This window comes from Amblyomma mixtum, chromosome 3 (assembly GCF_055824585.1).
Source record: "Amblyomma mixtum isolate Tamu chromosome 3, ASM5582458v1, whole genome shotgun sequence".
Lineage (NCBI taxonomy): Eukaryota > Metazoa > Arthropoda > Arachnida > Ixodida > Ixodidae > Amblyomma > Amblyomma mixtum.
Window position 1 is genome coordinate 217382750 of NC_143014.1, and position 72089 is coordinate 217454838.

The 72089-nt window shown below is 45.0% G+C and overlaps 1 protein-coding gene, 2 long non-coding RNA genes and 1 pseudogene across 4 annotated transcripts; 3 read left to right on the top strand and 1 right to left on the bottom strand.

Moving 5' to 3' along the window:
- The first annotated feature begins 2963 nt into the window (after positions 1-2963).
- On the top strand, positions 2964-53690 carry LOC149353687 (uncharacterized). Of its 2 annotated transcripts, none has more exons than XM_089582729.1 (6): positions 2964-3026; positions 34575-34776; positions 36136-36220; positions 50742-50831; positions 51597-51680; positions 53293-53690. In XM_089582729.1, exons 2-6 carry the CDS (start codon positions 34589-34591, stop codon positions 53344-53346), a joined length of 501 nt encoding a protein of 166 aa, XP_089438855.1. In that variant the 5' UTR covers positions 2964-3026; positions 34575-34588; the 3' UTR covers positions 53347-53690. The 2 variants fall into 2 exon arrangements, with proteins under 2 accessions (XP_089438855.1, XP_089438856.1); XM_089582730.1 differs by having other exon boundaries at positions 2971-3021.
- LOC149353688 (uncharacterized) lies at positions 10518-19951 on the top strand. The gene is made up of 2 exons (XR_016291027.1): positions 10518-11258; positions 13902-19951. It is a non-coding gene; the product is annotated as an uncharacterized LOC149353688 (long non-coding RNA).
- LOC149353689 (uncharacterized) lies at positions 13736-16534 on the bottom strand (annotated as a pseudogene).
- Positions 21532-23378, top strand: LOC149353690 (uncharacterized). Its single transcript, XR_016291028.1, has 2 exons — positions 21532-21917; positions 22058-23378. It is a non-coding gene; the product is annotated as an uncharacterized LOC149353690 (long non-coding RNA).
- Positions 53691-72089: the final 18399 nt, after the last annotated feature.

The following is a 72089-nucleotide window of genomic DNA, read 5'->3' on the forward strand; positions in this document are numbered from 1 at the left end:
CTGTGCATCCAAACCGGTTTCACAGGGGCCCCTTGAAACGGCGGCCGTTCACGACACTAGGAAAACCTTCTAGCCTCTGTAGCCGGACCCCTCGCTTTGGACTGAATTCTCGTTGTTGCTGCCTTTTTCAGAGCGTTCACTGGCCGTAAATGGAGCACCGGTATTTTGCTTCGTCTCACCTTGCCTATAAGAAAACGTATAAGTGATAAATTTGGTTTATTTTTTTTATTTAGAGTGACAGTTCTCCCTCTTCTAGGAGGAGAGTCGGTTTGTTTACAGTAATGGTTCCTGTCCTGAGAACCAGATCGCGCCACTATAGGCTGAGTTTATTTTTGCGTCTCTGCTAGCATACGCTGAACTATAAGTGGGAATGCGCCTCCGTTTAGCGTACGTAAGCATGCATATACGCTTATGGTACGTAGACAGAGTAAATTTATGTTCTTTTCTCACTGTATCTGTGTACGCCGCAAGCGGCGACGTGATGTAGAAAAGCGAGAAACAGCAGCGGCGTGGCGGTTCCGTCTCGCCCGCGCGTCGACAGATGAGAACAGGTACGGAGGGTAAAACGCTTGTCTAGAACGACCGAATTGTATGCTCCGCAGCTCCCAAAGCCGCCGCGACCAGGAAGGAACAAAATGATGGTGAAATCGTATGAGTTTAAATGCACATGCTTACATCAAAACAACTTTTAACCAAATACTATCGCTAGATATCGGGCGTTGAGCCCGAAACACGCCCATAACGTGTTCTAGACAAGCGTTTTGCCCTCTGTACTAGTTTTTGCGGTGAGCGGATCCACTTCAGATTTTTGAACAAGTGTGAGCGCCTACTCTAGCCTACGGTCTGATAAATGAAGACAAAATTGATAAAATTGAGACAAATATAAATAATAATTTGTTTCCCTTGCCGCCCTCTAATAAACAATGGCTTTATAGTGCGCTTAAAAATCGTTTTTTGTTGCAGTTTACTAAGATTAAGGCCATCCCGTGGTCAGCAACACTGAAATCGAGACGGCTGCGGTCTGGCGGCGGTCGCCTGTTTTTCGCCGTATGTGGTGCAGCACGGCGACAGCGCGTCGGCGTTCCGCCGCGCCGCATGAAATTCGCAGCGTCTGTTTAGGTCTGTTCAAGCACTGGCCGCCACCATGGCTAAGGCTAGCCATAATAGCGGTTAAGGGAGTTCGGCCGGGAGACGGCGCCACGAGAGTGCCCAGGAATGTGGCAATATGAAAATAAAAATAAACAATAAAAATAAGAAAAGGAGCAAAACATAAAAAAATATGAAAAATAAAAAAGTAAATAAAAACAAACAGTGCGCCAGGAAACGCTTTCGCCTTGCAGCACTTTAAAGAGCCAAAGTGCCCCCTGAATTTTTTTTTTAATCTGTGGACGAAAGTGTTGTGTAACTTGAACAATTCGAAGGATGTGGCAAGCGCCTGAAGCTCTCCTCGAATGCTGGAATATCGTACTACGCCGACTTCGGATGAAAGAAGGCTTAGTGTGATTGCCTACGGAGGTAAGTACAGTGCACTGCTTGGGAATTACTTTTATGACAATGGAGCAGGACCTATAACATTCTTTTGCGGGAGAGTTGGAGTTATGACTATACTGTGGTGTGGGCTACAGGTGGGTTGAGACATGTGCTACGTCTCTTGCCTCTTTGTGCTGTTGTGGTCTTCATTAACATGAATAGCATTGACAAAGTTGCCGAGCATTCGTGAAGTTATCATGGTCTGTTGCAGTTTGGCACAGGCATAATCTTTTTGTCAGCAGTCCTGACACTTGTTTTTGCTTGAGTCAAGGGAAATGAGGGCAGAACTTCTCTGAAATTAGAGACTGCATGCAACAGGTGGGTTGTAGGGCGGGTACCATCATGAGAAATGCTCAATTTCCTAGCTCTTGGCCTCCTGTAAGCATAGAATACCTTCTGGTGTGAAGGATGATGACTATGGCGGTGCTTCTCTCACCTCTGTGTTATTTTGGACTTCATTAATGTGAACAAAGTTGCCAAGCATTTTTGAATTTATCATGGTCTACTGAGATTTGGCATAGGCTTGAGGACTAACCTTTTTCTTTTTTTGCAGAAAGCTGTTCGCTTCCGCTTCATCATGGAAGTAGGAAGATGGGTGTGCGCTCGAAGTTTTACGTCTGAATAAGGAGTTACACACTTCACAGTAACTCAGTCCTGTGCTGATGTACAACCGCAATAAAATATTCTCGCTGTACTTTAAGTTGCTTTTTCCTTTCATTGCCTCGCCGACACGAAAAAAGCATGCATGTGCCATATATGCAAACATTCGAGAAAGGTCCGGGAACGGACATCCGAAATAGATGTCCGTTGGCCAGACAAACATGTCCCTTTGGGTGCCTATAGGACAACCGACGGACGTCCACAGGCTGTTCGCGGACGTCCGTCGGCCATCCGGAACATCCGAAACGGACGGCCAACGGCCGGCCGATGGATATTGGTGGTTGCTTGGGGTGTTTACTTGTGTGGTCAAGCAGTGCCAATGACTTTTCGTCTCCCGAAAGGATTTTTCACATACGCGTGTATCACTTCGCTGTTGCATATATCCATAACTGTACCAACTGCACAAATGCGACTTCGGCAACACAAACTATAACAGCACGCGACAGTACGTCCGGTTTTCACATCTACAACGAACCTAAACAGGCTGAAGACTGTAACAAAGGAGAGTAATACGATAGTCCAAACGAACGTCAATCGGCTAAAGGAAAGAAGAAACAAAACCAACTCACGTTTCTTGCCTTTTCCCACCGGCTCCTAGCTAGCGTTGACTGCAGCTACACATCCGAAATCTGCACAAAAAAGGAAGGCCCAGATGTGCGCGAGAAGACTGTGCTAAAGAATAAACTAATCGGTCTTACCGTTTTCATAAACTCCGTATTCTTCCCGCCACTGCTTCCCGCCGCGCGAAAGAGCGACGCCAGCGACGTGCGCGCCGCCACTGGACCGGCGTTGGCAGTGGCTATTGCTGTGGTTGCTGTTTGCAGCGGAAAAGTAATGTGAGTTTTGAATTATTTGAATGTGTAGAAACTGTATGGTGGCAGAGGTTTATATCTGGCGCATGCGACTGTTCGTCTGACAACGAAAACTCGTACATATATGCACTTGAAAAATGTCAGAGGTACAGAAATGGTTGGTTGATTGGTTAATTGGGTTTAACTTCCCAAAGCAACTCAGGCTATGAGAGGCGCCGTAGTGAAGGGCTCCGGAAATTTCGACCACCTGGGGTTCTTTAACGTTCACTGACATCGCACAGTACACGGGCCTCTAGAATTTCGCCTTCATAGAAATTCAACCGCCGCGGCCGGGATGCGTATTGCCAAAACATATCCTGTACACGCATTCGAGCAGACGACGCCCCGGAGTGCTATCACGTGACCTCACGCAACTTCCGCCGTCATAAAAAAATGGCGCCCTGCGTATGCGTGCGGGTTGCAGTTTCACGCGAGCGGTTTTACACAAGTTTTATGCAAGCCGCCTCGTTGGATCGTGGATACTTGGCTCCGAAAGCCTAATGTGCGTAGATTCCAAGGAGCTATGCAAGCCGCGCCGTGCCGCTGTTCTACGCTGGAAAACGCATCGTCGGTCTCGCAGCCTGCCCATCGGGCCCTTGCAGCCTGCCCCTCTGCCCGTGTGTAATTTTCTATCGATGCTCGCCGTTCGTGACAGCGTTGGTTCGCGATATATAGCTCTTGCGGAAGCTGGCCTTAACGCAGAAGTGGTTTCGCCAGTCGGTTGTGTGAAGTCGCGTCTGCAGAAGTTTTGCTCACTAAACTAACTCACTTTTCACCAGCGCACTTGCGCTCGCGGTGCTCTTTCGAGCAACAACGGTGTGCGCGTTTTGTCCCCAAGGCTAGACTTCTCAGAACTTGCGTCAAACTTGTTTTGACGAGTGTGGCCCAATGAAAGTGCACTTACTGTAGCCGTTTTTCCGGACTGGTGGTAACGGTGTTCTTGGTGCGATAACATAAATTTGGATTGCCAAACCGCTATTTCTCAAAGTGAGGGGTAATAGGAACACTGTGCCGAGTGGGCAGTCGGGGATGCCGGCCCGACGCTAGGCACAACCTTTAAGCAGAGAAGATGCTAGTTTATCTTTTATTTCGTAAATCCATAGGCATGTGATCGGTGTGCTGGTCAGGCGCCATGATAAATTATCCATGCTTTCAGAAAGGCAGTTTTTCATGTATGCTTTCAGTTGTTCTAATGATTGCCTGCATATCCATCACAGACTATTGTAGTTCACTTCTCATCTAACAGGTAGACCTTCATTAGTGCCAAATCATTATGGTGTACAGCCTGCCTCACCCTTGTGTAGAGCGCTCAGCCGGCACACTTCTCTGCAAATAAAAAGTGACACCTCGTCGTACCTGCTAGATTATAGAGGAAATGATTCCATGTCAGTAGAGCCTCGCAGACCCACAAGCAATGTGGGCACTACAGCTTTGGCCAGGTATCATGGGTTGCTGTCTAGTATGAATTTTTATTGCCTGCTGGCCACTGGTTTAGTGCTCGACATGAGGGTGATGCAGACTGTACATTACTTACTTTACGAGTTATCTCTGTTGACATGAGAGGAAAATTTAGCACGTTTCAGAGTAAGTCATATTTAAAAAGTTACTATTTTTTTAAAGCTGATGACGTGCTAATGACAGTTACTATTTTTTTAAAGCTGATGACGTGCTAATGACAGTAACCTGGGATGCGTAATATTTGAAAATACCAAAATAAATTTTTTCCCATCAAAAACATTTTTCCTTCAAGTGTGGTATCATACCTTAAGAAGGAACAAAGATGCATACTTTATTGTGCAGGCATATATTTTTAGTATGTTTACATGGGATGGTGCATTTCAGATTAAGCAAAAAATGTGGTGGCTTCCAACAATGAGGTGCTTTCATAATAAGCTGATAACTTCTTTACTTGTGCTTCTTTGAATGGCCATGGCCAAACTCAGGTCCAAACTATTTTGCAGCAGTTTCAAAAGATCGTTTCTTCGTTGGTTCCTTAAATTTCACTATGTGTGGAATAAATGCTCAGTTGTTGAAGTCTTGTGTTCCTTGTATCACCTCTCTTGTGTCAAGCTTCTAAGCGCAAGTGAAAAGGAGATGTCCATCCGTTCTCTGCACCGCCCCAAGCCCCTCCTTCCTGCTGGTCGGCATGGCTGGCCTTGGCGGCCAAGTTGCCCAGTTGGCTCTTAGAGCACGTATAAGGCCTTGATTTAACCTGTTTAAGTATTTCTCTCTCTCTCTTATCTCCTGCACACAATACAGCATTGGTGTAGGAGAGGCCACCTTTTTGTACTTGATCTCAGTCTACCCATTCTTGCTTTAGAAAACTAAAATACTAATCACGCAGGGAGACACGTACCTCTTAAATCTTAATCACTGCAGCATTTCAGTACGTGTTAAGAGCAATACAATGAAAAGAATGAGGTACGCAAATCTGTGGGGTACTGAGTGTTAATGTAATGTTCGAACTTCTGCTTTCTTCTCCCCTGGTGTTAGTTTCATTATTTGTGTGCTCATAACCTTGCCAGTTGTTAGTGTAATTAACTGATTTTGTTTATGTTATCAGCTTTTGAAAGCCTATATGCAATAATATATGATAAAAAGATGTCTGTAGCACAGCTCTTCACATCAAAACGTGCATTTTCTTCCATTAGCTCAGTTGTACATTGTCAGCAACAGCCCTTTCTTTTAGAGACACAGTTTAGATTTACAGCATCACGCTAGAGCACCAGATTAATTGCACCTTTTTCAATCTTCTATCCATTTGCTGCACTGAGTCCGTTGAATATGGCCAGAACCGTAAATATTTCTGAATTTTCATTGCAGTTACAGCACTATGTCTTCACAAATTGCTTTCTTTGAAGTACACAGCTGAAGTACACAGCCATTCATTCATGTCCGACATCACTTTTAATGCCTCCGGTATAGCCAAAATAATTGAATCACTAAAGCTAACATCCTCATCCGGAATTGATGGTATCAACACTAAAGTACTAAAGAGCACAAAAACTGTTGTGTGATCCTATGCAATATTTTTCAGCAGTCATTGTCATCAGGAGTGGTGCCAGAAGACTGGAAAGTGGGCAAAATAGTTCCAGTCCCGAAAAAAGGTCCTTCACATTTATGTTCCAGTTATCGTCCCATTTCACTAACAAGTGTTTGTTCCAAGGTAATGGAACACGTCCTCTACTCTCACATAGTAAAATTTTTAATATCTGTTAATTTTTTCAATCCTAGACAACATGGCTTTCGCAAGGGCCTCTCATGTGATACACAATTAGCTTCATTCATAAATGACATAAGCTCTAACCTAGACCTGAACATACCTGTAGACGCGCTGTTCTTAGATTTCGAAAAGGCCTTCGATAAAGTTCCCCATCAGAGACTACTACTTAAACTCTCAAGATTGTGCATTAACCCCCTTGTATTAGATTGGATTTCTAATTTCCTTACGAACCGAAAGCAATTTGTGTACGCTAACAACTGCTCCTCGTCTTTTTCTCCAGTCCTCTCCGGAGTCCCCCAAGGTACAGTACTCGGACCATTGCTGTTTCTAATTTATATTAATGACCTGCCTAGTAACATATCCTCTAACATCCGCCTTTTCGCAGACGACTGCGTACTTTACCGCCCCATCCACACCACCTCTGACTCTAGAATTTTACAGGATGACCTTAAACGAATTGAAACTTGGTGCGACAAATGGTTAATGTGCCTAAACACTAACAAAACGTCTTTGCTTTCCTTTCACCGTCGGAAAAACTATCAGGCATCAAGTTACACCATTTGTGGCTCGGTAATCTTATCTGTCCACTCTTACAAATACCTTGGCGTCACCCTTTCAGATACACTAACCTGGTCAGAGCATATAATGAAAGTTACTAACGAAGCCAATCGCACTCTTGGTTGCCTCTGTCGAAACTTGCGCCTAGCCTCTGCATCCGTGAAAACACTTACTTATCTTACATTTATCAGACCTAAAATAGAATACGCATGCTCAGTCTGGGATCCCCATCAAGCTAATCTTTCTAACACCCTCGAAGCTCTACAAAATCGCGCTGCCAGGTTTATTTTCTCAGACTACTCCTATCATTCCAGTGTCACTGCACTCAAATCACGGGCTAATCTTACTAATCTTGAAAAGCGACGCTGCATCTTCAGGCTGTGCCTTTTTCACAAATTCTACCATACGCCACTTAATGTTTCAGCAATCTTACCACTTCATCGACAGTCAAGCCGCACCAGCCATCCTAAAGCCGTCTATCCGCCCCCAGCACAGACCACAGCACATCTTCGTTCGTTTTTTGTTCAGACCGCTCGGGACTGGAACAAACTGCCTGTCGACGCTGTGCGCCACTCCGACCCACATTCCTTCAAGACTGCCATCGAACCACTCTTCACTTGAACATTATGCCCATCCCTCATGTAATACCCCACACCAAGGGGCATTTGAGGTACTAATAATAAAAAAATAAATAAATAAATAAAGTCTCAAAGGAGCATTGCGTACTACCTTGGCCTTCCTATCCATAAAATTGATGCATGCGAGAAAATGTCCTTAGTGTATAAGCAAGCCACAGGTCAGTGCTGTTGACATCAACCGCAAAACCTCGTTGATACGTTCATGGTTTATACAGTTTCCGGGTTCGTACACAGGTTACCTGTGTATGTTATGTTTTGCGTGTTGTGCTTCTCTGCGCTGCCACGTGTAAAGGGGGTCGAGGGCCTCTCAAGCTGCACTGTCGCAGCTTTTACCTTGGCCTCCTCCATTTTGTAAAAATGGACACTATTTTTCTTAAACACATTATTATTATTATTTACAAATGTATACATTCCAGGAAAACTCGATTTCCTGGCTACTACATTTAGAATTTCGACAATTTGTGGTCGTATAATTCGTATATTGACCAACCGCACATGTGCAAACATTTTTTTTTGCGGAGTGGTGACGTCTTTGCAGTGCCTACTTGCCATGAGGCGAAGCACCACCATCAAAAACAAAAAAAAAATAAAAACGATGCATTAGCATTCGCGATGGCCTTTCCTGCGAGTACGTGATGTGAAGAGCAGAAACGCTGAAGTTTCATCGCGGTGCATAAGGGCAAGGAGAAGTTTTTTCCGGGTCTGGGAAACGCAGCTTAAAAAGCAAAAACACTTCGACAATCACCCGCCGCGGTGGCTTCCCCACGGTACTTAGGTGCAAACGGGAGAAGCATCCAACAATGACACGGAACAGATTTTGGTTACTTTCGTCATTGCCGACGACGGAGCTGATGTGTTGAGAATTTCCTTCTGTGTTAAAGACAGCACGAACGCGGGCTGAACTCAGCGAGCACTGGAATAGGGTCTGTTCAGCTCTTGTGCCAAGAAATGGCAATCGACATTTTTATAAAGTGAAATTGTCAGTACATGTTTTTTACCTTATTCAACAGGTATATATCTCAGAATTAGGCGGTTTGGATCATGTGTTTTCCCGGATAATAGAGTTTTCCCCGTAATTAGAAAATAAAAACGCATCAACGAAGTTTTACTACATTGCTCTTAGGTTATCTGAAATGATAAGGGGCACTGGGCTGCTCATGACTGTGCTTGGCCTGTAATGGATGTGTGATCATCTCCAGCTGGATTAAACCCACTCTCCCAGTGTTCTCCAGTTACCCCTGTCTTGTGTGAATTTCCTTATATCATGGCTGTAGCTAACCTCTGCTGGCTGTTACTATATTCGCCCTTTCTTGATATATATTCTGTGGCTCAAACTGGAAGCTGGTTATCTGTAGTACACATTGCATGATGTGCCCTACTCCACTTCTTTTCCTTAAGTTTAATATATGACCACTGATCTAGGTTTCTCTTTCCCTACCTGTTAAAATTACATTTATTGATCTTTTTTCCACCACTTGTTCCAGTATTCACAGTTTCAATTCCAGATACTTTGTTTATTTTAAAGTCTGCACTTCTTAAGTGAGCTCTGACAGAATGGTATTTTCTGATATTAACAAGCTACTGTTCATCATGTCGGAATATCTACCAGATATGCTTTAGCTTATTCTTATTTATTATCTAATCCTTCATTATTCGTGTCCCCAATGAATACTTGACACAAGGGCTGCTTCGAGTGTTTTCCCACTTTTGAGGAAATTATTTACCAGCCACTACCTTAACTTTAGTACAGTTACTTTATACATGTTGTAATTTTCAAACCTATCTGTCTGCAGTGCCTCATGAGCTCCTGAAATATTTGCCGCAAGTCTCCAAAGTTACTCAACAAGGTAATGTCGTTAGCAAACTAGAGGTTGCCGAGGTACTCCCCACTAATTTGTATACCTCATTCTTTTCAGTTTATTGCCCTGAGCACATATTGGAATTCGGGAGTGAATAAGGTTTGGGAAGTGCACCTCCATGCGTGATACGTATCAATTTTCTGAAGAATTGTGGCAGTGTGGTTATGCGTGCATATGATTGCAAGCATTTTCAATCAGCCAAGAGCTCTTTTATAACTTATGAAGTTCATATACAAGGGTTATACTAGTGCAACATTTCTTCTATCCCTGAATGTCGTGAACATGATGTATGGGTGACACTAATACGCAAAGATACATGCTGCACTCCGCAACCTCAAGAGGAACTCAAGCAGGTTAACAAATTTGTTCAAGAAAAGTCCATGCACAGCTATACTTAATATGTCAAAACCAGTAAATAAGATGGCAGCTAGTGCATTAATTTACTGATTCTTGGTAACGTTTCCTGGTTATAATGTGAAATAGTCATCGTCTTGTCTATCCAGCGTGCCCATTTTCCTCACGACACTGCTATCATGTGGTAAATCACCCTAAAAGAGGAAGGAAGGAGTAAACTTTATCCATAAAAAGGAATAACAATAAAATATTTCTTGCACCCTAGGAGGGCCCCTGAAAGTTGAGGAGCCCTTTGGAAGAGCGAGATGGGTTCAGGAAGGGCCCAAATGACCATCCTGACATTGCTGTTATGTGGTGATGTCCATTTGGCAGGCGTGTATACATAGTCGCAAATTTTCCTGCAGAAGGCTGTGCAAGACTGCAAAATGTTCCACTACCTACATGGTTATGCTGGCGACATATCATTTGAGCGACATATGCACACTGAACGAAATTTAATGCTCTCATTATCTGCTATTCGTGTGCTCAGTCATTTCGTTTCTCATGCCTGACAGGCTTCCTGGTCTTTGAATATGGATGGGTCCTGTGCAGCTTGCTTTCTCAACTCTTACTTTCCACACTCAACATATACTAATCATAAGTACAGAGTTACACGTTCTTTTCCAGTGCATGAAAGCACCACAGAGTTCAGGCAAAGCAGTAGCAGTACGTGCTGCACAACGGGCGCGAGAAGCGAACATTTCAGCTGTGTGATGCCTAGAAAAAGAAAGTAATTTAAAATACGTTGTACAGTGTTTCAAATCATCAGAGAGAGTTGACAACATCACTTCATTAACTATCTTCACCGACCTCATTCCCCATGGAAAGCCCTGGAAAACACATCTAAGTACGACATATGTTATTGCAGGCAGGTCTGCACAGCACAGGCACCCGCAGGTGTAGTTTCCCTTGATTTTGAGCTCGCTCAAAACAGCGCGTCGTTGTCCACATCGGATTTATATTGTTGCTTATGCGACCAGCAAGAGGTGGAAATTTTGGTATCTTTCCACCGCCGGAGCTCGTGCTGCCAAGACATGCACTTTGCCGATGAGGTAGCTAACAATGCGCAGAGCTGCTTGAGAAAAAAAAAAGTTGAACGTCGACAATCGACACAGAGGTTGTAAAAGAAAGCTGCGACTTGTCTTCGTCCTTCGTTTTATCACGTGATCACGCACGCACGCGCACACACACACACACACACACGACCAGACACGACATACCTCCTAGTCCCGCGCGAAGCGAAACCAAAACTTCCACGACAGTTCACGAACGCTAGGCAGCGCTACAGTCGCCGGAAGTGACGTCACTATGTTTATTTGTTTGCAAAGATGGCGTTTTTTGAGCTCGGTGGTGAAAAGTGGACCAGAGTTTTTTCTGCGCTGCGAGCGTATGTCCTCCTTACCTTATTCGGTCCTCGTTGTTTTGCACAGTTTAAAAATGAACAAAGTGCACCAGCCAGCCTGCCAGAAGACATTGGTTTGCAAACAAATGCCGTTCTAAATATGTGATGCCAAGGATCTATGCAAGCAGTGCCGTTGGATGCTGGGTACGCCTTTTCTTGCAGTTTGTCAATTAGCTAGTAGTGTGTAATATTGGAACATTTGCTCGGTTGCTTGCCGTTCGAGGTGATACTAGGGTTGCAAGTATTTTTAGGGACCACAGTGGCACTGTTGCGAAAGCCGGGGCGTAATGTTGGCTGAGTTACAGCAAGCAGTTATGTGAAGTCACGGCTGCGAAAGTTTACTGCATAAACATTTCACAGAGCACTTGCGATCGCGAAACACCCTCCAGCCTTGGGGACTAGCGTTGTCAAATGGTGTACATGGAACTTGTTTACAAACTTGTTTTGTGAAGGCTGGCCAAGTGGAAGCGCATTTATTACATGCAGTTTAACGAAGTAGCTGTAACGGACCTTATAGTGTGAAAACATGCTTTCGTTTTGCGACCGCACCCTTTATTGTGACGCGCTGTTCATAACAGCAACCGCTCTGAACTATCGGTTTGTGTGTTCACTAAGCGAGAGGCTCGGGATTGTGAAACTTGATTCCGAGATCAGTGGGCTGTTTTGTGCAATCTGTAACAAGTAGCCACGCCGGCCGTTTGAGAGCACTGTGGTGAATTTGCGGTCGTCATGTCGGCCCTACGTTAGGCACTCCTTTTAAGCGGAGGCGGTGTCACGTTTTTTTTTTTGTATTTGATGATTTCATAGGTATGTGATTCATGTGTTGCGCAGGTGTCATCATAAGATGAGACGAGAGTGTTTAAATTAAGTCCGGGACACTTTTTAATATGCTCACATAGAATGGTGGAATTGAAGACAACAGTGAACAAAATAAATAAGTGCTGGCTTCCCACAGTGAGATGCTTTCATGATAACTTTTTATGTTTCTCGGAATGACCTTGACTAACTCCGATCACAAATTATTTCACAGCTACTTCAAAAGCATCTGAATTAGGTGAAACATTGTAGAACGCCCAGAAATTCGCCAGAACGCCCAGAACGCATTGTAGAAATTCCAGAATAGTCCGGACAGATAGTGATCGAACATTTCAAAACAGCTTTTTAAAGTCATCAGCAAATGCCACACACAGTTGACTAACATCATTGCTCATAAGATACAAAACTACTCTGAGTGAGACCCCTCGATGAAACCATATGGAGGAATTAGCAGTTTTGGAGAGTTGTTTATGCACACTGCTCCTACACTTAGTGAGGCAGCACCTCTGCCATTTAGCAAGTGCACAAGAAACACCAAGTAAACATTTTACGCAAAAGCAATCTTAGTTACACAGCCAAATCCTCTCAACCTGTCAACAACAGGAAAATGTAACAGTGGCTTCGATTGTACATATGATATAGGGCAGCTGTGCAGCTGTCATAGATCCCACTTGAAGGGCAAATAGCCGTGTTTGTGTTTCCGAGCAGGCTTAAAGCTGAGGCAATGCACAAAATGTAGAAGAAAGCCTCAAAGCAAAGTTCACCTTACAGTGTTCAACAAAACTTGGCCATGCGATGGGCAGTAAAACTTTACAGTATGAAGGAGGGGAAAGGTGAAAAGTTTAGACTGGCAGCTGCAAGGTTGCAAGTTAACCAGTGCAACTTCAGCACTGTAACGGAAGACCTGCTGCTTCATTGTGTCATGGCCAGCGGGGAAGTGGTTAAATCAGAGAGGTGGTCGCTGAAGGCTCTCTTAAGGATCTTGAAAACACCGTGTGTCTTTAAAAAGGAACTGGCAAAGCAGTGCAAAAAACCAAAGATATGTTGCAGTGTACAAAAGCCTGTGGTGCATTGGAGTGCACCATAGAGTCAGGAAAAATGTCAAGGAAAGACAAACATGCACAAGAACACCCAGCAGAATAGCAGACTCAGAGCTGTGGTCACCTTTGGAGTGTTAGAGAGCTATGCTACTCTTTTCAAGCAGAAAAGAGCATAGCTATGACCAAACAGTGCAGTTTGCAGCAGTCTGCCGGACTGTTAAAAGACGATAAAAAAATCAAGGCCCCACCGCGGTGGCTCAGTGGTTATGGTGCTCGGTTGCTGACCCAAAAGACGCGGGTGTGATCCCGGCCGCGGTGGCCGAATTTTGGATGGAGATAAAATTCTACAGGCCCGAGATGCGATGTCAGTGCACGTTAAAGAACCCCCAGGTGGTCGGAATTTCACTACGCCGTCCCTCATAGCCTGAGTCGCTTTGGGACTTTAAACCCTAATAAACCATACCAAACCAAAAAATCAAGAATTATGAGAACAGCACACATGAGAACTCACATCAGATTTTGGAAAAGGAAGACTTCAGGATAAGGCCACTGTCAGGGGCACTATGCACCATACTTTTACTGAATTATTCATGAGTATCAATCGTGTGGTGCAAAATTCCTTCTTAAAATGCATGCGTTTCCAGCTCGCAGCACAAACCTGACATCACAAGCAAGTGCACAGTGTTACGTGCGGTACATGACACACCCCTCAAAATCAAGTGTGTTATCACGAATAGACATGTTGCATTTGATCTTCTCGAGAAATGTCCTCAGTGCAATTTTGCACTTCGGACATTTTCTAGCACATTACTCCGAAGGGAGTGGGGCCTTTTTTTTGGCCTCTTGGAACAGGGTTGACCTGGTGGGCGTCCAGCTGGCACCCCTTTGGAGCCCCTTGTCAACCCCGGCCGGCGTCTCGCAATACTTGTAGGCTGCACCCGGATTTGACGTCCCCGGTGCCTCCGTGCTGCTGCAGTTGCCTTGAAGGCAAGCATAAGCCCAGCTGCGTCATTTCCATTGGGCATGCGGTCCAGCTCATGCCCAAGACACCGCAGGATTTCTAGATATGCAGGGTTGTGCTCATTCACGGCATGTAGGCGGCGCAGCTGGGACTCCAAGCTCTGGTACACATCTTCTCTTTCCTGCATGAAAGGTTGTGGAACTGAATGACTAGATTCTGTCCACTTTGAGCGTTTCGAATGTCCAAAGCTCTGTAGCTATCATCTACTCTGTGATAGAAGTTCTAGTTGCAGGCTGGGCTACAGCAGCTGAGGATTGCCATGTTGGTTTTCTTTCTTTTTATATATTAGCATTCTCATTATTTGCATGCACACTTCTTTGAAATTAGCCGCCGCGGTGGCTCAATGGTTATGGTGTTTGGCTGCTGACCCGAAAGACGTTGGTTCAATTCCAGCTGCGGCAGTCAAATTTCGATGGAGGCGAAATTCTAAGAAGCCCGTGTGCTGTGCGATGTCAGTGCACATTAAAGAACCCCAGGTGGTGGAAATTTCCGGAGCCCTTCACTACGGCGTCCCTCATAGCCTGAGTTGATTCGGGACATTAAATCCTCATAAACTAAACTAAACTTGTCTGAAATTGTTACAAGTAGCCAATTATGACCATGGCACCCTATTGCTATGTTTGCAGTAAGCTCTGAGCTGAATCAGAATATTCATTTGCTGGACATGAAACTTCACTGTAGCAAGGCATACCTCTTCATGCATATGCGGTATAGACCTGGTCAGTGGAACAATCTGAGTTTAGCATTCTTGATATATAGGTCCGTTGCAAATGTTCCCAACATTTACAGACAAAACTGTGGCTCATTTATTCATTCTTGCCTGGTATAGCCTTTCATCTGAATGGAAAGCTGCAGACTTGAATGTGCAACTAACATCGGCAAGGTAATATGTATCGCATAGAATTCTAGAATTTGTATTTCTACACTAGTGTTACTTTCAGCATGAACTCTAAAAAGTGTCTTTTCTACAAGTTTGCAAAGATCAACCAGAAAAAATGTTCGTTGTCTTTACCTGCACTGGCATTGCTGAGGAAAGAAGGATTTAGGATGCGAAGGAAATTTACAGGGAATATGCACCTGGGCAAGCTGGGGTTGATCACAGTCTTGCGCAGTAGGTGACAGCTGTCTTGATGTGGAGGGCTGGCAGTCGTCTTGCATGTGGCTTGCTTCACAAGCCTGTGGGTTTTCGTAACTGCAGCTTGCCTGGTCGGGCTCTTCTTGAGGCTGCTCTCCTCCCAGGAAGGGCATAAAGAAATCCGAGGGGGGCACTTGTTGCCTAAGGCCAGCTTGCCCAATTGATGCCTGTCTCCTGTGTTCAGGGGCGGAGCAGTGGGAAACAATCCCCCAAAAGTTTCATGGACAAGCGCCTGGTGCTTGCAAAAAGCACCTTGTTTCCCTGCTGCGCAGCTGCACATTCCAAAATCTGCTGACACTTCATATATTGTGTCTTGGCGTGTGGCACTGGGCACTGCATAGAGGTTGTGGCCTGTTAGTCGTATGGTGTCAGCAGCTCCTGATGGCATCCGGGAAAGGAGCCGTTTGTAAGCCAGGTGATGACTGGCAACACGGCTGTTAGCATGGCGGAGGATGCGGCTCTCGAAGTATCTCTCCCACACCACGGCCACTGCATCCACTAGTGCAACGGCGTTGAAGGCCTCTGCTCTGCTGAGCACGATGTCTTTGAGGATACGGATGGTGGCCTCAGAGAAATTGTTTGTGTTGTGCCCCCGTGTGGTGATGTTTGCACGAAAAAGGAGCACCCACTCCTCTTCCCTTTTGAGGAATGCCTTCACCCGTTCTACGTAGCCCTGGTGGGATTCAGACCCAAGCCTGGCTTTCGCAGCTTCCAGCTTCTCTTCTGTGTCATCATACATGACCTGTAGTTGGAGTTTGGAATCCTTTAGTGAGAAATGTGCCAGTGCCTTTCACATACACATATGCACATTTACGCTGTGCCTGTAATTTCGCACAGTCCCCCTCTTTAAAAAAGAACTACATTTGGACAAAACTTGCTCCTGGAATGTTGACATTAGTTGCCGTCTCTGGTCCTTGCCAACATGGTTGTGGGCAGCTGTCAGCCAGCGCCACTCTGCCTGGGCCACATGAAAATGGCACAGAAGCTGCCTGGCTGTAGGCCATGTTTCCTGCAGTGCAGCCTTCTCTGCACTGGAGTTGTCTGTCATAAATACGTGTGGTGCCTGCAGCGAGAACAATAGCCGATTTCAGCACGCCTATCAAGCCAAGAACAATTGATAGCTTTTAGTGTTTGTTCTTCACGTGACCTGCAAGGATTCATCCTTGGATCTTTGTTTTTTGATTAACAATATTGTGGCTAGCTTTCTTCTAGAAATCTGACTTTACATCATCTGTTGCCAAACATTTGCACATAGTGTGAATCCTGGCGGATATCCGCTGCTTTCAGAGGACTTGTAATGAGGATCACAGACAAGAAAATTCTGCCGTAGTTTAAAGCATTTCAAATAATATCACTATGCAGAAGTGACAGCGTATGCATACTCTGGACCCTGGCTTACTAGTAGGGGTTGGACTTGAAACCGGTTGAAACCAAAAAAAAAATAAAGAAAAAGGTCAGTATCCATGGCATGGATGCCATGGCTAGCTTGCTGTTAAGTAGAAATAACCCAATCTGCTTGTCGATGGAACTGCATAACCAGGCCTGGGGTTAGGTCCGATATCGGTGACCAGAACCGACAGTGCACTTCCTCACCAGAGCAGGATTTGGCCGCCCTGGTGTAGTACTTGGTCAAAACCTCCTGTATTAATACACTAGTTAACCCTGTCTCCAGCGGCAGCTCAGCAACTGACCAAGGCAGCGGCCAGGCCTGTGACACAACAGAGGGTGCCAAGAATCTCTTGCTCTGGACAGACCGCCGCTGGAAACTGAACCTGGTGACTGTTAACTCTAGCCTTATCCAGTGAGGCTAGTCTTGCAAAGCTTTTTGAGGAACTAGCAGGCATTAAATGAGATGTCGTGGGGCATAGCGAGGTTAGGACAGATAAGGCATATACAGTCCTAAAAGAGGGCACATACTATGCTATCGTGGATTAGTGGAGATAGCAGAACTAGGTGTGGAGTTCCTTATCAGTCAGAATATAGCTGGCAACATAGGGGAATTTATATTATTAACAAGAGGGTGGCAGCTATCGTAAATAACCTGAAGTGCTAACTGAAGGTGGTACAAACGTATGCACCCGCATTTAGCCATGATGACCAGATCGCTGAAAGCTGCTATGAAGACGAGGAATCTGCAGAGAACAAAATAAAAACACACTGCAGTGTACTGATAGCTGACTTCAATGCCAAGGTAGGAAAGGAGACCAGGCAGTAGGCGACTATGGTATAGGCTCTAGGAACAGCAGGGGGGGAGTTATGAGTAGAGTTTGCAGAGAGGAATAATTTATGGATCATATTCCTTCTGAAATGAAATAGACTTCATACTGTGCGCTCATCCTGGTATCGTGCAGGATGTGGAAGTTCTCAGAAAGGTGCGTTGTAGCGGCCACAGGATGGTAAGGTCTCGATTTAGCCTATGCTTGAAGGGATGGGAAAAAACAGTGAGACGGAAGCCCATTAACGCGTTAGCGGTAAGAGGGAAAGTAAAGGTCTCACTGCAGAACAGATATTCGGCTGTAACCAAGGGCGACGACCTTAATGTTCAGGCATTGGACGATAGTCTCACATCTATCATTACGTAGTGTTCAGTAGAAGTAGAAGGTAGGATGGTAGACTGCTTACTGCCAAGCTCTCTGAGGAGACGGAATATTTGATTCAGAAACGCTGAAGCATGAAAGCCTCTAACCACAGGTACGGAATAGCTAATCAATAAGTGCAAGGTAACCGTCATAAGGAATTTTAATATGGAGAGAATTGAGTGTGCTCTGAAGAACGCAAGTAGCCAGTAATGTGAACATTTCAGCATTTTCGCTTTTATACTGTAGGCCCAAAAAGTTACGTATGCTTTCTTTCTAGTCTGTACAACAATTTTTTTACCTTTAGAGAAATGGCTGTTCGCATGTTTGTATGACCATTGCAATTTTACAGGAACTGATATCATTCCCTTTCGTGCCGCAGACATGTTAGTAAACTGCAACATTCTGTTCCCCTCTATTCTTCACTCAAACTTGAGCCGTAACTGCAGCCTCACTGAGTGCATATGGCGAAGTTATGGGTTTTGTCTAGCACAGTGTTGAAATATCGCTCTTACATTTTTCATTATGGGGTGCTTTCGTGAACAATATGGCAGCCTAGAATTGCATCTCTAACACTGACCTACAACCTCTTGCAATGCTTGGCAGACAACCACATTTTATGGTGATGAAGTAATGGGGAAGGAAACATGAAGGCATATTTTCTTGAAGTTAGCTTCTGCAATGCACAAATTAAAAGCAGTGTTATTGTTTTTCCTACTTACGGCCTGACCTCCGAAGCAGAAAGGATGAGTGTCTTTTAGAAGTTGAAATGCAGCCATGTAGCCTTCTGTGCTCTGCTCATTGTGAAGTAGCACCGCTATTGGCACAGCACCAGCCATTGTTGCCACCAGCACCACCGTGGTTACTTTTGACAAAGACTGTACCTAGAAAACGGCCACGAAAGTACAGTGCGCGGGTGGAGGGCAGTGCGAAATGCGTAGGAGGAGGAGGTAGAAGAGGAAAGGCAGGGAGGTTAACCAGAGGATAGTCGGTTTGCTACCCTACACGGGGGGAAGGGGGTGAGGGAATAAAAAGAAAGAGAAAGGAGGGTAACAGAAAATTGAAGTCACAGGGAAAGTCAGCGTTTGTTGAAGTCACAGCCTGTCATGCAGGCCAGAAGTTCGCAAGAAGCCGAGCAGTGCCCCTTCCCCCTTTTGTCGGGGCAATCATGAAATAAGATACCACGTAGTACACTGATTTGCTTAACATTTCCTGGTGATAAAATGAGTCATGGTCTTGTCATTCTGACGTGCCCACTTTCCTCACGACACTGCTGCCATGCGGTGAATCTACCCTACAAGGGTGCATGCATTATGTGGTGAAGTCCACCTGGTAGGCGTGTAGTTGCGAATTTCTCTGGAAAACAGTGCGCAAGACTGCAGAACATTCTACTGCTTGCATAATCCTACTGGCGACATATCATTTGATCGACATATGCGTACTAAACTTAACGCTTTCCAGTTTTCAGCTCATTCGTGCGTTCAGTCGTTTCTTTTCGCACTGCATGTCAGGCATTCTTCGAAAATGAAGTCTTGTGCAGCTAGCTTCTCAACTATTATTACCTTAGTGATACTTGTTGGGTATGTTAAGATCGGCGAACACAGGCCTGGGAGGAATTCCAGTAAGACGTGAGTCATGCAACAAAGGTGCGGCGGGGAACAGCGGCGACGGCGGCGGCGTCAGGTGGCCAAGTCTGCCCACGGGTCGCCGGACGGAGTGACGCCGTGAAAGGTCACGCTGTTGATTTTACTTGAAAGGCGACTGCTACATTGACTGAGGTCCTGCGTTTCGGACATCAGGCGGGGGCGTACAAGGCCCCTCATTCACCTGCTGGGAAACGCAGCGCACTTACTTTCCCAGGGGGCACCGATCTCAACACAGTGCTGAATCGACACGACAGCCTTCGATGACGTGTCTTTCCCCCTGTCCACCGGCTGGGAAACGGCGTGGCCTTCCTTTCCCACGGAGGGGCTGCACCTGCCAATTCGACACGACAGTGTTCGAGGTCTGCTGGCTTTCCCCTTTCCCATCGACCGAGCTGCGGGAGAGTTCAGCACCGCCCCTTGACGTGGGTGGTACCGCCAGCGCCCACAACTGTCCACCTGACTGGAGAACGTTTTCCGAACTTTATTCCCTAGTCAGAGATCTCGGGAATACGAAGGGCATTTAATGGGGTGTTGTTTTGTAACCACCACACTCCCATCTCGTCTGTAAATATGTAAAATAAACCTTATGTACAGTTTCCTCCATATCGGAGTTCGACATCGTTCTTCGGAGCTGGGACCTGCGGGGCTGAACGAGTCAGTCAACTCCAGGACCCCTCCGTCTCCAACAGGTGGCTAGTTGGTGCATGTTTCCAGAAAAAGGGTTCAACATGTGCATGTTATAAAAACAGGGTTACACGTTCATTTTCATTGTGCTAAAGCACTACAGAGTTCAGGCGCTGACTGAAGGCAGCAAAAAACTAAATAGTAGCACATGCTGCACAACGGGCGCTATAGGAGCAAATATCCGACGCGTGATGCCCGGAAAAAACAAGCTAACTACTTTAACAGCGTTTATATTCATCAAAGAGAGTTGACAACATCTCGCTTGACTATCGGCGCCGACCTCATGCCCCCTAGAAAGCCTGCGGAAAAGAAAAGGTATGTACAGTCGCCGTTAAAAGTAAATGGAAGGCGACTTTGTCAAAAAAATTAATTTCTTTAAATCTAAAGCATAATGGTCCATGTTTGTTGGTGGACAGTGCAATTCGCGCAACCACAATTAGTCTGCACATATGTATTCAAGGATGCATGAATTAAGGGGGGGGGGGGGGGCGCGTAATTATTAAATTTTTCGTTAACATTGCCTTCCATTTACTTTTGACGGCACCTGTACGTATCACTGCATCCACTGGTATACGTTGCACGGACACCAGCGGATGTGGTTTTCCTCTGTGCTGAGCCTGAGCTCGCTCGAGCTGCACGCAAAAAGAGAAAAAAGCTGTGCAATGACGTCGCGCCCACGCCTGCGTAAAGAGAACAACAAAAAAAAACGCGACGAGAACCCAGGCAGTGCGTTTGAATCGAGTACAAAGCGCCGCGTTGCACGCAAAGAGGAAAAAAAAAAGCTGGGCGCACCCTCGCGCAACGACAAAAACAAAAAATGCGACGAGGGCCGAGGCAGTGCGCGTGAATCGAGTCCCTGCATGAAACCAAAACCGAAACTTCTCTAGAGTCGCTTTGCAAACGCTAGGCGCCGCCAGCGCTGCTTCAGCCGACGGAAGTGGCGTGATGTCACGTGATCGCACTCCTGGGCGTCGTCTGCTCGAGTGCGTCTACGGGATATGGTTTGGCAATACGCGGCCGGGATTGAACCCGCGTCTTTCGGGTCAGCAGCCGCGCGCCATAACCACTGAGCCACAGCGGCGGCACGAAAAAAGCCGTCGGCATCATAGTTGAAGTTGTCGAGTAATACTTGTTGGGGGGCTCAGACAACACCAAACGTCCTGAGGACGTCCTCACGCTTTCTTACTGTCTTTAGGACGTCCTGAGGACGCTGCCTAGTCGAGGGTCCTAGAAATGTCATCTCGAGGACCTGACGAGGACCCAGTTACAAACAGACCCTTTTTGTTGATTGCGGTTGTTCCTACTGCTGTACGTAATTATTGCGGTAATTGAAGCGCGGTAATTAGTGGGCTAACTAAAGCGCACAATTTTGTGCTTGCTTGCTTATATCTACCGCGCGGCTAAACCTCCCGTTTTTCCTTTTTATGAGAAAGAGCGCAACGGCTCGAGTTGGGCTGCGCTGTGCGCTACAGCGAAAATTTACCGCCCGCGCCGCGACGCGTGAACATACACGCCGCAGCCCACGTTCAGCAGGCGCAAGCAGCCGAGCGCGTTGCTTTCCGTTCCTCCATGCTTTCCGCACGCCAACTCGCGAGCAGCGGAAGCGTGCATTGAGGTTCCGGAAACGACATGATTTCCTTTCAGTTTTTGTTTTGCAGTAATCGAGAGTTGGTCGCGCTGTTTGTTTGTATTATCCGTAAGTTAGAAAACTGTTATACTTTCGAATCTCTTCGGATCTGTCGTTTACATCGGCATCTTTGGGGTAGCCACGAGTGGACGCCACCTTTCAATCGGTCAAGTCCAGTCGCTTCAAGCCAAGCCAAGCCATCTTATACTTAGGCAGCGAAGTCGCAGGAAAGCATAGATGGAGGCGACGCCGACAAAGGTGAGGTGCTTGACGTTCTGCCTTAAATTTGTTTTGAAAGGAAAACTTGCGAACTTCGCACTCACTACGATAGGCAAAACTGCTTGTCGCTTGCTCTTGTTTCTATGGCACTCGCGGTTTTCTTTTTGTTTTTGTTACAGATGACACCACGTTCGCGCCATTTTTGAGTCACACCGCCAGACAAGCTGGACAAAGCTCTGATCGGCGGTTCCGCCGGGAGAGGAAACTGCGTGTTGACTCCTGTTTTCGGCTGCTGAACTTGGAGCGAAATGAACTGCTAGCAAGGCCGTCCACTTCGCGTCAACTGGAGCACCCTGCAACGTGCGTTGTGTGTAGAACCCCTACATCGCGCGAGCCTGGTGCGAAGAACAGGCGCTTGTCAAGCGAACTTGGGACAGGCAGTGTAGAAGTGGCTTCTGGTGTGTCATCGGACAGTTACAAGCACTGTGGTGTCGAGGCAGCCTGCTCGTCATGCTCCGTCGGTGATGATGGGTCGGCGTGGGCCTGGGAAGCTGCGGAAGGTATTCCCGGCGTGGACGGTGTTGAAAGAGACATGCTTCCTGCACCCAACTGCAATGACAGCAGGCTTCTGAACTGTATGCACGGCACTTCCACGGAGGGCGGCGTAGGTGGTGCTGATGACATCAGAGAATTCAGGCCGAAGCTACAGATTTGGACAGTGAAATCGCAGTCATCTCACGCCGCGGTGACATCGCTATTGAAAGTCATGCTGCAGAGAGGCTGCGCAAACTGCATTCGAAGGAAGTCCGTGTTCACAGCAATAGTAAGTTGTACTGTAACTGCTGTTGGAGCAGAAGCAATAGCATGTTATTGCTGTATGCCGCAAGTATCGAGGAAATATCTTGGAAAGCATTGTTAACTGTATCGTAGCCTTTTGAGATGCACTGGTTGGCCTAGCAAGAGATGTCTGCCGCTTTTCACCAATACTGCTGTCCCTGCCACTTTATATATCCTCCCTCTAAAATGTTAATACAAAATGAAATGCTGTTAAGAACAGGTATCTCATCTACTAAGACTGTAAATGAAAAGTTGTGTTTATTCTGTGGCCAGATTATTTGATTTAACAAATTGCATGAAAGGGGAGGGGTATTTTTTCAGGTGAAATTGCTTCTTTAACTTGTTTGTGCTTACTGTAGGAACTGAAATAATATGTGCATGTATCCTACATGAAAAAAATTCTGGCTTTACTAAACAAGAATTCAGGATGCTATTAAAGGCATTATATATTTTTAATTGTGGAAACGCTTTGCACATATGCAGTAAACTACAAAAAGCAGAAGCTGCTAGCTACTGTTGGCCTCGAGGTATATTGCTTTTACCAAGATTGACTCTTTGAGGTCAAGACACCGAGATTCACCAAGCTGAAGAATCGGAATTTTCTCTGAAGCACAAAATGAGCATTGTAGTCAAGTGTAAACATGAATAAATATTTATGCAGTATTATTTTTGTGTTGTTCCTGCTAGTGTTGCTATACTGGTTGAACTGATGCATTACGTGCATTCTACTGAGGTTGCTGAATCTTCCATCATGATCCTCTTCTTCTCTTCGCCTTCCCCAGTGCAGAGTAGCAGGCCAGATATTCAACTTTCCGGCTGGCCTCTCTGCCTTTCCAAGCAGGAAACTCATCTGTCATCAGATTCATCTGTCCGAAACTCATCTGAGCCAGTTTATTGAGGACAGCACTAAGACCTGATCTTTTCTGGCACTGGGTATGCTAGAACTTGCTGCCAGTTTCCTGCGTTGCACACTTCATATGCATGTGGAAATTTATAGCTTGGCTATAGCTTCCTAGTTTTGCACTATATTAGCTGTCTACAGTGGCAGCTGTTATTGTTCTTGTTCTAGTGGCAGTTAGGTGTAGCTGTACATGTAATGGAGCTTAAATATGAGGAACAGTTCATAATGCCGAGTGAACTGCAGCGAGGCCTTCAATGTAGTGTCCTCAGTATGTACTAAATTAGTCCTTTGTTGCCCTTTTTAGGACATCCTGAGCATGTCCTAAATTCAGACAAATGTCCTGAAAATGCACTACAAAAGGCCTAGGGTGCCCTTTTGAGGATGTTCTCAAAACGTACTGGGGCCGGACAAAATGACTTGTTGAGACCCATTTGAGGATCATTGAAGGACGTCCTGAGGACAACAAAACATCCCAGTGGAGGCATCCTGAGGACATTTTCAGGATGCCTCAGTGTTGTCTGGCCAGAAAATGGTTGTAGCGCCGAAACAGACAACACACAACATTGCGCCTGTCCCGTCTAGCTGTTTCGGCGCTACAACCATTTTCTGGAAAGATTGAAGTTGTCGACACCGCGTGTCGGAAAAAATCGTATCATCCCAAGCGTTCGCCGCAAAATGTTCCGGATGGTGTCATACGATTTAGCGTTTCGTGCACCATAAACTTACTAGTTAAGTAAGAGCCTAGCTTGCGACAGGGATTTGAATCGCGGCGTACAATTGAGGCTGCTGTGGTCCCACAGCTAGTCGTTCTGCCGTTATTGTCCAGTGAAATCCCACACTTTTCTGACGGCCACAGCCCGTCGTCGTCCCGTGAAATCCCGCACATTGCAAACAACCGCACCATGACATCGTGTGGAACAAATGAAAATTTTGCCTCGCTGCAGTTACACACCTGCATCATATCCGTCCCAAACCGCCGAATTTGTGTCTTAGTACGCAGTTCGTTTCTTCAGTGCAAAGAATGGCAGCCGTCATGAATGTAAGCGTCAACGAGCTACATACATGCTTGTTCACACCCACACCCGGAGCACTAATATTAATGACGATGGAACATGATAGTAAAAACTGGTAAAACACGACCAGCAGTCAACTCAGATGCGTCAGAGCCAAAGAGAAATCATGCTCGAGTGCCGTCGGCTCTTCCATCAGCTTCAGAAACTCCCCGGAAGTGCTGCAGTTTTGATTGGCGGCGCCGGCGCGATTGGAACAGTGGTCCTTCCATTCTACTCTCGACAGTCCCATGAGCGCCCAGTGTGCAGTTTAAAGTAAAAAAAAAAGTAAAATTTTTCTGAACAAGCCTGCAGAATAGCTGAATACTCTTGGGTAGAGCCGTGGAGCAAGCATAAAATTGCAAGCAACCATGATGTAGCATCCCTGATATCTCGTTTGTCTTACCTTTACTGATGGCGCCATGCTTTGGTTTCCAGTGTAAGTCGGCTCTACAACTTCGAATTTTCAAATTAAAAAAAAAAATAGTTCGACTGACAATTGTGGAAGTATGGTATTCATTATAAAAAAAAGTAGAAGCCTGTGGTTTACGCATTGTGAAGATTGTCGGAGACAACTGCTAAATAAAGGTATATTCCATGGAGACTCTTGACATTGGCATTTTGACATATAAAATTGAACATCTATGTCACCCTGGAACGCCTCTGTTCCCGAGTTTCAACCCTTGCCACATGCTCAAAAATTTGGCTTCGAGTTCTTGGTGCATGACAGTGGACCAAGAACAAATCCTATCAAGTTATTTCAAAGATCCGTATGAATTACAAAAAATCTTGACAGCGAAACTGGTATGCTATTTGAGTCGAAAGTGTGTGTACCCGAACAAGAGTGGACTAATGAATGTGGCAAGAGCCATTCAATACTATCTCCAGCTTTAACGCCTGGCTTGCAACACCTGAAAGAACAAGCTATAGTCACACCTGCAGTACATCTTTTGCAACGGCAGGCTTAATCACCATATTTACGAAGAATCTTTATCACTGGTTTGTCTTCATTACAAGCAACACAACACAGTACCTATGCCAAAAAATTCCCAGAAGCTCGGTATTATCATGATGACTGGCTAGATGGCTTGAAGTTAGATTGCCAATGCATTTGGAGGACATAAAGAAGAGGTGTGCACACCTGCGTGAATAATAATGAATGAGGCCTATGAGGCGTTATTGATCTGCACATACTACAGTGTGACCTATGCGAGATATCTTTTGAGAGTTCAGAACTTCTCATTCATGCTTTCTCGCTAGTTAAACAGTGAGCTACTAGAATGACTGTTCAAGACGCTGTGTATGTCATTGGGATTCAGCAACACATTGGATGTTTGTGCTGCCCTCTTGGGACTTGGGTACTGAAGACGGGAATAGATACCTCCAGCATGTCGTCAGACGTTATCCACACTGAATAAGCAATACAGTAAAAAGTCATTAGTTGGGACTTCAGCAACCAGGAAAAATGTCCAAATGATTCAAAGGCCCAAATTAATTAATAACAATCGTCCCAAACTTGCCAGAAACCGTTTGTGGCAGCAAATTTTTCTGGCGAAAGACGGGGCAGCAGTTGTCTGCTTTTGAGATGAAAACTGCATGGCAACAATGGGTTTTCTGAATTATGTCGCATGCATTACTCCGTGCACTTTCTCGGTATTGTTAATGCAGAACTGTTCCAGACTGGTAAAGGCTGCTACAGCCTGCTTCGCAATGGGACGTGGTAGCATTGCAGACTCCTCACAAGCGGTGTGATTGCATGTGAGGAAATGCTAGCACACAAACTGCGAGCAGTGCATGACGAGCACGCAGTTTCACCCCAGTGAAAGAACAGAAGAAGCACATAAGTGTAAAACTCATTCTGGTGAGAAACTTAAATGACTAGGGCTACAACAATCATCGGCTGAAACTGTGCAGAACTGTACTCGCCCAGCTAGTCGAGCTGCACTCAGAAAAGAGAAACTGAAACTGTGTGGATGCACAATTTTTCACCGTTGAGGCCCTCCAAATGTCATCGTGCCTGCCATTGCCTGACGTAAGAGATGTGTGGGTAACTGTCTGACGTGATATTTCACATAATGCTGGTATTAGCACCATCGCTTGCTATGTCACTCAAACAGAGATGCCGCCTGTGGTTGGGAGCGTGTCCAAATTAACAAGTGTTCAACGCCATAGACTTACATAGGCGTTGACTGGGACCACTTCTGCAGTCCAAGTTATCGAATTATCGGAACCCCTCCTTAAACTTAATTGCAGCTTCTCTCCTTTCACACTTCCTTTCCTGACAGCTCATGGTACAAGTACTATTAGTGAACAGGCAGACAAGCTAGGAGAACACTTCTCCACAGTTTCTAGTTCCTCACACTACACACAATCATTTTTAAAGTACAAGAACACCAGTGAAAAATAACGACTGCCGACAAGTGGCAGTACAAATGAACATTACAATAATTTGGTTACACTACATGAAATCCGTAGAATATTGTTAGCCAGCAAATACACAGCACTGGGCCATGATCAGGTACATTATGAAATGCTTGCCCACCTCTCCGAAGATGCTGTAGAAGCTCTTCTGAAATTCAACTAAATACGGCATCTGAAAAAAAAATTCACAGGGGTACATTGTTGACTTAAAGTGCGGTGTTGCTGCTTGTGTCACTGATGTGTGGTTAAGATGTTAAGCTTCGCCTCTAAGAGTGGAACCATATGTATCAGCAGCGCAAACACAACACAGGAAGAAGAAGAAGGTAAAGAGCGCTCTTTACCTTCTTCTTCTTCTTCCTGTGTTGTGTTCGCGCTGCTGATACATATGCATCGCAACCAACTAGCCCGACAGATGGTGTTATTTAAGAGTGGAACGCGACAGTGTCTTGCAACGATGCCAGGGAGGCCACAGAACGCCATTGCCCGTTCGGCTCTATGCCTTGCTCGTCGAAAAATTGTTTTTTGAGGAAAGGTAATGTGTCTGTCTCGCATATCTCAGAGGACACCTGAACCTCGCCGCAACGGGAAGGGAGGAAGATGGGAGTGAACAAAGACACCGTATTCACTAGACACGCATTCTGTTCATTCCAAACCATCGAGCTGGCATGGCGGAATGGTTAGCGTGCTCGACTTGCACTCCGGAGACCCTGGTTCGATTTCTCAACTCGACCAATTTCCAACTCGGTTTTATTTATTTACCTGGTCTGACTAGAAAGGATAATTAGGCTAATTGGTTAATAAACTAATTAACTAAACTCAGTCCCACTTACTTTGAGCATCACTATACCATCCCTTTAATTGGTTGCATGGTTACTAGCCAAAGTACAATTGGCCCCATTTAAAATTCGCGTACTCTGACGTCATGACCATTTCAATCAATTGAAAAGCGTGACATTTCTGTCAACAACTCCTGCTTACAACGATGAGGCATTAAAGGCTTTCGCGTTAAGAATGCCAGAGGTATGGAAAAAGGCCATGATTGTGCCATGCCTGAAATCTGAAAAACTGCCAACCTCAGCTGGTAGTTACGGGCCAATAGCTCTTACGACTTGTCTTTGCCAAAAATTTTGAAAGGGCCGCCGCGGTGGCTCAGTGGTTATGGTGCTCGGCTGCTGATCCGAAAGACGCGGGTTCGATCCCGGCCGCGGCGGTTGAATTTCTTTGGAGGAGAAATTCTAGTGGCCCGTGTACTGTGCGATGTCAGTGCACATTAAAAAACCCCAGGTGGTCCAAATTTTCGAAGCCCTCCACTACAGCGTCTCTCATAGCCTTAGTCGCTTTGGGACGTTAAACCCCATAAACCAAAACAAACCAAAAAATTTGATAGTTTGCTAAATATAAGGTTAATGTTTATTCTGAAATCACCTGAACTTGTTGATGTCCACCAATCTGGATTTAAAAAAGCATGTTGTACAAATGACCATCTCATCTTTCTGAAAAACACAGTCCGTGGAGTGTTGATACACAAACAGCACCCACTGTCTGGCAGTATTTTTTGACTTGGAAAAGACCTATGATAAAACCTGGAGGCTTGTGATTCTTCATGACCTAGTGGATCTAGATTTTCATGGCAGAATGCTTAACTGTTTGAAAGACTTTCTTTCTGACCATTCATTTCATGTATGCCTAGGTTCCACACTTCCGGAAAAATCATCCAGGAAAATGGGGTACCACAGCGGTGCATTCTAAATACCATGCTCTTTAATGTAAAAATGAGTTCCATATCAAAAATAATTCCAAAGTCCATCATGTATTCCGTTTATGTTGATGACCTTCAAATTGCATGCACATCTTCCAGCATAGCAACATGCGAGGGACAGGTACAGCTCACACTCAATAAACTAGCGATTTGGGCAGACCAAAATGAATTTATGTTCCCGTCACAAAAAACACTTGCTGTTCTTTTTTCACTCAAAAGAGGCTTGCAGATTGATCCGACCCTGCACTTAAATGAAATTGTACTGCAAGTAAAACAAGAACACAAATTTCTACACATAACTTAGGGCAGAAAGCTCATATTCTTGCCTCACATAAACACCCTCAAAAAGAAACCTTCCGATCCCTAAATACACTGAGAGTACCCTCGTGAAAGCACTGGGGGTCCTATAGGTTATGCCTTTTACAGATCTTCCGTTCTGTAGTACGGTCTACTTTAGAGTATGGATACTTTGAGTATGGGTCTGCAAGACTATCATACTTCAAAAAACTGGATCCTGTGCAAAATCTGGGTCTGCGTCTGTCAACTGGTGCATACAGAATATCCCCCATAAACAGCCTGTATGTAGAACAAATGAACCATTCATTGCAAACTGAAAAGCAATGCTTACCTATGCATACTGTCACATAGTGGTGATTGCAGTCTGGAGAGCAGGAAGAGAGTGAAAATAGCTTCCAAACAAAACTCTTTATTTCGGCTGACTTGCGCCCACAATGGACTACATCACTCGGCCGCTGCGTAGCAACAAGTGTGCTCGGTGGTCGTTGAACAGAATGCCTGCCAGTCTTGGTCGCCCTCAGTTTAAAGCTGATAGTGAGCTTTCTAGATTCAGCATGCAAAGTTGCTACCACATTCTGGAACAGCCTAGAATCGGCACCTCCTGGATGCGATCAATCAAGATAAATATGGTGGTGTCTTGCATCACAGACAAAGCAATAAAGCCATTTGTTGGCAGGTTTGAACAATGAAGAAACAAACAGTCCAGATATTCGTGGCAATACGTACTGAAAATAAGATCTTTACCAAAACACCTTTTTTACCTTATAGTTATGAAATGCACATCAAAAACACAGTTCAGTTATAAACCACAACCAGTCAGACCTTTGTTATTACCCTTTGAAGATGCGTGTCATGAACTAGGAATACCAGATGTCCTACCTGACATCTTCCGAGGCACGATCCATTTGCCGCTGTGATACTGCCATCCCACTACTTGTGACTTCATGCTAACACAGTTTCGTAAAAAACAAACACCACATGAACAATTACTACACGAATACAAGAATACCTGGCTTTGAAAGCGAAATACACAAGCTACATGGAATTTCACACAGATGGCTCGAAAACTACAAAGCACGTTAGAAGTGCAGTAGTGCTGGGGATGTGGGAAAAAATGGTAAGATAGCCATGTTATGTATCAATCTTTACTGCTGAATGTTATGCAGTGTATATGGCTCTGGACAAAATAGTACATGAGAACATCGAAAACAGTCTAATCTGCACCAATTCCCTAAGCCTTCTCACAGCACTACACTCAAGAAACACCATGCAAGCCTTTGTAGGCAGCGTCATTCACAACATCGGAAAGTCACAACACAAGGACTAATGATAAGGTCTTGCTGGGTCCCGAGCCAAGTCGTAAGAAAGGAAAGGAGTAGCGAAAGAGGCGACTCAGCTGCGGTACGAGCTTGGAGTGGTGAAGTAAAAAATGTGGGCATACCTTATAAAAACTGCATGAAGCTGATGCATAATAAATTGAAGAACAAATGGCAGGAAGAGTGGGATTTTTATGTAGTGTAGCAAACTACACTACATAAAGCCCACCTTGGAAGAATGGAAGTCATGCAGACACCAGGAACGTTTCTTTGAAGTAATGTTATGTCACCCTTGCATAGGACACACACACTTGACACATAACGACTTATTGACGAATCAAGACAAACCTGTTTGGGAAAGATGTGGAGACGAGCTCACACTAAACCATATTTTATTTGCATTCTCAAAACTTGAAAAAAACGAAGAAGTATTTTTTTCACCCCGCACTATTCGTAAGTGATAATGTAATTGATGACATGCCTTGTGCTTGTAGCTTTTTAATAGAAGCCTGTTTTTTTTTCAAAACTTGTGTATTCTTACCCAGTGCCTTGCTTGATTTTACAACACAGTTCGGCCACTTTCTCACTCCTGAGAAGAAAGCTGATGTCTTTATTTGATTGGATGGGAGCCTTAAGATCCTTGCCCAGCCAAGGATGGCCATTGATGTTACCTGACCCTGTTTAAAGGGACCCTGAAATGATTTCAATGGGCATATTCTAGTGCAACAGAGCTGAAGAGGTGGTGTTTGTGGGTTAGTCAAATTTTGGGTTTTTGGGTTAATCAAATTTGAAAGCCCTATGTGCAACCCATAATTTAGCAACAATAGTTCAAAATTGCTGCTTGCAGTAGTTCGCAGCCAATTAGGGTGACACACCTCACCGCGTGTCCCCTTCCCCGGTGACGTCAGTGGGCAGACGGGGCGTGCTTGAAAGTTGGTGCTTATGCCCACTGACCTCATCGAGGTAGGGGACATGTGGTGAGATGTGCCACCCTAATTGGTTGTGAGCTACTACGAGGAGCAATTTTTAACAATTAATTCTGAATTAAAGGGTGCACGCAGAGCTTTCAAATTTCACTCCAATACCCTCAACGACTACCTCTGCAGATCTGTTGCACTAGATTATGCCCATCGAAATCATTTCAGAGTCTCTTTAAAGCTTTTATTAGTCGCCATTTCTAAAAATCTCTTTCCTTTGACCTCACTGTGTATTACCAATGTTTTACGCCCCCTACACAACTGACGATTTTTCATATTTCTACAAAACTGCAGAAAAATTCCCTATATCATGAGCTTGGCACATGATGGACTTAGTTGCCAACCACCAGCTAGCCCAACTTTCTTGATTAATAGTTGCCTATGTGCCTTAATGCCCAACACAACGCACTTTTTCGAGGTTGGCTCGGGCCAATTTTTGGAAATGTCACAGGCCAAATTTTGAGGCCGCCATTGTGTTGGGCACGCTCGAATATGGTTGGACTTCAATTGCATGTCGAGCGATGCACAAGCAAGATACACGCTGTAGCTATACCTAGGCTTAACGTTGGTGTCATTGTTGCTATCGCAACGAGCGATGCACAAGCAAGGTCTTTGCTCAACATTGGCTTGACAGTGGGAGCGATGCACAAGCAAGGTCTTTGCTCAACATTGACTTGACAGTGGGAGTGATGCACAAGCAAGATGCACAAGGAAGATATTTGCTCAGCTCTGATGATCGTACAAGTGCTTTCGCACTAAAAACAACCAAATGCTGCCAGTGGGGTCCAAACCCACGACCTCCTAATGTTGCACGCAGTGCTCTACCAACTTAATTACTGTGGCGGCTGTCCAGTCTTCTGGTTTCTTAGGTATTTATGCTGCTTTTAACTCAACCTTGAGAGGGTTCATCAGGACCACCCTTGTCCATGACAGTGGATGTAGTATGCCCTGTAGGACTGCAACTGTTACGTGGAACGGGATTGAATGGTGAGGGTGGAAGATGTGTGAGAACCCTCTTGTGTCACCTGTGGCCTCAAGGCTGCCAGAATGAAGGCCATTGTTAAGGTATTGAGCAGACAAGGGTACGCAAATGAGGAGCTTGTTAAATTCGAAGGTTGCAGTTTCGGATCCCACTGCTGGCATGTGGTTGTTTTTTCGTTCTGTTTATAATTAGTTACCTTCCAGTCATGAAATATTTAGACTATTAATTTTTCATTGAGTAACAACACGTCTATAAAAAAAAGATAGAAACATCTCCTATGCTTTGTTTGGTTTTGGTGCTGTCGGCTTTCTTCATGTCTACGTCATAACGAAGGGCCTTGGTTCAGGCAGCCTTGATGCCGCAGGTAGCAAAGAGGGTTGTCGTATAGCTTCTGTCCTCACCATTCAGTCATGTTCCTCATGACGCTCATGGTAACACAGGACATGCTACTAAATACTCCAGAAAACAGAAGATTAGACAGCTGCCGCCATAGCTCTGTTGGTAGGTTTTTTGATTTATGGTTTATGGGGTTTAACATCCCAAAGTTACTCAGGCTATGAGGGACGCCGTAGTGGAGGGCTCTGGATGTTTTCGACTTCCTGGTGTTCTTTAACATGCCCCGACATCGCACAGTGCATAGACCTCTAGCATATCACCTCAACTGAAATGCCACTGCCATGGCCGGGATCAAGCCTGGGTTTTTCGGGTCAGCAGTCAAGCACTGTAACCCGTAACCACCGCGCCAACACGATGGCCCCACTCAATTGGTGGTAGAGCACTGTACTAAAATTCAGGAATTGTAAGTTCGGACCCCAGTGCCGGCATCTGATTGTTTTTTCTTGTAGTTTCTAATCAGTTATCCTCCAGCGATAAAATTTTTATGCTATTAATTTCAAAATGAGTGACACCACATGTAAAAAACAAAAATATGGAGACATCCCTATGCTTTCATTGGTTCTTGGAGCTGTCTACTTTCCTCATATGTATCTCATAGCCAGGGCCTTAGTTCTGACAGCCGAGATGCTATAGGCAGCATAAGATGGTTCTTGCTTAGCTTCCGCCCTCACCGTTCAGTCATGTTCCATGTTACGCTCGTGGTACTATAGGACGAACTACGTCCGCCGCCATAGACGATTGTGGCACTCGTGAATACTCTCAGGATTAGATTACAGGCAACATAGATGCTCCTGAAAATAGAAGATTGGACAGCTGCCGCCGCTACCATAGGTCAGTTGGTAGAGCATTGTACCCGAAATATGGAGGCTGTAAGTTGCATGTGGCAGCATGTGGTTTATTTTTTTTTTTCTGCTTTCTAATCAGTTATATCTTGCAGCCATAAAATAAACTTAATTTCAAATTTAGGAAGTCCTCATATTAAAAAAGAGAGCTAGAAGTATCTATCATGCTTTTCTTGATTTTGGTGCTGTCGGCTTCATTAAGTCCATAAAGTAGTGTCATGTTTAATTTCTTATTTAAGGTTTATTAAGTAGAATCTCAATCATACGAGTCTCATGGGGCCATAAAAATATATCCAAAAGAAACAAAATTATATGCAGAAATTTTGCAGATCTGTTTACGGCTGACAGCTTTATGTAGGGTCACATGCAGCCACCAATTCGAGACACTGGCTGTGCGCGACCAGCACAGAGCAACATTGGATATTGCGGCACCGGCGATCACTACTCACGATGCACGCTGCAGGGCTGGTGATACCAGCGTCGGCGATCTACCAGAAGCAAATACATGGTGCTCGAGGGTGCGGTCACACGCCTGCGTGTTCGTATCATCTGCACTGGGGTGGAGGTCATTCGTAACATTCAAATTTCTGCCCATTACACACAGTGCACTCTGCCAGGGCACTTTATAAATTCGTGTCATAGAGATTCTACTGTAGTGGGTTGTGTTGAGAGCTTGAAAACTATAAACACTGGAATAATAAAGCTCTGCCTGCTTTTGGAGGTTTGCCCATTTGAGAACGAAAAATAGAGTCCAAAATGTAGCTTGTGATATATTGGCGAACACATGATACTGCGTGTTAACTTTGCCTTTCAATTCTTGTTGTGCTCTTAAGCTTTTAAGTCTTCAAAGCGTGAGAGAACACTTGCTCCAGCTCTTCACAGAGAAGAGAAAATAACGAAACATTTGCTTTGCTTTCAGAGCTTGTGTCAAAAATGACCTCTCTCCCTGCTTCGTCTCACGACGAAGCCACATGGAGTCGATTGTGCAGGCTTCGGCCAAAGGAGAGAGTAAATTTCAAACCGATGCTCGCTCGTAGAGGTGAAAAAAGAAAGAATCGCCGCAAAAGGGATGCATCTCGCCAAGAAGTGAGCATCTCGTCTGCTCAGGCTTCCAGTATCAGGTATGCAGGTTGTTATAGGTGCTTTTTAGTCTGTGAGCATTTCCAGCACAAGTTCTGTCTTGTTCCATAAACAGAATTTGGGGAACAGTACTTCACTAGCTGCCAAATGGAAGCTTTTGTGTTCTAAGACACTGATTGCTGGCAGTGTGTGCCAATTGGAACAAGTCTGCACTAGTGACAGGTAGCAGTCTACCTTTCAAAGGAAAAGAGAATATATTTGCGAAAGCAGACATAAATATCAGCCTGCGCCATGATCCTCAAGCCTACCGCTCTGTTGTGTGGAAAGAGGGAGAGAAGGGCAGAGAAGTAACATATGTAAACTACATTGACTAGTGGGCCCGACCACATGTGTGTGGGGAGATCTGTACTATGCGAGAATACCAGCAAAGGCAGAACAGCCAGCAAAGCATTGCCATTGTCTGGCCAGGCTTAGTTTGAGGCCTTCTGGTTGCACTAGATGAGAGACAGAATATTAAATGCCATATTAAGAAGGTAGCTGTCATCCTTCCGGAGAGAGTGCTGAAAAACTGTGGCAGCATAATGGAAAGGCCTTTTGCCGTAGAGCAAGGTCATGTGAAACGGGAGACTCCACATGGGGCAAGCATGCGCAGGAGACTGCATAAATCTCTTATGAAGAAAAATAAGCCTCTGATGTGGGGCACATCATGTGGTGTCATTAGGACAACGCACACACGCACACGTGCACGCACGTACGCACGCGCGTGCGCTTTGCTTTTTTTTTGCTTTTGAAAGCCTTATATTTCGCTAGTGCACGACAAGTTCCAAGCCACTGAAGGCAGTTTTGTATGCTGTTCTAAAGAGAAGTTCTTCCTCCCCCATATATATCTGCTTAACCTTGGGATGCACTGGGGCTATGTGCTATAGCATTTCACATTCTTATGTGGTGTGTAAGCAGCAAATGTGGATAAGCTGTGCAAAAACTACCCACCACAGTGGTCACCAGCTTGTAATATATAGTGTACCTTTTTGCCACAGTAGGCATCACTGTACCAGTTACTTTATTCTTCAGTGAATCCAAGCTTACCATTCCCACCTTCGCATTTAATTGCCCCTCTTACAACTGTCCTTGCCTTGCAACTAATTATTTGTCCTGGGTTCTAAAAGAACTGAGACAGTTTGACGTTCACATTTTTTGAAATTGTTTCCAAGGGCTCATGGGAGTAGTACTAGCATTTGTAAAGGATGTACTGTTTTTTTTTTCTGCTTGGCTGTGCTTGATGCAAATTCTTTTTTACAGGGTTCAAAAAGGCACTCAATTCTTTCTCTTTCCTTCCTGATTTTGAGCTCAATATGCTGATAAATCTCACTTTTACTATTTTTTCCTTCTTCATTCAACAGCAGTGGGGAGGGCACAGAAGATAACCATATTCGCTTCATGTTGGACAATATCTTGTATGTACTGGATCAAATCAACGCAGGACAGGTAATTTCGCAAACCTTTTGGTGGTCATGTCTCAGGAATTTTCTGTTCTTGTGCTGCTTTTGGGATTGTACTGTGAACTACTGCCTACGGACTTAACGTGAACGCTTGAGTACATGCCTTGGACTCACATGAGCGCCACTGAGTGCTAGTCAGTGTTTCCTAGACCATTCTGCGCGGTGTGTTTTTGGCAGTTGACGACAGCCACCCAAGATGGTCTCGGAGCAACTGGTCGGTGACAAGTAGGGATAATGTCAGTCCAAGCCACACGCTGTAGTGTTAGTGTGGAGTCTCCAGCCGCCCACAAGCTTAACACGAATGCTTGAATGCATGGCTTTGATTGGCATTGGCATCGCTGAGCGTTGGTTGCTGGGTCTGCGACCATGCTAGGGTGGCTGGGGACACCTGCTGTCACCAGCCGCCCCAAACACACCATGCAGCATGGTCTCGGACCCAGCAGCCACTGCTTAGTATAACTGTCAGGCCAAGAAGGTGCACACTTCAGTCTAAGTTTGCGGGAGGCTGTACTACCGCACTCAATATGAGCTGCAGTGCACAGGGTTTGTTAGGAGCTCAGTTCTCAAAGCATTGCGAGTGCAGTGGCACTGGAAATGTGTGCCGAAACCAAGGAAAAGATAGGGAATGTTTTAGCTTCTTTTTAACATGTTGCGTTACTAAATGGGAAATAAAGTCTAATTTTTTATGGCTGGATGATAATTATTTAGAAACTGAAAGAAAAAACTAGCCAGGGTTTAACTCCACTTAAACCGAGAAGTGACATGCGAAAGCACACTGACGTAAATGTTGACGCCACAGTCGACACCATAGCAACAAGATGGCGCAAACCTCAGAGCTGTGAACAACTTTTTCGGGTCCCTCCTTCCCCAGAGAGGCATCTGCAATGTGCATATTTTGGTGTGTTGTAACACCACGGGCTCCTGAGGATCTGCAGGGACATTCCCGCAGGGGTATGATGGTGAGCAGTGCGTCACCATGGACCCGAGCACTCGCGCTTAGCTGTGTCTGGTCTAGGTCTGTCCAGGGACAGGGCACACCACACCGGTCTACAGCACCTGCCTAGCTCACACACAGTGAGGCTGAGGCAGGGCCCTATGTGCCTCTGGCACACGCAGGGGGAGCTGTTATGTTGGAGCTGTTTTGCCTCCGGTTCCGGCCCTTTCTCGCCAAGGAGCAGCTTTCGTGGGTGCAGCCCTTGTGCACAGTCGTCATCGGTTCATCTTGTGCTTGCAGGAGTGGTAGTAGAACGGTGGGCAGGGAAGCAAGAAAGGGGAGCGCGTGATGTGTTGTCCCTGAACCGGATAGACTTTGTCACGGCGTCACGACCAGACCTGGTCTGGATAGGGTTTGTCACTGCTGGTCTTGGCTGTTTTGCTGGAATTCCGCAGAAGTAGGAATCCCGAGCGTTGGTGAAAGCAAGCAAGCTTTTTTTCGTAGAAGCAGCCCTCCGTAACACGGCAGTCGATGGTGAAGTGGCTAATTAGTCTTTGCGAACAACAACGCAACACAACACACACCAGGAACAGTCTGCTGGTTAATTCCTGAAACTGGAGGTCTATGCTCTTTCACAACAACATGCACTTTTGCTTTGAGTGTGGTTTGGCTGTTGTCATTCTAGCTCTTCCATGCTTTTGTATCTTTTAAGGTTGGCTCTCAGTGACCAGATTCAACTGTTTTAACCGGTAATGTGCTATGATGGAATTGTTATGAGCGGTTTATTTTACCATAGACCACATGGTGAAGCTGATGGTGCTGCGGTTGCTCATTGTTATATCCAATATATTGTTCTAACTGGTATTGCTATAAGTGGATTTGACTGTGTATGTCACACCAATAAAATTTTGTTAACATACAATTGTATAATCAGTTCCCACGATGTGACAGCTCTTCTATAGACCAAACACGATGATGGCTTCGTCAGCAGCAGTGTCTAAATCATAGTGTGTAAAGTGCAAAGTTGGCTTGTAATTCTGAAGGGCATTTCATAAGGATATCTGGGAGCTAAGCGTGGTGATCAAGCTGTGTAGTTGTTTTCTGTGAGTGCTTAAAAATATCCAAAATTTCATTGACAAGGGGGAGCAGCCACCCCATGTTGCTCCCCCACACCCACCCCCTCCACACGCCCATGAAGTGTAGTAGTAGAGGGGAAGCGAAAAAAAAATAGTAAGATTGCCAAGTTATGTACCATTCTTTATTGCCGAATGATATGCAGTGTGTATGGCTTTGGACAAAATAGTACATGAGTGCATCTAAAACAGCATAATCTACACCAATTCCTTGAGCCTTCACAGCACTACAGTCGAAAAACTCAGTTGAACCCGTAGTAGGCAACGTCATTCACAACATCAAAAAAGTTACAACACAAGGACATAAGATAAGGTTCTGCTGGGTCGCGCGCATCTCGGCAGAGAGGGTAAAGAGAGTGCTGACTCAGCTGCTGTACGAGCTCGGAGTGGTGAAATAAAAAATGTGAACCTACCTTTATGAAGGTTGCATGAAGCTGATACATAAAAAAATTGAAGAACAAATGGCAGAAAGAGTGGTATAATGAACTGAACAACTAACCACACTTCATAAAGCCCACCTTGGGGGAATGGAAGTTATGCATACACCAGGAAGGTTTTATTGAAGTAATATTTTGTAGTCTTTGCATAAAACACACACCTAATACATAACTGTTTTCTGACGAAAAAAGAGACAAACCTGTCTGTGTCTGTGAAAGATGTGGAGATGAGCTTACACTAAATCATAATTTATTCGCATGGTCCAAGCTCGAAAAACTAAGAAATGGGTATTTTACTCAATTTGGTAAGGAATGCAATCCTTCTCACCCAGCACTGCTCATAAAGGGACACTGAGGAGAAACTGAAGTTTGCTTGTATCGATAAATTACCAGCTCCTGATTACAAAAACACCACTCATACTGACAACAAAGCTCTTGTAACGTAGAAAAGAGCAAGAACCAAAACACAGGTATCAACACCACAGGCAAAACTCGCAAGTACAAGCATGATGACGTCATAGGACAAGACAGTGTTGCTGGAACCAATGGTTCTAGCAACACTGGGGCACGAGAAGCCACGAATCACTGAGGCACAGCCAATGCATGCACAAATCTCCTTGAACTCACCAGTAGCGCCACATACCCGGCAGCTACGCGTGCGCCTGCAGCATCGGGACCAATCAGCGCCTGCTCACCAGCGGAAGGCGGGCTCTTGGTATTCCGCTAACGGTAACAAGGTACACGGTATGCTAAAGGTGTCTATTTGCGAGAACTTCATTGACGACTTTGAGAACGGGATCCATCGTAACGCTGGCAAAACGCCAGTGCAAAAGTAAATGAAGCAACGGTAGCGACGGCCGCAATAGCCGATAGATGCCTTCAACGTGCGGCCGGCGGTAGCTTTCTTTTCAGCTGCTGCTAGGCCACACTGCTGGCCGTCAGAAATCACGAAGTCTGCGTTACGTGATGTGCACGTCACGTTTCACGTCACTTAGTCCTGTGTCGTCATAAGAGAGCAGCGGGAAAAACGTTTTCAACTTCGAATCCAAATTTCTTAGAAATAAAATGCATATTTCGCTGCTGGCCAAGTGGCAACAAAGCCATGAAATGCCGAACTATCGGATTTTGCTATAAAAGAAATATTAATAGAGTTCTCCTCACTGTCCCTTTAAGTGATAATGAAATTCTTGACATGTCTTTTGTTTCTAGCTTTCTAAGAGCAGCAGGCTTTCTTCAAAAATTGTGAGCCCTTACCCAGTGCTTTGGTTGATTTTACAATACACCTCAGCCACTTTCTCACTCCTGAGAAAAAGGCTGATATCGATATTTGATTGGTTAGGAGCCTTGAGTTCCTTGCCCAGCCAAGGATGGCCATTGATGTTACCCGACCCTCTTTAAAGGGACACTGAAATGATTTCAATGGGCATATTCTAGCGCAACAGAGCTGAAGAGGTGGTCTTTGCCAGTGTTGTCGGTAACGCGGTACAAGTAATGGTGTTACTGGTAATGCGTTACTTTTTTCGGTAACTTAGTAATGTACTCGTTACCATTTCAGAATGGTAACGGGTAACATTCTTGCATTAACATTTTCCGGTAACGTGAGGTGTCACGTTACTTATTACTTTTTATTGAAATTGTCCCCCTCCGCCTCTTTTTCAGAAAAAAAAAAAACACCGAAAATGATGTTGCAAATAAACAAAACCTACGGGTGCTCTCGACGACCCTTGTTGCGGCTCGCATGTATGCCAGAAAACACCTGCCCTTGACGACGCACTCAACTAAAAAAAATAAAATAAAAAGCACGAACATGCATTCACACACTTGTCTTCAACCCCAAACCACTTACACACACAACTCTCTAAAGAGTGGACGCTTGCCGAGCCACCAATGGACCATTTGCAGAAATCAAATCAAAAGTGCATCCTTGTGGAATCGCTTTCTATTCGTCTCCAGTGTTTTTTAGTGCATTTTGTGTGTGTATTGCGGGGATGCCGCCCCCGTCATATGGCGATGGATGTGGATCCTCCTGGGCATCCGACCAGACTGCCGGCTCCTTCCTCGAGTTCTTCGAGGAAGCGTTGCAGCCTTCCCAGTGACCCCGACAGCGAGGATACCATAGAGTACTTCAGCGAGGACAGTACCGAAGGTGAATTTGAGACATACCTGAGCCGCAGGACCAAAAGAAGACTATTAAGAGCCAGCTCCTCATCGAGCCAGTCCACGGTGAAGACAACTGGCCAAGCATCGAAGCATACTATTCTCATCCTGCCTGCGCATCGATCCCACAACATGAGGCGGCTTAACAGGCAAGCTGTCTCAATGTAACTTGAGGCCCTTGTGCCGAACGAAATTAAAGACGTTCGCGTGAACTCGCGCAAAAACGTTGTTGCTGTTGACGTCCATCATGCGCCAGCACTCGAATCACTGCGGGCCATCCCTGAACTCGGAGGCATGTCGGTCCGTACAGTTATCCCGCTCGGCGAGGACGTTTCTTCTGACGTCATCTATGACGTCGATGAGATGATCACGCAAGATCTGCCCATACTTGTGAAGCCAGGAAATGAAGGCACCGTGATTCTCCGAGTTTTATGTCTTGGGAAATCTCGCTGTGTCAAGATTGTCTTCAAAGGCGACAGCCTTCCGTCACATGTGAAGGTAGGCCTTTTTCGTCACGCAGTACGGCCATTCATACCAAAGCCCCTACAATGCACCAATTGTATGAAACTGGGCCATGTTAGCGGAGTCTGCGGCAACGCGAGTGTGTGTTCCCGGTGTGCCGAGCCTCATGATTCTGAGACATGCACAGCACAAATTCTCAGGTGTTCAAACTGCAACGGTCCCCATGACGCCTCATCTAGAGACTGCTCGCGGCTAAAAGAAGAGCGTGCTGTCCTAAGACAAATGGTCCGAGACAACTCGACGCATTGCGAAGCCGCCGCGATCGTTCGCAAGAGACGTGCCCGACGCAAGAGGAAATCCAGACAGGCTGCTGCCAATGACAGCCGCAACAACGCGCTGTTGGCGCCTCCTGCTCACCCTCCTCCACCTCCTGTTCCTCCTCGCCCCAGTGTGCTTCGTCCGCCCTCTGTGGACAAGGGTGGCCAGATGTCATCAGGTTCCGATCCTTGGCCAGCGCTTCCGCCATTATGTCCTCCTGAGGCCCCTCCACGTAAGCTCCCATCGCTGAGCACGTCGGCCGCTGCAGACGGGCTCCCGGAGCAAGACCGCCAAACCCTTGTGATTTTAAAGACCGTGGTCAATGCAATTCGGCCTCTCCTACAGGCTCTGCAATCCCCAACTGCTCGAAGCGTTTTACTAGTGCTGGACTCCCTGGGTTCAGCACTTCAAGGACTTTAATCCATAATGGCTGGCCACCTTCCCACCTTTCGTGAGGAAGTCAGAGGCGCCACGATCTTCCAATGGAACGCAAGAGGTCTGAGGTCGCGAATGTCAAGTTTTCGTCCTTACGTATTCACTAACTACTTCCCGATATTGGTAATCTGCGAGCCCAAATTATCAGAAGCAATCAGGCTCTCCGGGTACGAATCTTTTTTCGCCCCTACATGCGGGGAGCGCAGCCAAGTCTTGGTATACCTCCGCACTGACATGACGTATGTTTGCTGCCCAGTTCCACCTCACAATGACAATCAATACGCGTGTTTCTTAATCAAGACAAAAACGCAAGAATTCACACTGATTGCAGCATATGTGTCACCCTCCTCTCAATTAGACTGCGAAAGGCTGAAGGCCATCATGGAAGAAACTCGTGCTCCTTGGATCATTACTGGCGATTTTAACACCCACCATTTGCTATGGGGAAGCACCAGAATTAACGCCAAAGGAAGGCATCTGGCGTTATTTGCTTCCGACAATGATCTGTATGTTATGAATGACGGCAGTCCGACATACCTGCGCGGCTGTCACTACAGCAGCTGCCTGGACCTGTCATTAGTTTCAAGGTCGTTGCACCGGAGTGTTCGCTGGTTTTGTGATGTGGAGACCCATGGAAGTGACCACATTCCTACCTACCTCAAAATGAACGGCCTTGGTGCGTCCACCCCAGCCCAACTCGCGCGAATTGACTGGGCAGTATTTCGAAAACATATGGAGGAGACGAACAAAGAAGCCCTCACTGGCAGGCTGGAGCACACTATAGCTAATGCTATGAACGTTGCGAGAAGTCACATCATGTCCTCAAGAATACGCAGTGATTTCGATATTGAACTAGAACGCCTGCGTGCTCTTCGGCGGCGAGCAGAAAAGCGATACAGACGAACCAAGTGCTTAAATGATCTACGGGAGGCGAGACGTATGCAGAAAAAAATCAAACGAAGATTGGATCAGCTGGCGAACCAGCGCTGGAGGTCTTTTTGTCAGCACTTGGATCCCCGCAAGCCCATGTCCCTCATATGGCGTACTGTGCGGGGCCTCCGTACGCTTCCGCAGCAAAGACAACCATTCTATGCGTTGGCTGTCTATCAAGATCGACAGCAGTCTGAGGTAGCAACGGACTACTGCAGGAAAATTGCTGGTGTACCAACTGCTTCGAGTTCCCGGCGTGTTCCTCCTGCCTCACGGGTCTCAGCCATGGATGTCCTTTTTTCTCGTGAGGAACTCGACGCTGCTCTTGCAGGATGTCGGCGTTCGTCTTCACCAGGGCCAGATGGAATCACATATGCTGCGCTGTCCCACCTTGGCCACGACGCGCGAGAAGAGCTCCTCAAACGTTACAATGACTCTTGGCTCGACGGTGCTGTTCCTCAAGAATGGAAATCGAGTCGATTGATACCAATACTTAAACCAGGGAAATCTCCACTCGAGCTCTCATCGTATAGGCCAATAGCTTTGGCCAGTTGCGTAGGAAAGGTCATGAAGAAAATGATTTTGTCGCGCCTTGAGTGGTACCTCGAACACTACAAAATATACCCCGACGCTATGGCCGGCTTCAGGCGGGGCCGCTCTTCTATTGACAAAGTCGTTGACCTCGTATCCACGGTTCAACAACAGAAGCGCTTGAAACGTTTGTCAGTGGCACTCTTTCTGGATGTAAAAGGTGCCTACGACAACGTGACCCATGAGGCCATCCTTGATGCGCTGGAAACTGTGGGCATCGGTGGTCGGATGTTTGCGTGGATAGAGAGCTATCTGTCCAAAAGATCATTTTTTATCCAATGTGAAGATGGCCCGACGCCTGCGCATTACACCTACCGTGGCGTGCCCCAGGGCGGTGTCCTTAGCCCTACATTATTTAATCTGACTCTCATCGCCCTCCCTGAGAACCTCCCCAACACCGTCCAGGTGTGTATGTACGCCGATGATATCAGCATTTGGGCCTCCTCTGTGACGCGTCCCCAGGTGCGTGCAAGACTTCAGCGGGCAGCATCGATCACTTCTTCCTATCTCCAGAAGAAAGGTCTCAGCGTTTCACCGGAAAAGTGCGTGCTAGTGGCATTTACACGTAAATGTATGACTCCATATCCGGTACGCATCGACGGTCAAGTCATTTCTTACAGTAAATCTCATCGTTTCCTAGGGATCCTGATCGACTGCAATTTATCATGGAGCCCGCATTGCACTCTACTGAAAAAAAAGCTAACATCTATCGCTCATTTACTTCGATTTCTGGGAGGAAAATCATGGGGCTTGTCAGTCCAGTCAATGCTGGAGTTATACAGAGCTCTATTTGTGGGATGCTTGCGGTACAGTACACCTGTACTCTCAAACATGTGCAAAACTAACATGCGTGCCCTCCAGTCAGTGCAGGGTCAGGCCCTTCGCACATGCCTAGGTCTCCCTCGGAGCGCATCAACACTGGGTAGCATTGCACTCGCCAAAGACCACCCGATCTCTACTTATATTGTCCTAGACTGCTTGCGAATGCACATACGTCATATCTCAAGGATTCCACAGCATCACCTTGCGCCCTTGCCACTGCAGAGACCACATTCTGCATTTGCGAAGGTGATAACGACGCAACAGTCGTCGATCCCACAACAGTTCACCCCGGCAGCACTACCTCCCTCTCCTCTGTGGTGTACGCGGCTCCCATGTGTGCGCCTTGCTATTCCGGGGATAGCGAAGAAGTCAAATTTATCGACGCCAGCCATTAAGCAACTGACACTGTCCATGCTCCACTTCGAATATTGGGACCGTACTCACGTCTATACGGATGGATCAGTAACCTCTACTAGTTCTGCTTGCGCTGTGGTCGTTCCTGCGCGACAGACTCAAATTCACCAACAAATTTCGCATCGGACTACCTCTACTGGAGCAGAGTTGGCCGCACTTCTTGCGGCGGTACAGTATATCTCACAACAATCACCTCAAAAATGGGCTGTTTTATGCGATTCAAAAGCTGCCCTACAATGTCTTCAATCTGCCTTGAGACATAGCGACCATGAGCAACTTATAGCGGAGATACGATATCTGCATCACCAGGCAATCGAACAAGACCATGAAATCATCTTCCAGTGGGTACCAGGCCATAGCGGCATTGTTGGTAACGCCTTAGCTGACGATGCTGCTCGATCAGCTCACGAGACAACCAACACTGTCCGCATACCACTGACAAGAGCTGACGCAGCAAGGCACCTTCAACTGCTCGCCCGAAACCTGACTGTAACGTCGTGGTCTGCCCCTAGAGGTTGGACACCCCGCTCGCATCACTTCAACCTCTTGCTCCAACATCCTATACCATTCGGCCTCCCCCGCAGTGATACTATGCTGTTGTGCCGCCTGTGGCTGGGAGTGGCGTTCACAAACGCCTATTCCCATATCATCTCAATGGCTGACTCTCCTGCGTGTGGCCAGTGTGGTTGTGACGAGACGATCAGCCACCTCCTCTGTGACTGCCCTCGTTTTGAGCGAGAGCGCGGTTGCCTAGTTGCTTCTCTGCTCCGCTTGGACTCGCGTCCTTTAACAGAGTCTAACGTTCTGGGGCCTTGGACACAACCTTCCAGACAACGGAAAGCGGTGAAAGCGCTCCTGAATTTCCTAACGGACTCGGGGTTGCATTCCCGCCTATAATCTTTAAGTTTTCAGTGCGCGCCCTCTGTCCCTGTGACATAATGGTCGCTGGTCACTTAGAAGACTCATTTCCTTGCTGCTCTTTTTCCTTTTTTTCCCCTTTGTTCCCCTCCCCAAGTGTAGGGTAGCCAACTGGGCATCGCCTGGTTAACCTCCCTGCCTTTCCGTCCTTTTCTCTCTCTCTCTCTCTGTAAGTCAGTTTATCCGTAAGCTTGTTTTCCAGCCAGAAGGTTTCATTCCCAGGTGACACTCTCGCATTCTTTGTGGAAGCAGTTCCCTCTTCTGAGTAAACTCAGGAATGCCGCCACTTTACTTCAAGATGGCCCCAAGAGAGCCGTCGAAAGAGTACAATGGTACAGCACAGAAAAGGGGATTGCAGTCAACTGGCTGTAGCAAGTACAGATGATCCATAACTACAGCGCAAACGACAGGACAGAGATGAAGAAGGGACACTACACACACACATCTCTGTCCTGTCATTTGCGCTGTAGTTATGGATCATCGAAAACACCAACTCGCCCAACAAATGCTTTTGTCGAGCAAGTAGAGGAAAAAAGGAAATGGGCCTTTGTTAATTCCTGTGCCGGCGGTAGTGAGCTACTTCACACTAAACGTTCTAAAAATTTTCTGCTGAACAACACTGTCGCTCCAACTTTCTCCCGTCAGTCATATCCCCCCCCCTCTCTCCCTGCCAGAACAAGGAACAATGCACTCCCCACAGCACTGTGACTAAGGACGGCCTCCCTCCTTTTCCTGCCTAGACTCTGTTGCAAGCAAAGTGCGACCAACCGGAGTTTCCATTCGCTTGAAGGATATGAGCATGTCGTCAAGGTTTGAGATCTTTTGGTTGGCAAACAAGCCTTGCAGAGAAGACGAGTTATAGGTTACAATTACAGATAAGACGCACTGATTAAAATTTATAGCCATGGAGTAACGGCAAAGTAACGTGCGATACTTTTTTCGGTAACGGCAACGTGTTACCTTTTTTTGTAGGTAACGTAGGGTGGTAACGTGTTCTTTTTTTCTTAGCGAAACAAGTAATGTATTTAGTTACTTTTTTTCGGTAACGCCTACAACACTGGTCTTTGCTGGTGTTAGTCAAATTTCAAAGCCCTGGGTGCGACCTATAATTTAGAAACAATTTTTCAAAATTGCTGCTCACAGTAGTTCGCAGCCAATTAGGGCGACACACCACACCACGTGTCTCCTTCCCCGGTGACATCAGTGGGCAGATGGGGCATGCTTGATGGTTGGTGCTTATGCCCACTGACCTCATCGAGGTAGGGGACACGCGGTGAGATGTGTCGCCCTTTAAAGGGTGCACGCAGAGCATTCAAATTTTACTCGAATACCCTCAAAGACTACCTCTACTGATCTGTTGCACAAGGATATGCCCATCGAAATCATTTTAGGGTCCCTTTAAAGCTTTTATTAGTAGCCATTTCTAAAAATTACTTTCCTTTGACCGCACTATGTATTAGGAATGTTTTAGGCCCTCTACAGCACTGACGATTTTTCACATTTCTATAAAACTGCAGAAAACTTCCATATACCATGAGCTTGGCACATGATGGCCTTAGTTGCCTACCACCAACTAGCCCAACTTTCTTGCTTAATAGTTGACTATGTGCCTTAAAGGGAAGCTTAAACGGTTTTTTGAGAATTCGAGGTTATTCAAGAATTTGAATCTATCAACCTTGTAGATAAAGCATGCAAAGTATTTTTGCACTAGCATTTAAAATGGTGACATAATCGTCGAATAAAACCGCGACGATGTTTAGGCTTCTCCTCACTGCGCTGGAGGAGTGCGAGGAAACTCGGCAGTGATGTGATTGTTGCCGAAATTTCAGATGTCCGCTGCTTACACCTGTATGCTGCTGTGCGTCGTCAGATGGCGCCAAACAATGCACCGTGAGCTTCGCCTTCAATGGCGTCTGTTTTCTTCCATGGAATAACCGTTTCTTCACTGGAAACGTAGTGCCGTCATACGTGATGTCTTTATCGGGGCCTCTGCCCATCGCTGTGCATTTCAGAGAAGCCTGAACGCCGCCGCCGACTTTATTCGGCGTTTATGCCGCCATTTCAAATGCTAGCGCAAAGCGATTTCGTAGGCTTTGCCTGCACATTTTGCACATTCGGCAATATTAAACTTATCGAATTCTAAAACTGCTTCAGTTGCCCTTTAATGCCCAACACAACACACTTTATCGGGGTTGGCTTGGGCCATTTTTTGGAAATGTCGCAGACCAAATTTTGAGGCCGCCATTGTGTTGGGCACGTTCGAATATGGTTGGACTTCAATTGCATGTCGAGCGATGCACAAGCAAGATACACGCAGTAGCTATACCTAGGCTTAACATTGGTATCACTGTTTCTATCGCAACGAGCGATTCACAAGCAAGGTCTTTGCTCAACATTGGCTTGACAGTGCGAGCGATGCACAAGCAAGATGCACAAGGAAGATTTTTGCTCAGCTCTGATGACCATATGAGTGCTTTCACACTAAAAACAACCAAATGCTGCCAGTGGGGTCTAAACCCATGACCTCCTAATGGCGCACGCCGTGCTCTGCCAACTTAGTTACTGTGGCGGCTGTCCAATCTTCTGGTTTCTTAAGTATTTATGTTGCTTGTAACCTACCCTTGAGAGGGTTCATCAGCACAAGCCTTGTTCATGGCAGTGGCTGTAGCATATCCTGTAGTTCCTCAAATGTAACATGGAACGGGATCAAATGGTGAGGGTGGAAGATGTGTGAGAACCCTCTTGTGTCACCTGTGGCCTCAAGGCTGCCAGAATGGAGGCCATCGTTAAGGTATTGAGCAGACAAGGGTACGCAAATGAGGAGCTTGTTAAATTCGAAGGTCGTGGTTTCGGATCTCACTGCTGGCAAGTGGTTGTTTTTCCCTTCTGTTTCTAATCAGTTAACTTCCAGTCATGAAATATTTAGACTATTAATTTTTCACTGAGTAACAACACGTCTATAAAAAAAAACAGAAACATCTCCTATGCTTTGCTTGGTTTTGGTGCTGTTGGCTTTCTTCATATCTGTCATAACAAAGGGCCTTGGTTCAGGCAGCCTTGATGCCACAGATAGCATAACAGTTTGTCGTATAGCTTCCATCCTTTCCATTCAGTCACATTCCACATGACGCTCACGGTAACGCAGGACGTGCTACGTCCACTGCCATGGTCGAAGGTGGCAATGGTGAATACTCTCACAGTTAGGTTACACGCAACCTAAATACCCCAGAAAATGGAAGATTGGATAGCTATCATCATAGCTCTGTTTGTAGGTGGTTGATTTATGGTTTGCTAGCTTTAATGTCCCAAAGAGACTCAGGCTATGAGGGAAGCCGTAGTGGAGGGCTCTGGATAATTTTTACTATCTGGTGTTCTTTAAGATGCTTTGGCATTGCACAGTACACAAGCCTCTAGCATATCACCTCGGTTGAAATGCTACCGCCATGGCCAGGATCGAGCCTGCATCTTTCGGGTCAGCATCCGAGCGCTGTAACCCGTAACTGCTTAGCCACCGTGGTGGCGGCACTCGATTGGTGGTAGAGCACCGTACTAAAATTCGGAAATTGTGAGTTCGAATCCCATTGGTGGCATGTGGTTGTTTTTTCTTCTAGTTTCTAATTACTTATCTTCCAGCCGTAAAATTTTTATGCTGATAATTTCCTGTTGAGTAACGCCCCATCTAAAAAAAATGATGTAGACATCCCTATGCTTTCATTGGTTTTTGGTGCTGTCAGCTTTCTTCATATATATGTCATAACGAGGGCCTTGGTTCTGACAGCCTAGATGCTACAGGCAGCATAACAGGGTTCTTGCATAGCTTTTGCCCTCACTGTTTAGTCATGTTCCATGTGACGCTCGTGGTAATATAGAATGAACTACATCCGTCATATGGACAAGGGTGGCACAGGGGAATGCTCTCGGGGTTAGGCTACGCGTAACATAGATGCATCAGGATATAGAAGATTGGACAGCTGCCGCAATAGGTCAGTTGGTAGAGCACCGTACCATAAATTTGGAGGTTGTGGGTTGGGATTCCGCCGGCTGCATATGTTTGTTAATTTTCTTCTTTCTAATCAATTATATCTTGCAGTCATAAAATAGACTAATATTTTCCCATTTCGTAAGTCCATATATTAAAAAGAAAGCTGCAACCATTCCCGATGCTTTCCTTGGTTTTGGTGCTGTCAGCTTTCTTATGTCAGTAAAGTAGTGTCATATTTAGAGTTTTTATTTAAGGTTTATACAGTAGTATCTTGATCATACGAGTCTCACAGAGCCATGAAAAATATTCATATGATTCAAAACAAACAAAATTATATGCAGAATTTATGCCAATCTGTTTACGGCTGACAGCTTTACGAAGGATCACGTGCTACTACCGATTCGCAACATTGGCTGTGCGCGACCAGCACAGAGCGACACTGGAAATGGCTGTGCCGGCGATCACTACTCACGATGCGCACTGCACGGCTAGTGATCCCAGTGTCAGTGATCTACAAGCAGCAAATACTTGGTGCTCGAGGTTGTGGTCTAAATATTGTGTAAACTCTTGGGTGAAAGACTGTACAGTATGCCTTTTTGCCGCAGTAGGCATCACTGCTCCATAGCCATTAGACTTGATTCTTCAGTGCATCCAAGCTTACCATTCCTGTCTTTGCATTTAATTGCCCCTATTAGAACTGTCCTTGCCTTACAACTAATTATTTGTCTTGGGTACTTAAAAACTGAGGAAGTTTGACATTCACGTTTTTTGAAATTATTTACAAGGGCTCATGGGAGTGGCATCAGCACGTGTGAAGGATGTATTGGTTGCTTTTTCTGTTTGGCTGTGCTTGATGCAAATTCTTTTTTACAAGATTGAAAGAGGCACTCAATTCTTTCTCTTTTCTCCCGATTTTGAGCTGGATACTGCTGATCTGTCTTACTTTCACTACTTTTCCCTTCTCCATTCAACAGCTCTCTGAAGGTGTGCATATAACAACAACGGCCAGTGGCCTGAGATTGGGCCTCTTCTGTGGGAGGTGCAGGTTCCAAGACCAAAATATGGTAATATTGTTGAGAAAGAAAAAAAGAAAGGCTGTAAACAAGAAGCTTTATTTTCAGAGGTAACAAGCTCTGTGTTGTGCCATCATACCAACAACACTAGATAACTTGCTGAAAACCGATTATCAGTGTTTATCCCAAAACATATTTTGTGTGAACACAACTTCTAACACTACTTGCTGGTTGCGACCTTGGCGGTTCGCAACCAGCAGAGAGCGACACTAGAGATGGCAGTGCCTGCGATCACTGCTCGCGATGTGCACTGCATGGCTAGCGATCCCAGTGTCGGTGACCTACCAGCAGCAAATTGGTGCGCGAGGGTGCAGTCACCTATTTTTAAATATTGTTTAAACTCATGGGTGAAAGACCATGTATAGTATGCGTTTTTGCCGCAGTAGGCATCACTGTTCCATAACCATTAGACTTGATTCTTTAGTGCATCCAAGCTCACCATTCTTATCTTTGCATTTAATTGCCCCTCTTACAACTGTCCTTGCCTTGCAACTAATTATTTTTCCTGGGTTCTAAAGAACTGAGGAAGTTGGACGTTCACGCTTTTTTAAAAATTACTAACGAGGGCTCATGGGAGTAGCATCGCCATTTGTAAAGGATGTACTGATTGTTTTTTTCTGCTTGGCTGTGTTTGATGCAAATTCTTTTTTACAGGGTTGGAAAAGGCACTCGATTCTTTATATTTTCACCCTATTTTGAGCTGTATACTGTTGATCTGTCTCACTTTCACTGTTTTTTCTCTTCTCCATTCAACAGCTGGGTGAAGGACAGTCCACTAACACCAGTGAAGTCAGCATGGGCATTCTATGTGCGAGGGGCGAGGTTCAAGACCAAGAGACGGTAATATAATCGTGAAAAAAAAAAGGGTTGTAAACAAGAAGCTTTATTTTCAGAGGTAACAAGCTCTGTGTTGTGCCATCATACCAACAACACTAGATGACTTGCTGAAAACCGATTATGAGTGTTTATCCCAAAACATATTTTGTGTGAACATAACTACTAACACTACTTGCTATTTTTTGTTTTCACTTTCATGAAGAAGTCTCACAGAAGTCTCTTTGTTTGCTTGGATTTTGCCTAACTTTATGACTTTAGTCTTATTTGTTATAGACAGTTTACTGTTGACCATTCGTGAAGAGTTTTTAGAGCAGAGCAGGCTTTATTCAGAAAACTACCAGGTTCTGGTGATGAAAAAAAAATATTAGCATCATCAGTTTACATTATGTATTTATCATCTGTATAAATATTTACTAGGTCATTTATGTGCACAAGAAAAGGGAATGGGTCAAAAATATACTGTTTTGGGGGACATCTCTACTGATGTGTTTTAAATGGATGGCAATTCTCTATCTGGACACATATTGATAGCAATGACCACGGGAGGATTTCATGAGTTTTAGACAGCGCCCTTGACTGCTATAAGTTTCAAACAGAATGATAGTTGCAATCAGATGCTTTAGTGAAATCAACAATAAAGGCCAAGCACATAATTCTTGGTTTTAAACTGTGATAGGAAGAATTCTTTTTGTTCAAGTAGTGCTGATTCCGCAGGTCGTGGTTCCCTAAATCTATATTGGACAGTAGAAATTAGATTATGCTTATCAAAAAGAATTGGACAGTGTCATATCTAGGTTCCTCTAACCCTTTGGTAAGCACTGGCAATATGGAAATAAGTCCGCAGTTTTTTGTCGTTTACGTCACCTTTTTCAACGTTTTTTTTAGCGTGGGAAAATTGACCGTTTCTTGTAGGTTTCAAATGCTTTTTTTTCTTTTTCCCGTAAAAGCTATTGCATTTAAATTTTAATGTGATACATGGAAGCAAAGCCAAATAAATCTGCTTTTTAGGCATGTAAAATTTAATATCGAATTGCAGGTTGTAACGGAAAGGGTTATTTGCCAAAAACAAGATTTCAGGCAAAGACTGAACAAAACTTCTTAAGAACAAGAGGTTTTGCAATTGTGAGGTGTAAGACAAATGTGTGCACATGAAGCAGTGGGTGATTAGGTTCGTGCAGTTTTTAGTTAAAATACTTTTGAACAGAGGTCATAATATGATAGTCTCCTCAGGAATCCCTTTTCAGTGGCCAAGACAATTTCTGCGCACGAAGACATAAGATGTGGCTGACAGAATTCAGGCCATGTCTGGGCAACAACAGTGTGTAAGGGAATTATTTTTGCTCTCAGAAGCCCTGCTTATTTTTGGTTCTAAATGGAAGCCGAAAAGAAAAAATTAAACAGGTTATTATTCTGCACAATAACTACATCAGAAACTAGTACTTCTGTCTCGTACTTGGGGAGTAAGGCTGTGTGAAACTCGGTTACAATAAGATCAGGTGTGCCCTTTTGTATAGCTTTAATCTGCAGACACTACACATGAAGAGAATTGGAAGTTTGTGAAATTCCCCTGTACCTCTGTTCTTTCCTCCTCCCTTCCCTTTTTCTTCTTTTCCAGGAGGGAGACATCATCAACCAATTCTTCACACCAGAATTCCTGATTATGGTCTGAATGTGTGCCGATTCTAAAAATGTCATTCAGTTTCATGTAAACCGTGTCCTTCTGCACTTATGCAATATGTTAAGTAATTTTTTGGAGACAGCTTTCTAGAAATTTGCTACAGGGAACTTGCTGAAATGCATGTCATTGGTTTCTCTCGACATCAAGGAATGCAATAAGGGTAAAGTTTTCATCCTGCCAATCATCAAACTTGAGTTGTAGGATTTTTAAGTTGCCACTCCAGAAACAAGAATACAAACTTTTCTTCCCGTTTCTGAAGTGGTGACTTCAGAACACCTTAACACAATTTCTATGGTAAGTAGGACGATAATTTTACCCTTATTCCATTCCTTGATGTCAAGAGAAACCAATGGCATGCATTTCAGCAAGTTCCCTGCAGAAAAATTTCTTACATGCTTTTGCCAGAAGACCTGCATAACATCTTTTATAATTGTACAAGGACCTGTTTTACATGATATTAAATGACTGTTTAGAATCAGCACACAAAATTGCATGTTCCTGGAAGATTCCATAAATGTGTCTTCATTAATGATTTGTTTTTTTCAAAGACCAGGGTCCCTCTTTAAGCTATCCTGCTTCAAGGTTTGAAATAACAAAAACAGCATATGAGCTGTTATATTGGGGGTGTTTCGTGCCTCACATGACCCAAACACTCCTTGCACATCGCAGCCATCCTTAGGTTGAGAAATTGAAACAGCAAGAAACAAGATAAACTGAATTATTTAGTGGCCGTAGCTGAATGTCATGTGGTGGTTTATATATTATTAATGTCTTATGCATCATTTCAGAAAAGAAAGTTTGCAACAAAAATGAAAGTTTTAAAGTCCTTTAAATTTTACCCTATACATTTTTAAGCTATCCATTGTTATTTATATTTCTGTGATAAGCAACTCACTATCAGTGCACCAGCCATATTGCATAAAGTGAATTGTTCAAGGATGGCTTGTTGGTTCAGTTTTAGCATATGCAATGTTGTATTTACCTCTTGTATATACCATTAGCATGCTGAAGTGCAGCATGTTTAATAAATCATCTGAGCTTTCAAAACATGTTTCTTGTTTAATACTGAAAGCAGCACTAATGTTATCAAATGTCAAATTTTTTATTTTTACGGATTTGAAATGAAATACTTTTTATTTACATGTGAAACGAAACAATGCTTCCGTTTTTTTGTTTAACAGCCTATAAAGAAGAATCGTGCGCATAGCAGCGTTAACCTTCCTCAAATAGATGCACTGCTACTGAACAGTAATGCACAACAGCATGAATGGTATTGTTTCATCGTTTACATTCTCTTTTTTTTTTAACCTTATTGTTTTTGAAGGTCATGCATTAGTCTGTTCGCAGCATATGCACGATATGCCTCATGTTCTGTGCAACTTCAAAAGCTTTTGCTAGTGGTTCTGCATTGCCAACTATACTGTGCGATGTCAGAGCACGCTAAGGAAACCCAGGTGGTATAAATTTCGGGAGCCCTTCACTACGCCGTCCCTCATTACTTGAGTCAGTTTGGGACGTTAAACCTCCATAAACCAAGCATTGCCAACACAAATCCAGAGACAAGCTTATGGACTTAGACTGTCGTAATAAAATTAATTTACCATGGGAAGAACTCTTTAGTCTTGCTTGTGGAAGAAAAGATAACATGCAAAGCTTTACTTGTCGTGACATCAAGGAGCCTTTCTCTCTTAAAGTATGTAATGAGTTGTGATGGTACTTCAATTTGTATCTATAATCATTGGCAGTCCCTAAGGTAAAATAGTGTCTTCAAAGAAAAGCATACAGAACAAATGCTATCTGTGTCATGCTCCTTGTGAAGGGCTGAGAGCCTGTGATATTAACGCAGTTTCAGTGTTGCACAGATTAATTTAGCTGAAAAAACAGTTTTCCAAAATTCCCCTCCCACGTAGCAATGGACTGACTGGTTCATTTAAACTGTAGAGTTCCTTCAAGAAAGGAGTGTGTGCATTAATTTGGTTTTATGGCCTTATGCTGTGTAACCTTTCAATAGTATGAAAATGGTTGTTTTTCTTGATGCCTAAAGTGTGTAGAATAACACCTGGAATTTCAAGTTCAACTGTTGTATTTAGGAACTCTGCAGCCTCGGAACTTCCAAAGAGCACTGGTAGTCCAATATATCTAGCGAAAAGAAGTGAACAAGTTTACGTGCCGCTCTTCCAATCCATGGAATCATTATTGCAGCATCCACAAGAGCACAAGCATTAAATTTCACTTTAGAGCGAAATGCTGTTTTAGTGTGCTTGCACTGAGATGCCCACTCGCAGATTTCCCCCGTCTGGCTGAGCTTGACCTTGGTGACCCCCCTAGGTAAAGTGACATTTTTGACATCATCACAACCTGTCCACCGGATTGTGAGCAAATTGCCCTCCGTGGCAAGTGGTAGTGCAGTTAATGATTGGGCATGAGAGCTTGCTCGGGGAGAGCAACCCAGGTCTTGCAAGCCCCACCGGTGTTAGCACCTGCCATCTCATTGCAGTGGAACATCGCTTAACCTCTGCAGCACTGTGCCAGGAGTGGTATGAGAACTTTCAGCGACCTGTGAATGTAAAGTAGAGAATAATGGAATTCTGCTTATATGGGCATTAACCCATTAGCCCTATTGCGTCATACCCTTAAGGCACAGCTTAAATGTCTCCTCTAGATTTCGCCGATCTTTGTCTGAAGCCTGTTTGACCTTGAAAGTCGAGCCTCGAACCTAAACCAAAACCGAACGGAAACCGAAGTACTAGCACACTAATTCGTAACCACTCTTATTCATCCGTCATTTTTTCTATTTACTTCACACCTTTCAGTTTCAGCAGTTATTGGGTTCTACAAGTGTAATGCATTGATTTACCACTGACATTAGGCACGCACAGTGGTCTCCCTAAAGGCAGCCTTTTGAGTTGAAATTTTGAATCTGCAGTTAAATCTCTTCTGAGTGGTGACACCATGACACATTGTGCAGGTTGGCCAGTTTTAATCATTTTTCAGCATCATCAACCATGTGAAGGTACTGCTGAAATATGTAATTGGAAAATGAAGCGCAATATAGTCACTGAAGCTTATTGGTGCAGAAGCTGTCACAGGAGAAAAGCAGTACTGTTGTTCATCACCACCATTCTTCGTTCTCCTGTATGTCCATGCAGCATCATATTGTACCGAGCACACGGATCGTAATAGCCATGTGAGCAACTGGCCGTATTGTGCAGAAGATAAAGGAGCTTATACTGAAGCTGCTCTGAAAGTGGTATGGTGCAAAAAAGGGTGAGATTCAGTGAAAAGGTCACAGGATAATGCTAGTGGTAAACGCTACAAGCACTCATACCTGAAGAACTGCTAAACATAAGTGAACTTCAGTTCTGCAAGATAAGGTGTAATGCCTAGGTGGAAACCAGCATCACCCGTGCAAAGTGCATTGTTGTTTGATCATCACAAGACTCCGTGCTATGATACAAACTTTGCCTTGATGCCACTGAATGGTTCATTGGCCACAGCCCATGTGTTTACACAACAGGCTTTTTGTTTCTCTCCCAACCTCTTTCAGTCTCTCAACCCTCAAGCAAAACTAGTAAGCTTTAGGTCTGCACGTCACAGAAGTTGCACGTGGTGCATGCACCTTGGCCAAGATTTGAACAGCTTTGTCGAAACCATGCTGCATCTCGCTTTGACTTGCCAAGCAGTGACTTGCAGAAAAATATTAAAAGTGGAAATGCTCCATGTCTAGTAGATTTCTTATTTCTCCTTGAAAGAGGTCAATTTCTTGCCAGTATTTGATTTTGATGCGCACCAAAGCTGTACTTGTAATACTCAACTGCTCTTGAGTGAACTACAACGAATAGAGGATGCAAGAGCTGCATAGTACCAAAACAAATGAACATGAACCTTTTTTACTCCGAGCAGACTGCAGATCAATGCGGTTTGCTGTTGCAAGACACGGTGTCGTAAGCCGCACGATGCAAAAGCAGAAGTGGAAGTAATAGTAAAATACAGCGATGATCACTGCAATTTGTGCTTAAGATCAGTATGTTTGAGCAAACAGTACTGGACCCCCAACAGCATTACAGTATGGCAGTCTTGAAAAAAAAAAAAAAAAGATATTTTCACATTACACAAAGCATTTAGTCTGACTGCGGTGTGCATTGTGTGTCTGCAGTAATGTGAAAAGCATCAAAACTTCTTAGAGGTGTTGACTGCAAGTAAAGACAGTCAATTAAAAAGCTAGGAACTGTTGCTATCACATCTTTTTATCCTTGTGTCGACCCATGTGTGAGTATCGTAGCTGATAGGTTGACAGCTTAGAGTTGGTAAACAAAAGGAATAACCACTCTTCAGAACTGCACTTGCAGCTACAGCCATACATCATGAGTGACCAAGGTTTATGGAGCAATTGCTATTGCAAATTCTAAGTGAAGTACTGTGTGTAACTGTAGTGCACAGATTCTCTACACCACACTGAAGTCTACATTGGGTGTCTCTGTCTTCAAGAGGAGTGGCTGCATTTCGATGGGGATTAATTACAAAAATGCCCCCATACTGAGATTATGGTACACTGTGAAGAGCCTTGGGTGGTGGAAACCGAACTGCAGCTCTCTGCTACTGCATGCCTTGTAGCCCACAGTGTAGCTTTGGTGCACGGAAATCGGTCGATGAATAATCTATCAGTCAATAAATTAATCAGCCTCTTCCCCTTTTCTATAAAAGGACATGATTTTCAGTGCCCCCATCACTGGCTATACCGTTTGGCATGCAGTTAAGGAGGTGTACATGGTGGCTATTTTCACGTGTGCTGTATTTTGTGCCCACTGTTTCCAAGACATGGATTTTGATTTACTGCTGTCATCTCAGTCATAGTCTCGTCTTGTTCATCACACATTGATGTGGTGGATGTCCTCTAGAACATGCATGTATTCTACTCTTAATCCAGTGATTCAAATTTTAGTAATTTTATGTGCTAAAGGCACATCTTTGATGGTGCTGTGAGAATTGGGATGTTTCACTGGCAGATGGAATGATTAGCAGAATTGCCACGTTTGGTTTAATTTTCGAGCCAATTTCTGGTGTGCGAAATTCTAGAGGCCCGTGTACTATATGCGATGTCAGTGCACATTAAAGAACCCCAGAGGGTCGAAATTTTCAGAGCTCTTCACTACGGCGTCCCTCATAGCCTGAGTCACTTTGGGACGTTAAACCAACCAACCAACCAACCAACCAACCAACCAACCAACCAACCAACCAACCAACCAACCAACCAACCAATTTCTGGTGTCTCTGTTTGACTGTTTATAAAGAAGTATTCTTTAAAGAATTGGCTGTGGTTCAACCTGGCTGAACTTATTAAGACGAGCAAAAAGCTCGGCTACGCCTGGTTTTTTGCTGTAACACAGGTTGTCTCTGAGCTATATCAGCCGGATGATCCGACTTTGCTTGCCTTCAATTGCAAATCGTTTGCTGCGAGGGCCTGGCTCGCTGTTCAGCCATGATGTCGTCTAGCAAGGCTTTGCCAGACAGCCACATTTTATTTTGTCCCTCTCCACTCTGAACACGTGATACGCGAGCTGTGGCGGAGGTGTTGCTCAAGGCAAGGGAAGCAGTCTCGAGGTGCGAGAGCAGCGGCGAGCGAGGCACGTGATCTGGTGTCACAGCCATACCTCCGCCCCTCCTCCTAGTTGAAGGTCATTGTCAAGTTGTTTTGACATTGAGCTTTGCATGCGGAGAGTAGAGCTTTCCACTCTAAAAATCTAAATGCTATGTTGTGACGGCTTCTAAGCCAGTGCATTAATGACAGTGCATCAACACAAAACCATTTCATAGTTTACCATCATACAGTGGCTTGGCATTCGATTTAATGAAAATGTCGCCCAATTAAAATGTATATTTATGAAGGCATACGACAACTTTCATGAGGATGCTTGTCTTTAACTCTTTCTGCAGTCCCATGTGCTCATAAACGATGCAAGTGAGGGGTACATGTGCATAAACTGATCAACAATTCACATTCCTACGTATTTGTGCTGCAACATTTATTTTTCATGAAGGAAAAGGCAGTGCATTCTAGTTACCTTTTCAAATGAGCCGCAGAGAGAGTGGTAATCAAAAGCAAAGTTGCTGATCTCCTAAGTACTTTGTTGCCGTTTTTGCCTCTTCTGCCTCCGTTTCTGTGCAGGTATAAACAAAGTTGATGCGCACTCAGAAATTTGGTGGAACTATAATGCCAAGTGGGGCTTTATATCTGGGATTGGCAACGTCCAAGGTGGCATTAGCATAATGTTTATCTATTAATTGCTGGGCTTTCTCTGCGAGCAATGAGGGCAGGGAGCCAGTTCTCTCGTATGTGACAAAAGGTTCGAGGGTGTGAAGGGATGCACAGGTGGACTGTAAGGAGTGGCTTGACCTGGGCATGTGTTGGTTGACCTCCTGGGCAACAGCAATGTCAATGGGGTGGTGAGAAAGGTTGACAGTCTCCATTATGTAGGGAGCTTCGTCGTCGGTGAGCTCTGGATGTCTGTGAAGCAGTGAACATTAATGTGTACTGGTGTAGATTGGCCGCATTTTAGAGTTGGTGTTTGTGCAAGATAGCACACTGTGAGGCAGCAGAGCTATGGCTTTAAGCCGTGCAGCCCTGGCACCATGGCGGCCCACACTAAATAGTACTGCGAGCAACTAATATATTGCCTCAACTGAGTAAGAAAAATGCCCACACAAAGGAATAGCAGGGATGAGCCTCCCAATACTGTGAGTCGTGAAACGTGCTACGGCCGCAATGGACTGCGTATATTCAATGCTATTTTTTTACACCATAAAAGAGCAGCAACGCTCTTTCAGAGAACATTAAAATTGCAACATTTTTATTTTGTTCGGACATGCATACAGCTTGCATGTATGGCAATCTAGGAGGCACACTGGATACGTTGGACAGCGAGGTCTATGGAAGCATGTAAGGAATCAAAGCGCCATTGATACAAAGTATACATACTAGGAAACCAAGGCAAACAAAAGTTTGTTTTTTGTTTGTTTTTGTGGGGTTTAACGTCCCAAAGCGACTAAGGCTATGAGAGACGCCGTAGTGAAGGGCTCCGGAAATTTCGACCACCTGGGGTTCTTTAACGTGCACTGACATCGCACAGTACACGGGCCTCTAGAATTTCTCCTCCAAAGAAATTCTAGCCGCCGCGGCCGGGATCGAACCCGCGTCTTTTGGGTCAGCAGCCGAGCACCATAGCCACTGAGCCACCGCGGCGGCGCAAACAAAAGTGCAGCTTATGCCTTACAAGAATCTAAAGCTCTCAATGCCTGCATGCATGCAGTTTGCTCGCTCAATCAAGCATATGTCACATTTGAAGCATGCATCAAGGACTTCAGTGTCTTGGCACTACACATCACATATCCAGAAACTTGCTTTGGGCAGGACATGGAGCAGCATTTTCAAGTAAACGGCATCTTACTTGAGCACGACTTCCCTCTGCCTCATTTCTCTTTGTTGGCTATGTCAACTTCTTGAAAATGGATACATATGAACTAGCCAAAATCTGACTGGTTTGCTATCACTACCAAATTTAAAGTGGCCACTATGTTATACACCTTTTTGCAAGCCCTGTAGTGGCCTGCACATCACTTAGTAAACACTCTAGAAATGGTGGTGGTTTTCATTTCTCCTTACAAAAGAACATCAAAGCTTCACAGTATTACACTAACCGTATTTCTCAACCCAAAGTCATAGTTTTGGATGCCAGAGATGCAGAAGTTGTGCTGCAAGATCACACGCGGCAAAAGTTAATCCTTCCATAAAAATGTCAAAGCAAACTAGAATGCCAATGGGGCTATATGCTGGCTGGTGATGGAATGATTTCCAATTTCGCTTAGATTTATTGCATGTGCTTTGGTACGAGTGTGCAACTTCATTAGCCTGATTAGCCTGAAGAAATTAGCCCGATTTGCAACTTACACTGGTAAAGTTAATGAGGAAAGTATTGTTACTGTATAGTTACTTTTTTTATTTGCGCAATATAAGGGCAGGTTCAGAAGTTTTACCCCACATTTTTATTGGCTCGGCTTTAGAGAGTTAAAGGAAAAAATAAATGTGCCACATGGGCACAAGAAAAGTGCTGAGTGCTTCACACTGATTTGAGCTATTACATATGAAGTTCATGCTACACAACCTTAATTAATATACAATGAGGAGGCTGAATTTCAGGCAGATGGCTGCATTTTGTGTTTGTGATGTGCTCATCTCGTACAATTTTGCAATGTCCATGCCTAAGAGAGCTTTTCTGGTTTGTACAGTACACTCCCTTTTTGGGCAGACATGCGAGGACCTCGTAAGTCAGTTCTGCTTGAAAGAAGTACTATCCCAAATAATAGGTTCTCTGAGGTCCCATAAGCAATGTTAGTTGCTATGTTATGCTATGTGCAATGTTAATCCAGTCTGCAATGTGCATAGCTATGTGCTATGTTGCAATGTTATAAATGAGACCAGCATAAAGAAGAGCAACTGAAAGAACAGCAATTTGAAAAAAATATCAGACATTTCACACAGCACCTGGAGGCAATATTCAGCTACAGATTTCAGCCTCTCTATGACTCCCACGATAATTTCACAGGTTAGGACGTCTACCAGCTTGCTAGGCAGTTCACACCACTCATGCATCTGAAAGAAGCTGAATGTGCCTAGTGACACGTCATATGAAAGGCCATCCACAGTTCACAATTTCTTTTGTTAGGCTTGAGTTAAATGTCTGTATGCACAAGCTTGTGCAGCTAAGCTTTTGGTTTGCTTTTGTTGTTGTTGCCAAAATGTGTTTGCTGCATGTCATAAACTATCCAATGCAATATGCCATGAGCCCAGCACTGGCTGCGCCACCTGTCATCGCTCTAGCGAAGCAGTGAGGGGGCTGCTCTCGCTGGTTTGCTGCTTGCCGTTGGCTTGTTGCTGCTGTTCGCTGGCCCTTTGCTTAAGCGTCTCGCTCAGAAACTCTGCATACATGCATGTGCCACCATACGCAGGCTTTATGGGTTCAAGTGATAATCAGACAATCATGCAGTTACTCTCAGAGGTAGATTTAGCTTTGAAAATCACGACTTTCCTTCCTGCGCAATTCGGGCGCGCTGTCTTGTTTGTGACATGACTTGCAACCGACCCATGGCTAAATATCAAGAATAAAGAAACTGTTCTGGGGATGTGATGAATTTGAGTCTATCCTGTCCCCGGCTTTTATTTTACACACAAACCGTATTATGCTGTTAAGCATTGTTCAGAACTCCTAACCGTGCAACCGTGCACTGGTATAGCAAGCTTCATTGGCTGCTACGGGTGACATGGGATGTTTGTGTTTTACGCTGCCCATTTACCTCTGTCATATAGTGTCATGGCATGTTATTCATTATCTTTACAAAATGCGATGTCCTTGCGATTTTGCAAACATAGGCTTCGCTACAACACCTGTGCATGATTGTGCAAACGGTGCTCCGCAGCTCGGAAGGTAAATTTACTGAAGCACGAAACTTCATAGTGTACCTATTTGCTTGCAATACTTTTGGTTGCAGAGGACTAACAATGCTCCCAAAATCTAGTGATCTCATTTTGTTTTTTTTCTTCTGTGTAGTTCAATATTTTTTTAGAGAGGAAAAAGTGGTCTAAATATATGTGAGGGGTAAAATCCCAAAACCGCAGGTGGACTGCGAAGGATGGCGTAGCTGAGGGATCCGGGTTAAGTCGGATCATCCGAGGTTCTTTAAAGTATGTGCACTGGCATTGCACACTGCGGGAATGCTTTTGCATTCCACTTCTGTCAAAGTGAGGTTGTGTCGGTCAGCATTTGATCCCACTGCTTTGGGCTCAGTAGCCACGGGTGAATGGGCGCACAGTGCATGTTCACGTTCAGGGGCGCTCTTCGAGTCTCGTCCTTTTGAAATGGACATGCTGCAGGGTTCCGTTTTGTCGCCCTTTTTGTTTAATGTGGCGATAACAGTGGTGAAACGCCAAAGCCGCCACGCCACCAAGGTGGGCAATTTTTGCAGGAACCATCAATTTTTTAGGATGGTTTATGGGGTTTAACGTCCCAAAGCGACTGAGGCTATGAGAGACGCCGTAGTGAAGGGCTCCAAAAATTTCGACCACCTGGGGTTCTTTAACGTGCACTGACATCGCACAGTACACGGGCCTCTAGAATTTCTCCTCCAAAGAAATTCTCCAAAGAAGTTACGCCTAATTACCTTGTTCTTTTTTTTAATATTATGTCTTACTGAAATGAAAACAAACGCTATAGCTGCTCCACAAGAGCTCTTACATAATATGTTTAACACCGGTGCAACACTGCAGTGCTTTCAAAATGAGCACATTGGTGGTGGACCCCTAAATGCAGCCTATAGAAGGCGATGATTTTCGCCTCACCCTTTTTTCTGCAGTCTGCTCAGGCGTTGGTAACTGACTGGATTACGGTGGTGCCGCAGAATTGGTTTCATCAAACATCGCACCGTTTTGTCAAAACCTTTCGGTAACTGCCCTGAAAGGTTAGGTTTCTGCATTGGTGTGGCAATCTACAGACAAGACATTCCATCCGTGGCACACGGTTGCCCTTAGCGCACACATGCATTGGGTTCGCCATTCTGCAGCGGCATCGAAGATGCAACCACTCTTGTTGAGTGCCGATCTATCTCTACCTCTGTTTCTGCAGGTATAGAAATATCCCTTACTGGAAAATACGAATATGAAATTTCAGCCACTAACCTGAACCATTGTAGCTGTGACAAGCCGGCAACGAGGCTGGCAAATGCGTGCCAATGCGAAGGAGCACGGCCAGCGGACCCCGCCACTGTTTTCAGAATCGGCCACAAGAGGGATTTCAGTGGCGTCCCTACAGGCAGCGCTCATGGCGTATACAGTGGCACGAACCAACGAGCTGCTTCACGCTCTCTTAGTTGTGGTGCACCAAGGGTTCATGTTAACTAGTGAGCACACATTAACAGTGAAACAATTTTTTTGCACTCTGTGTCTGTGGCAAACTAAACAAACATCCAAAGACATTTCAGCTTAAAAGACAATCAGAAATTTTGTCATTTTTCTTTGCTTTGTAACACAGTTTAGACGTGTGCTAGCTGTATGAAATCTGGTAACATTAAATGTTCTTAACAGTGATATGCCCGTATAATGAACATTCATACTTTCGTGGTCAGCCGAGGAACTACTATGGGCCCCTGGGCAGTGCCGAAAGCAAAAAAATGATAATGAAGCTAACCTTTGATCTAAAAGCAGGACCAATTAGCTGCCTCATCTCAGCGTGCCTTTTCACAAGACCTAGCATTATTTTAAGCCAATTTTGCTTTTCTCATGACTCAAAACTGTCGAAAGTGCAAGCAAGCTTCTGACTAGATGTATCGAGCTTAGTTTTGGAAAAGCAAATAACTATAGTTGGATACAACACAAGAATGAAGTGGCAAATGCCCTTCCAAGCAGGCCCTCCAGCCAATGGCATCGAATGATTCTGATCACATCGTGGTTAATCCCCACGGACCAGCTTACGTGACATCACAGGGGGTGGCAGATGAAAGGGGATTAACGGGATTAACCATGGCATCATGAAAATCTGCTGCTGCTATTGGCTGGAGAGCTTCCTTTGAGGGGCATCTGCCGTTTTGTTCTTGAGTTGTATCTGACTATAGCTTATGCAGACAGCTATTTACTGTATTAACTAGGCAGCTGTACTACCCATGCCCACTGCAAGTGATCTGGGTGACTAACCTGAGAATAGTACTGACATATTCCATGACTACTCACATTTCATCCACCTTCACCCAGTCCTGGTTTGAAATCTCAGCTTGAAATTGCCCTATCTTGTGGGCAGACTGGCTCACCCCACCATTTCCGCTTCTGCACACATACCACGAAGATACTTCGCAAGCACACAGAAACTATTCTGGATTCTGAACAGTATGTCGACACGGTGTTGCACTGAAAGACGTTCTCTTTCGCTCCTGCACAAGAATACACACTATCACATGATCATAGTGCTCACCTTCTGGCCAACCTTGATAACATTCTCAATGGCCTGCATGTGAATACAGGGGTTTCAGTCATGACATGGCAGCCATTCCATTTACCTCGAAGGAAGTTCCACAAGCATTCACCTGAGACACTACACCTAGAACTCAGATTAGTGCATACTGCTGGCCCTTGAATGCCAACAACAGACAGGCTGTTTATTTTACAACCAACAAGCATTTCAAAGCAGCGATGGCAGCAGCAGCAGCTTATGTCAGAAGGTAATGTTTTAGTGCGTAAAGTGTCTTGTGCAAGATGCATGGAAATTTGTGGTGAAATTTCACAGGCAAACTTTCTACAATCACAAACGTGCATTTTTAGCAGCCAAATGGTACACCTGTGGTATGTGAACATAATTTGATGTTGAGCAGTCATTTGTAGCAGTCTCGTAAGAGGCAGGGTTTTGGACTTCTTAAACCTGGATATAAGCTTATTATTTGATCTTGCAGCTGTTACATTTTACAGATGAAATACATTTACCCTGCTCTGTCATTCAATGCTTCAGGCCTCTGCGGGCAGTTCAGCAGCACTACTACCCGCATTCCTGCAAAAACGGAGTGTGTGAAGCCAACTTGACCTTTGCGAGTGTGGGCTGGGGAGAGAAGGAACATAGCTGCTTCCAGGCTAGCGAGGCTGGTTCCCTGCACCCTCTCCACTCTCCCAGAAGCCCCCCCCCCGGGTGAATCATGCTCAACCGGGAGAAACAAGCGATGGGGGAATGCTCGACATGTGTGAAACCGGTTCAGAAGTGAAGGGGAATCTCGTTTCGCTTTTCGTTCACAGCTAGGCATGCCAGAGCCACTTTCTGCCGTGGCTCTGCTTCTCGGGTTAGTTAGCATGGAGGCTAACCTGGGGCCATTCGGGTTGTCTGACAAAGAGTATCGTCATATGCGATGATAGGGACAACGGGCAAGAGGGCAGCGGGAATCAACGCAGGCCAATGTTGTGGTTAAGAGACAGAAACAAGTGGAAGCACAGAGGCAGTATGTGCAGAGAAGACGTCAGCAAGAACTGATGCAGATGGTGATTCGGGAGAGTTGGTTCATGGCTTACAAGGAATGATGGCAGCGCAATTAGAAAAATGAACGAAAAAAAGCGCTGACTACTACTAACAGAAGCGGTTTATTTGCTTGGGCAATATCTACCGTTCAGAAACGATAAAACATCACGCGTTCACAAGGATAAACTTCACCACAATCAAACAGTTGGACGTAGATACTTAAAGGTGCACTGAAGAGGAATCTGAACTTGTCTTTTTGCCGCGGGAACTCGATCTACACGTTCCGAGCTTTCTTAGAAACTGCGATTTACTGCCCTGTGTGGCCGATTTCCCCAATTAAATCGAATTAACATCCGGCTCCCGCCTTTTTTTTTTTAATTCTGCCTCGTACGGTGGGCGGAGTCGACCAACGCGTGGAGCGCCTTCCACCCAGTCCCGTGGCGGCTTGCCGCTCTGCCATCGGCGGAGTAATACGTAGAAGTCCGTAGTAGCAAATAGTCCGCGCGTATTTTTATTTCTTCGGGCTTATTTTGCGGCTATATTAGCTGCGAATGAAACTATTTATTCATGGAAACCTAAAAAACAAAATAAAGCGAAAGCAAAGCCTCCACGGGACTGGGTGAAAGGCGCTCCACGCGTTGGTCGACTCCGCCCACCGTACGAGGCAGAATTAAAAAAAAGAAGGCGGGAGCCGGACGTTAATTGGTTTTAATTGGGGAAATCGGCCGCACAGGGCAATAAGTCACTGTTTCTAAGAATGCTAGGAATGTGTGTATCGAGTTCCCGCGGCAAAAAGACATGTTCAGAATCCTCTTCAGTGCACCTTTAAGCACTAAGATAGAGCAACTCGTTCTTCAGCAGCATGATGGAAGGTGCACTGACACAAGTCTCCGCCCTCATGTGGATGATGTAGGCCTCATAGATTTCCCTGGCTGTTCTTTCTTTGTATCTTCTCAACACTTTCGTCTGACCTAGCTTGGGCTTGCAGCCTTTACATTTTTTGCAGTGAATTGCAAGGTCCCCGTCCCAGTCTGCAAAGAATTGGCCTGTTCACGCAGCCGGTCATTCAGGCAGCGTCCTGTATGTCCGAAGTAAGTGCGACCTCATTTCAGCGGTATCTCATAGACAACACCCTTTTGGCATTGCACAAATGGATGGAGCGAAACAAAACTGCGTGAAGACGACGGGACAAAAGAAAGGCACGAATACACACACACAAAGCGCAGACTTCCAACTGACTTTATTTTGTAAAAGCAGGGTGCTTATAAAGGCAATCACAGCAAACTAGGAGACAAGCAGAAGCAACGTGCGAACGAAAATGACAGAGTCAACAAGACCACGTGTGAATTACAACGCATGAAAAGTTCGGATGTGTCCATCTAAGAAATTGATTTCTTGACATGAAAGAGATAAAGAAGGGGCGCTAACACACTTATCACCCCTTTTAGAAATGAAATAGGCCTCGATAACTTCTCTTTCGGTTTTTGTTTTGGCCTTTGAAAGGAACTTTGTTTTTTCCAGGTAAGGAGAACAGTTTTTGGTGTCGCAGCTCTTACAGTGCAAGGGTAGATTGGTGCCAGTGCCACTGCTAAGGGATCGCTTGTGTTCTAAAGCGCGTTCATTAAAACAACGGCCAGTCTGGCCTATGTAGGAACGACCGCATGACAAAGGTATTTCGTAAACAACTTCGGAAACACATTTTGTAAACTTGTTCCGGTGGTTCTTCTTGCAAGTGGTGGATTCCTTTCTTGTTCCAGCCAGTAGAGGGCACACTTTTTTCAGCTTGCAGGGAGCCGAAAAAACAACGCGTATCCCATACCTTTCTGCTACCTTCTTGATGTTATGGGAAAGGCAATGAAAATATGGCATGACAAATGGTGGCTTGGGATCCGAGCATCCTTTATCTTTTTCATGTGTAGATTTTAGCCTTTGAAGCAGGCTTTCGCAGGTGCCAAGAAGTAGATGACGGGGATAGCCAGCGGAAAGAAGGCGCTCAACTTGACAGTGAAAACTGGATGACATGGTGTGGGTACAGGATTTCTGCAGGGCAGAGAGGCAGGCAGACATGATGATGCCACGTTTGACTAGCTTAGAATGAGCGCTTTTATAGGGTAGCAGACTCTTGTTCGACCTTGGGCTAAACGACCAGCAAACGTGGGCATCAGTGAAGTGCAGATTTAAGTCTAAAAACTGTATGCGGTTGTCCCTTGTCAGTTCATGAGTAAAAAGTAAGCCTTGCCCCTCGGAGGAGAAGGCGTTAAGAATGTTAGTGACAGCACTGTCAAGGTCACAGTTAGAAGAATTGTCTAGAATCACTAGAAAGTCATCGACATAACGAAACACACGTGATACAGGGTGGTTTAAAAGCTCGTTTTCGTTATGTCGATGACTTTCTAGTGATTCTAGACAATTCTTCTAACTATGACCTTGACAGTGCTGTCACTAACATTCTTAACGCCTTCTCCTCTGAGGGGCAAGGCTTACTTTTTACTCATGAACTGACAAGGGACAACCGCATACAGTTTTTAGACTTAAATCTGCACTTCACTGATGCCCACGTTTGCTGGTCGTTTAGCCCAAGGTCGAACAAGAGTCTGCTACCCTATAAAAGCGCTCATTCTAAGCTAGTCAAACGTGGCATCATCATGTCTGCCTGCCTCTCTGCCCTGCAGAAATCCTGTACCCACACCATGTCATCCAGTTTTCACTGTCAAGTTGAGCGCCTTCTTTCCGCTGGCTACCCCCGTCATCTACTTCTTGGCACCTGCGAAAGCCTGCTTCAAAGGCTAAAATCTACACATGAAAAAGATAAAGGATGCTCGGATCCCAAGCCACCATTTGTCATGCCATATTTTCATTGCCTTTCCCATAACATCAAGAAGGTAGCAGAAAGATATGGGATACGCGTTGTTTTTTCGGCTCCCTGCAAGCTGAAAAAAGTGTGCCCTCTACTGGCTGGAACAAGAAAGGAATCCACCACTTGCAAGAAGAACCACCGGAACAAGTTTACAAAATGTGTTTCCGAAGTTGTTTACGAAATACCTTTGTCATGCGGTCGTTCCTACATAGGCCAGACTGGCCGTTGTTTTAATGAACGCGCTTTAGAACACAAGCGATCCCTTAGCAGTGGCACTGGCAGCAATCTACCCTTGCACTGTAAGAGCTGCGACACCAAAAACTGTTCTCCTTACCTGGAAAAAACAGTTCCTTTCAAAGGCCAAAACAAATACCGAAAGAGAAGTTATCGAGGCCTATTTCATTTCTAAAAGGGGTGATAAGTGTGTTAGCGCCCCTTCTTTATCTCTTTCATGTAAAGAAATCAATTTCTTAGATGGACACATCCGAACTTTTCATGCGTTGTAATTCACACGTGGTCTTGTTGACTCTGCCATTTTCGTTCGCACGTTGCTTCTGCTTGTCTCCTAGTTTGCTGTGATTGCCTTTATAAGCACCCTGCTTTTACAAAATAAAGTCAGTTGGAAGTCTGCGCTTTGTGTGTGTGTTTCGTGCCTTTCTTTTGTCCCATCGTCTTCGCGCAGTTTTGTTTCTCTCTAACCATGAACCGACTAGCCCAACATCATGTCTTACAAATGGATGTCGTGTTTTTTTATGCATGACTTGCTCTTGACTTCTTGGCTGTTCACTTTTCGACAAAGACCACCGAGCTTGTTCGGCGACCTGGTGTTGGCACGCTACGACAGGAACTTGGCAGGAAAAACTGAGCACCATGCAGACCACCTAGATATTTCGATACATTGACGACTACCTTGTCCTGTTTGAGTGTCAGCCCAGTGTTTGACCGAGTGTATCTTATTACTCGCATCTTGGAAGCGACCCTCACTGACATGATTTTAACTAGAGGAATCCCCACAGACAACCAGCTTAGGTTCCTGAATCTTGCATCAACTTTTGAACCACACCATCTGTGCTGGAGGCATGTTCCCCGTTCAAAACGTTTCCCTCTACCATTTCACTCTGCGCATTCAAAAGTTGCTAAGCGTAGCACTGCTATTGCCACAGTGAGGGACGCACTGCGAAGATCTTGCCGCCATGATGTAGGACCCAGTTTTTCGGGATAAATCCAGACTGCAAGTAGCAGGATTTCCCTTGGCTCTTCTCCAGGATCTGGCAGAAATCCTTCTATCAGAATTTAGAAAAGGGTAACTGAAGCGCGACAGTGAACAAGATCCCAAAAATATCGCTCTAATACCTTATGTGCATTCGGCTTCCCATCGGCTAAAGTAGGCTGCAAATCACACAGGCATTAGGGTCATTTTTTCTGCCCTGAACAAGCTCAGTGGCCTTTGTCGAAAAGTGAACAGCAAAGAAGTCAAGGGCAAGTCAAGCATAAAAAAAAAAACATCCAGTTTGTAATGCCAAAAGGGTGCTGTCTATGAGACACCGCTAAAGTGTGGTCGCACTCACGTTGGACGGTGCCTGAATGACCGGCTGCGTGAACATGCCAATTCTTTGCAGACTGGGACAAGGAGCAACCTTGCAATTCACTGCAAAAAATGTAAAGGTTGCAAGCCCAAGCTAGGTCAGACGAAAGGTGTTGAGGCGATACAAAGAAAGAACAGCCAGGGAAATATACGAGGCCTATATCATCCACACGAGGGCGAAGACTTGTGTCAGCGCACCTTCCATCACGCTGCTGAAGGAGGAGTTGCTCTATCTTAGTCCTTACATCCAATTATTTGATTGCGGCGAAGGGTTATCCTTGTGACCATGTGATGTTTTACCGTTTCTGAACGGTAGATATTGTGCAAGCAAATAAACCACTTTTGCTGGTAGTAGTTGGCACTTGTGTTCATCTATTTTTCTGGTTGCGCTGCTGTCAGCAAGAAACCGATGAAGGATGACAGTTGCAATTGGATGAGAAGCCGGCTAACCGAAAGCAAAAATCGGAACAGCGTCTGGCTAACAATGCTACAGTGACAAAAATATTCACCCATGAGTTTGTGGGAAACCCATTTGGGTTTTCATCAAGAAGCATAACCGCCAGATTAACTCAGCAAAATAATGTTTCATTATTGAGACACAACAAGGATAACCATGCAAAACCAAGCATAACCACCAGATTAACTCAGCAAGCAATGTTTGATCATTGATTGAGACACAATAAGCATAACAATGGAAAATCTTTCTGCTGCAGCACTGTGTTCAGTGATCAAATGAGTTAAACCATCTGTATTTTTGCACGCAAACTGCAAGGCAAATGACACCCTACGGCCGCTACATTCCAGCCCTTCTCAAAATAGAGCTGCTAACCATTCCGCACGAAACGGTAATCAAAAGTTGGTTTTCATTGTCAACACCTGTCAGAAACAAGTGACTGCATTTCATGTACAAATGGAAACTTTTGGGTTCTAGGACTGAAGGGAGGACAGTTGCTTGTAGCTTCGCATCAAGCCAACTGTAGAAAAGCATACAATCTCATCAAAGCCAAAGGTGTTGCAAGTCAGTGACCCTATTTTGTAATGCTGAATTTGAAATCAAAATATGTGGCTGTTTTAGCATTACCATTGGGCAAACACTCGTACAACATTGTGGGGCAGCAACAACCATTTGACACTGGCCGTCTAAAGCAAGGGCAGCTATTTGTTTTTCTTGCACATAAATTAATGGACAGCAGGGCACACAAAGTTTCAGAGATAATTGGCATTGCAGTGCAATAAATGACTGGCATGTTTGCCT

Coding starts and splice junctions, on each gene's coding strand:
- LOC149353687 (XM_089582729.1), top strand. CDS start 34,589: ATGACCTCTCTCCCTGCTTCGTCTCACGACGAAGCCACATGGAGTCGA. Junction 34,777..36,135: donor GCTCAGGCTTCCAGTATCAG/GTATGCAGGTTG, acceptor TTCATTCAACAG/CAGTGGGGAGGGCACAGAAG. Junction 50,832..51,596: donor GGTTCCAAGACCAAAATATG/GTAATATTGTTG, acceptor TCCATTCAACAG/CTGGGTGAAGGACAGTCCAC.